Source organism: Impatiens glandulifera, chromosome 7 (genome assembly GCF_907164915.1).
Source record: "Impatiens glandulifera chromosome 7, dImpGla2.1, whole genome shotgun sequence".
In the NCBI taxonomy this organism is placed as follows: Eukaryota; Viridiplantae; Streptophyta; class Magnoliopsida; order Ericales; family Balsaminaceae; genus Impatiens; species Impatiens glandulifera.
In genome coordinates, this window is record NC_061868.1 from 6,141,092 (window position 1) to 6,213,180 (window position 72,089).

Sequence of the window (72,089 nt, forward strand, 5' to 3'; positions counted from 1 at the left end):
AAAAAAAAATGATTCCTAGTTCAATTCTAACTAGGAAATGCATTAAACGAAAATACATTATATTTTGATTTAATGTTTTAAAAATTATATAAATGCTCTTGATATTTATATGATGTCCTAATTTGTATTTTCACGTTTTTATTGTGATTTTTAATCTAACATGAAATAATTTTACTTTTAAAAGAAAAAAAAAAACATTTTTTTAAATAAAATCAATATTCTACACTTGAAATAGAGTTTGATAAAGAAAACTAAACGTATATAATAGAATGCAAAATAAATGTCATATTCATCTTGTACTAACTGATTTAATTCCCTAACAATAATAGGTAAGGTCGTTTGCAGCGCATCTGGTTGGAGAGCCAACGGCGAAGTTGACAGCTATTATAGCGACATTTCTAGTATCGGGATTGATGCACGAGTTATTGTTCTATTATGTCACGAAAGTAAGCCCTACTTGGGAGATGACTGGATTCTTTGTTCTTCATGGTGTTTGTGTGGTGGTTGAGTTTGGTTTAAAGAAGGTGTTCGCTGGAAGGCGGGAGCTGCCGGAGATGGTATTGGTGGTGTTGACGGTGGGGTTCGTGGTGGCAACAAGTTTCTGGCTGTTTTTTCCGCCGATTATAAATAGTGGAGCCGATACAAAGGTTTTAGATGAATTTTCTATGTTTGTAGGCTATGTTAAGAACATAGTGCCTTCCCAATTGAAGATATTTTGATTTGAGATTGTAATTATTTGAACAACTTTATTTTTCTAAAATATTGGGACTTTAATTAAAGAAAAAAAAAGCACCTACTTTTTAAAGTCAATTATGTTGACAGGTATACACTTAAAATAAAAATATTTCATTTAATATATGGGACCAATAAAAGTAACTAATAACACACAGGGGAAATTTGACGTAATAATCCTAAAAAGTGTTAAATGCGTTAGTGACCAGTGTATAAATTAAATTGCGTTGGTGACCTCTTGAATTTTTTTTGAAGAAAATACATCTTTCGCGTAACGCGAATGGGAGAATCGTCACGTGAAAGGAAGGCATGCAAAAAATCTAGAATAATCGTGTCTTTCGCATGACGATCATTCACTTCGCGTGAGACGAGTGTAATTTCGTCAGAATATTTTGAAGGTATCATTTGCGCCGGTACATTTAATTTCAAAATTGTGTTATATGACACTGACAAATTAAGTTTTCTCACCATCGTCATTCTTTTTCAGTCTTTCAAGGCAACTGGAGAATTTTTATAAAAACAAATACAAAATCTATCTTTTCCAAATTTTCCTACAAAAGTCTCGAAAAAATACTTAATTTAAAAATAAAATGTGTAAAACGTTTATAGTTTATATATAGGAAAAAAGCTCACTTAGACGTATGTACTTGTACAAGTAGCTCACTTAAACGTATGTACTAATAAAAGATCATTTAAATATATGTATTATCAAAAATTGGCTCATTTAGCCTCTTTTAATAACCATGGTTAACTTTTATTTTTAAATTTATATATTTATTAATTAAATATTAATATATTTTCTCTCTCATTCCTTTTCATTTATTACTAATAAATGAACTCTCTATTTTTTTTTTTATCTTTTTTATTATTTCTATATGAGCATTTATTATTGATTATTTTAATTTTATTTTATATATGAGTATTCATCATTAATTATTTTAACTTTATATTTTTTCTTCTTTTTTATATTTTTTTCTTATATTCACATAGATTATTAATTATTTTAAAATTGTTTGGTCCCAATAATTGAATATAATAATGAAAATCATTTCAACAATGAAAATTTTTTCAACAATAAAAATTCTTCAACACAAAAATAAATTAATTAAGAACTAAAAATTAAATAAACCCAAAAAAGTAATAATTAATATAACAATGCACCTACTACTATAAGTCGTGAATAAAAATTAAATAAAAAATTATTAATTTCATTTTTGTTTATATTAAATTAAATAAGAAAAAATTATTCAAAAAAATATTCCAGTAAAACATAAAATTTATAAATAAATTGTTAAATATTTTTCAAAAATGAGAATTTAAGTAATATGAGAAATAAAAACTAATAAAAAAAAAAAGATAACATATAAAAGAGAAATTAATATTAAAATAATAAAATAAATTAAGAATAAAATAAATTATCTGGTTTAATTAATGAAAAAGAATGAGAGAGAAAATATATTAATATTTAATTAATAAATATATAAATTTAAAAATAAAAGTTAACCATGGTTACTAAAAGAGGCTAAATGAGCCAATTTTTGATAGTACATAGGTTTAAATGATCTTTTATTAGTACATACGTTTAAGTGAGCTACTTGTACAAGTACATACGTCTAAGTGAGCTTTTTTCCTTATATATATCATTTTCATTTACAAAAATACGTATGAAAATAAACGTTTTATCCATTTAAAAATTTCCAAATAACTAAAATGGTAATAATTCAAGTATCATGTGACATTTTGAACCTTCAAACAACACAAATTGAAATCTCAAATAGCTGAAACTTTCATGTTTAGGAATATACATATACTAAATTTGAAAACATTTAAAATTTCATAATATAGATAACATAGATCCAGTTAATGTAAACTGGACTATAAATGCTAGGCCAAGAATCATTATACAAATAATAATAAGTTGGGACATTATAATAAACATCTCGAGAATTGTCACACACAAGCAAAGCATGAAACAATGAAAGGGTAAACAAGACTTTCCGATTAGAACACCATTTTTGGCCTATAAATATTTAACTAGCAACCATATGACAACGGCCAGAACAACTATGCCAACGACAGACAGAAGCAAAGAGAGACATGAACAACCACCTTTTGTCTTTCTGTTGAGAATTGCCAAGCTCCTTTGCACTCTCTGTATGTCAACAAAATCAATAAGTTTGGTATTTCAGATACTTTTTGTTAATCCACGTTTACACGCGAAAGTTATATATCTGTTGTGAAAACAACACAAACAAAAACATTGCATAACAAGTATTGACAAAGGTTGTGTAATTAGTTCAAACAAGAAAAAAGTCTCACTAAAGTTTATTTACCCAACAAAAAACTCTACGAATTAAACTGGGTCATGGTAACCACCTTGAGAATAAACTCGAATCAAAAAAAAAAAGTTTGGACAACAGTTGTTGTAATGAGTTAAAAACAAGTTAATACTCAGTCAAATGAAAAACATCACAAAGAAAAGACCGACCGACCATCTAACACTCAAAGCTCTAATTGGACTAAAGTTCATTTTGCTTTTTGAACTTGCACAAAAAGGCTTGTTTTGCTTCCTCTACTTTTAAAAATGACTCAAATTATTTATCGCGCTTAAATAATTTAAGCCACACTTATTGCATCTCCTTAACCTCAATCGTTGACTATTTTTTTCCATTATGTCAAGACATTAACCGAGTTAACCAAATAAAAATAGACTACAGAAAGTAATTCGAACAATTTCTGAAAGTTCATGAAGCAAACGAGCTTTTGATACAAGTTCAGGAAGCAAGGAAGAAAAATGAGTTTCTTTCTTAAAAATAAAGACATTATCTAGACATAAGTTAATCTTTTCAAAAATCTTGAGTGAGTCACATAAGGTTCAGATTGTTCTTCATTTGTGTGTTATGTACATGGAAATCAATCAGAACAATAACATTCATAAGAATATGACATTGTCAAATATTCAATCGGAAACTTGGAACTTTTATCATTGCTTTTGACTATCGTCAACTATCTACCAGTGAATTAATGCAGGTAAAACAACAATTCAACTTGGATGAGCATGAATATTACCTGCATCCTTGAGTTTGTCACTTCCACATGTTCATCGAGGTCATCCTACATTAACTCAATATCAATTACTGCTGTTTAAAAATTTCAAAACAACTAAACCAGATAAAAGATACATACAATAAGCCTAGTATGCAGGGTAAGCTCCTCATTAACAGCCAAAGCAATATGTTTAGTACTTATCACCGTCTCTTCCAATTTCTCAAGGCCTTCGTCTTGTTCTGTTTTTTTTTTATCAATAACACGCTCAAAAAGAAATCAAACAAAACAAAAATCATAAAAAAAAGTTGAATAGAACTAGTCCAAGAACTTGCCTCTCATTATTTGCCTTTGAAGGCCAACAACCCCATGGTTATCCAAACCTTCTATTCTTTTCATAGCATCAGCAGGTTTAATTTCTGGACCTAGCAAACTATCCCTGTTGGAAAAATTTGACATATTCAATGTTGAAGCCATCTGATTCGCTTTCGATCTCAAGTTTGCGACAGCATCCTTGCGACGATTCATCTCTTTCTCTGTTCTGAAAATGTGAACAATTTTGAACTCAGGCTAACAGAAACAGAACTCAGTTGCATGCAATTGAAAGGATTGATTACAACATACAAGGACTGTTTGGAAGGAAGCCTTGAAGATTGCAAGCTATCAAGTTTAGTTCCCAAAATCGTAATCTTTCTCCTCATATTTGAAGCATGACGCTGTGTTTCAGGTCCAGATGCAGGCAAAGATAACCTATCGGACAACATCCCATTGATATCCTCAGCAAGCTTTGCTGCTTCATTATACTCCCTTACCCATGGGTCTTGTGAAGAAGCCATCGATCTGATTAATACAATCAAAGATCGTTTCTTTTCTTAACAATCACAACGTATATGAAACCAAACAGTAAAATTCAACAATGAAATAACTAGGGCACGGAAGCGATGGCAAAAAAAGGGGAATTATGAAATCAGATTGACTTAAAGATGAAAACGATTGCAATTAGAATGAACTGAAGATGATCAAAGATTAACCCATTACCTTTTTTATTCGTGTGAAGCGATCTAGATGGATGGAAAGGGGGAAAAGATGAATTGACGAGCTGGGGATGATCTGAATTGAATTGAATAAAAGAATCAATTTTTCTCCTTTCCTCTCTCCTGGATTTGGGATTTGGGATGTGAGAGAAAATAAAGAGAAGAAACGGCGTAAATACAAATCGGCAGCCTGTAATAGCCCGTCGTCGTTTACATCCAAAGGAATCCACTAGACGATAAGGAACTTGGGTCTTCAACTGAAAGAACATGTAAAACGACGACGTTTTAATCCTGTCTAGCCAACTAACTTTTTAGTTTAGCAATTTTTTTATTTATATTTTAAATTAAAGGCATTTATTTTATATGAACTTATCTTGATGTTACGTCCCATATCAATTATTTAATAATAAAAATATTTTTCAATCATTGATCAAATTGTTTTTTTTTAAATAGTTATAATTTTTTTTTATCCATAACTAGTATAACTTTTTTTAATATCTAATTTGAATCATATTTGAACAAATTTGTCGGACACCTAACTCACTTTCAAAATTTAAAAAAATAAAAAATACTGAACAGAATTTAAACTTTAGATTTAAAATTATTTAATAAATCAATTTATCAACTACATTATACTATTTTTATATTTTTAATTTTTAACATTATAATATTATATGTTTACTTTTTTTCTTAAATAAAAATAAATCATTTAGGGTACCCAATTATGGGATAGATACTACTCTCATAGATACTAAACCTAACAATAAATCATAATAGTAAATAAAAATTTATAAAAATGTTTTTTAAGTTGAAATAAGGTGGTCGGAGTCGGGTTGTTAGAAATTAAAGTAATAATAATAATAATTAAGGAGTCTTTGGTTGTTAAAGAGTCTCTTGGATTGTCCAAGACTCTTGATCTTATTCTATCAATTTCAATAGACAGATTTTCATTCAAGGTTATTTTCATTCTCTAAATTTTCTATTCACTTTCTAATATAATTCTTCACGGTTCGATCATCGAAGTCCTGATTGTGACTTCGTTACATGGTATCAGAGCTTTGGTAATATTGTTGAAGAAGATATCGTTGTTAATCGATATGGAAAGTGGTGGTCGTGTAGCTGGACTCGGTTTGGAGTTGTTAAACCAGTCAAACTACCGGATATGGAAAACTTGTATGCAATCGTACATGGTTGGGGAAGATTTGTGGGACATCGTCGTAGATGATGATGATGTAGCTCCTAAGGATGTTGTTGAAAATGCGGAAGCATCGAAGAAGCGGAAGAGACTCAACGCAAAGGCAGAATTTGTGTTGAAGAGGTCAATCTTCCACAATCTGTTCGAACACATCATCAGTTGTGGATCTGCTCGTGAGATCTGGGAAACGCTTGATCGTCTTTTCAATAAGAAGAACGAGACTCGTCTCTAGATGCTTGAAAACGAGTTGGCAGCTGCAAAGCAAATCAGATATGTCTCGGAGTTCTTTTTTAAGGTAAAGAACATATGCTCAGAAATTTCTTTATTGAACCCAGATGAGAAAATCTTAGAGGCTCGAACAAAGAGACATATTGTTCGAGGACTTCGACCTGAATATACACCATTCATCACCTCGATTCAAGGTTGGGCTCAACAACCTTCACTCGAGGAGTTTGAAAATCTTTTATCATCTCAAGAGTCGTTGGCCGCACAAATGGCTGGAACAAGTATAAAGGAGGAGTCGAACAGTGCGTTGTTCGTGAAGAAATCGAGCTGGAAAAAGGGAAAGTTAAAGAAGGAAGAAACATGTCAAGATTCTTCAAATATTCCTAAGAAGTCCCTTAAGTGTTTCAGGTGCGGCAAGACTGGACACTTCAAGAGAGATTGTCGAGTAAATTTGAATGGAAATTTTGTTAGTTCAAATCTCGGAGAAAAGTCTAACCAGCGTGTTGAGGAGCACTGGGACAAGGCTTTTCATGTCGATGTGACGACTTCGAAGGAAAAGCAAACAGAGGCTTCTCATGGTAAACAAGAGATCGATCAAAGGTGGATCGTTGATTCAGGGTGCGGACATCACGTTACTGGAGATGATTCGGTGTTCTCATCGAGTCGAGTTCATAATGGGGGCAGTGGCATTGTCACGGCAGATAACTCGGTTCACGAAGTTAAAAAGGAATGATTGGTTGTCATTGAAAGTGACAAATGAGAATCTATTACTCTAAAGAATGTCTACCATGTCCCAAGAATTTAGAAGAATCTCTTCTCGATTGCAAATGCTGTAGACGCTGGAAATCTGGTGTTGTTCGGTCCACATGATGTGAAGTTCTTAAGGAACGTGAAAGAAATAAAGGCGGATGTGGTTCATACTGGAACTCGGGTAAATGATCTCTTTGTCCTTTCAGCTTCAAATTCATACATAGAAAAGGTGAACGATAAAAGCACCTCTTTTCTATGGCATGCAAGACTTGGGCATGTCAATATGACTAAGCTCAGTGTTATGTCTCGAAAGAAACTTGTCGAAGGTCTACCTGAAGATCTGAGAATTGAGAAGGGCAGTGTGTGTGAAGGATGTCAATATGGGAAGGCTCATCAACTTCCTTTCGACAACTCTGTATCGAAAAGTAAGGGTCCTTTGGATCGAATTCATAGTGACTTGATGGGACCAACTCGAACTGCCTCATACTCAGGAAGTAAATATATGTTGTTGTTTGTGGATGATTTCTCCAGATTCATTTGGGTGTACTTCGTGAAAGAGAAGTCTGAAGTGTTCTCTAAATTTCTCGAGTTCAAGGAGACGGTAGAAGGAGAACAGGAAAGGAAAATTCGAGTATTGTGGACAGACAATGGTGGGGAATTTTGCTCAAAAAAGTTTGAATTGTTTTGTAGGCAAAATGACATAAAAAGAGAACTCTCCTGCCCTGAGACCCCGCAACAGAATGGGATAACCGCAAGGAAGATTCGACACCTTATAGAGACTTGTAAGTCTTGGTTGTATATGAAGAATATACCAAGGCAGTTATGGGCAGAAGGCATGAGTTGTGCTGCTCATGTCATCAATCGAGTTCCGCTTAGCCCAAATGAGTTCAAATCTCCATTCGAGATGCTTTTTGGTTTTAAGCCAAATGTTAAACATTTTCGAGTTTTTGGATCTACTTGTTATATTCATATTCCAGACTCGAGAAGGAGCAAATTGGATGCGAAGGCAGTCAAATGCGTGTGTGTCGGCTATGACCAGAGAAGGAAAGGGTGGCGGTGTATGGATCCATCAACCCACAAATGCACTATGTCGAGAGATGTTGTTTTCGACGAAATTTCTTCGTACTACATGAAGGATGTTGAAGAAACTGTTCAGACTGATCTTCTCATTCTCACGTCCACGGGAAGCTCCTGTAGCAGTAATAATAGTGACAGGGGGAGCCCTGACTTAGCTCAAGATACTTTAGTCGATGAAGGAGCCAAAGGTGAAAGGTTACCAGGAAGTCCACATCAAGAAGAATCAAGTCAACAACAAAATGGGGAATCTCGACCAAAAAGGAACATTGTAAGGCCCCTTCGATTTAGGGATGATAATTTTATAACAACCTTCTCTTGTTTCTTGGCAAACGTAATAGACGACGATGAACTCACTTCTTATAATGAAGCAAAAAATGTCAAGGAATGGGTGGTAACAATGGAGGAGGAAATACATGCTCTCAAGAATAATGAGACATGGGACGTTGTTCCGAAGCCTCCTAATACTCAAGTAGTCACATGTAAGTGGGTGTATCGAATCAAGCGAAAGGCTGATGGAAGCATAGATTGATACAAAACTAGATTGGTCGCTCGAGGATTCTCATAGAAGTATGGAGAAGATTACGATGAGACATTCAGCCCAGTTGCGAAGATGACGTCAATTCGCATTGTGTTGGCTTTAGCAGCAAGTTCTCGATGGAAGTTGTGGCAATTGGATGTCAAGAATGCATTTATCTACGGAGAACTTGATCGTCTAATATATATGGAACAACCACCTGGATTCGAGTAGACTAGTGATCCCCATTTGGTCTGTAGACTTAAGAAGGCACTATATGGATTAAAGCAAGCCCCTCGTGCTTGGTATGGAAAGATTGCAGAATATCTTCAATTTTTTGGGTACAAGGCTTCAGAATCCGACTTAAGTCTATTTATAAAGAAGAATCATGGATAAATGGTGGTGGTGCTTCTTTATGTGGATGACATAATCTTGACGGACAGTAACTATGATGAGGTTGCTCGTCTACAAGAAGAGCTCTCGCTTCGTTTTGAGATGAAGAAGCTTGGTGAACTTGGAACTTTCCTTGGTCTACATATCGAAAATTTTGATAAAGGGTTGTTTGTATCGCAGATCAACTATGCAAAGAAGTTGGTAGAAAATTTGGTATGACTGATGGAAAAAAGAGCTATACTCCTCTCGACGTAAATCCTAGACTTAGTCGAGACGAAGGAACATGTCTACCAGATCCTCGTCTTTATCGTGCTCTTGTGGGAAGTTTGATTTATCTGACTATAACAAGGCATGATATTGCTTATGTAGTTGGAGTGGTGAGTCGATACATGCAGAAGCCAAGGAAACCACACCTCGAAGAAGCGAAGAAAATTCTGAAGTATATTAATACCTCACTAGATATTGGTCTACTTTACGAAAAAGATGCAAAATTCGTCTTGCAAGGATATGCAGATGCTGACTTTGCTGGAGATCGAGACGATCGAATGTCCACATCTGGGTTTTGTTTTTCTTTGTGGAAACACTAGCATATCTTGGAGTAGCAAAAAACAAGGATCAATATCCTTATCTACAACAGAAGTATAATACAAAGCATCAGCTCACGCAGCACAAGAGTGCATATGGCTTCGTAGACTCTAGGAGGATTTTCATGTCAAGTTTGATCAGCCGGTTCCTATCCATGGAGATAATTTGAGTGCTATTAAATTGACTTCAAATCCTGTGTTTTATGCGAAGACAAAACACATTGAGTTGGAGCATCACTTTATTCGTGAAAAAGTACTAGAGGGAATCATTGAGATGGTTGCAGTAAGGAGTGAAGACAATGTTGCTGATATCTTCACAAAAGCACTTCCTAAAGGTCCTTTCGAAAATCTACGATCTAAGTTGGGACTAGTTCATCGGGCATCACTTTAAGGGGGAGTGTTAGAAATTAAAGTAATAATAATAATAATAATTAAGGAGTCTTTGGTTGTTAAAAAGCCTCTTGAATTGTCCAAGACTCTTGATCTTATCTAGTAATGAGACTCTTCATGTCTTTAGTTTAATGTCTTAGTTATGCTTTACTTTATTTAAGGATTGTAATCGTGTTCTTATTTCTATCAATTTCAATAGACAGATTTTCATTCGAGATTATTTTCATTCTCTAAATTTTCTATTCACTTTCTAATATAATTCTTCATGGTTCGATCATCGAAGTCCTGATTGTGACTTCGTTACAGGGTTGACAAGTTCAGACTTCATGCTGCTAGATTGATAAGTTGAGCGATACTAACTTGAGATACCTTTCATAATTTCTGACTAAACCTATTTGTTGGAAAATTTCAAATTTTGAGACGTAGGGCCAACAGGCTGGGTTACCGTGGACTGTCGAAGAAGTGGCCTCAACGCGCTCACTACTTTGGCTCCTTTTATGCAATTAGAAACTCCACATACTCGAGACTTATTCTATAGGCTCCTCTTTGGGGTAATTTTATCGATCTCTTTATTATAGAATCAGCTCGGTCCTTTCTTCCGTTATGCCTTTCATAGCCATTCGATGATCCTGTAACTACCGCTGCATATGGGCTTTCACTACTATGCCAGCCAAGGAAAGATGAAAACCTGAACCAGCGGATTCCGCTTTTACCAGAAAAGGAATGACAGGCTAACGCAGCTAAGCTAAAAGTAGTGGGTAAGGAAGCGCTCTTCACCGCATGCCCTCCAAAAAAGCTACATGCCCCCCTCAATGACACGCTTGGAAAGCTCCCCTATACCACGCTAACGAAAGCAACCTGACCCGCGTGAGATTGAATTCCCTAAACCCTATGGTAAAGCTGTTGATGGTACCTCACAATGGGAATGTTGCCCAAGCTCCGCTAACTACATGTCCGACTATACTGCGTTAGACTGAACACCCGAAAAAGAAGTTATTTCTCCTAAAAAATAAAAATGGACGAAAAATGAGGAGGTATTCTTCAGCCATAAGAGCTTAACCAAAAAATAGCCTGAAGGTTTGTAAGGGCAACTGGTGAAGCTTATGAAAGAGCTTAGCCGTTAATTAATGCCTACTTAGTGAGGTGTCGGTATGGAGTTGCGTCAGCTGGATATAGACTAGGCTAAGGGGCAGACTTCATCTCTTCACTTACACCTTACACTTCCGCTGAGTCTAACGAGGTCCACGGGGCGGAGCCTGGAACTCTAGACTAAGACTACGCAAAGATAGAACGCCTGCCTTCGCTGATTTTCTCATCAACCTTGATTTGAGGGAAGATTGGAAAAAGAGAAAATAGTAAGTTGAAACATAGGAAAACATTTCAAATTTGTGAGTGAGAAAGAAATGACAAACATAAAATCCTAAAATAAAATTGTAAACTTGTTGACAGGACAATTTTAAATATTCTATATCGACCAAATTTTGACATGTTTATTACTTATGTTAATTTTTTTTGTAATAACTTTTTATATTTAAAAAATAAATTATAAATAAATTGAATCAAACAACTTTATCCATTTAAAGGAATAATAATAATTTTGTTTATTAATCAATATGATCAAATAATAACAATTAACAATGTATTCAAAACTAAATTTTAAGTACTTGTTTGATTCCACGTATATAATTTGTTACATAATTATAGAAAATAAGTTAAAATTAAACAAATTTAAATGAATTTCTTTTATATATTACATCCAAAATTATAAAAGGTATCAAATTTGGATATATCATAGATGCTTGACCACCAAATCCCACACCCACCCTAAGTCGTGCATTTAATCGCGCCACTAAGAATTTCAAATAATTTAGTATTTCAAAACACCAAATATAATTTAAATTCATTTTATTTTTAAAAACCAAACCTGTTAAATTACAAATATTACTAATTCAAATATTTTATTAAATTCAAATTAAAATAAATAAATTAAAAAGTCTTAATTTCCATTATATATCTATTAAAAATGTGTTTGTTATTAAATTTTGAGAATAATAAAAACTAAGCTTAAAGATCAAATAAGGATTTTATTTACTTTTATTATAAATATATATATGTATATATAATTTTGAATATAAGAAATTAGGATGATCCCATCCCATTCCCATATCATTTAAGATTTTTATTATATTCTGGTTAATTAATATTTAAAAATATTAAAATATTTTGTAAATATTTTTTTTCACAATTACAAAGTTTATTTGTGTTTTTTTTAATTAAATAACAGTTTGACAAGATTAAATAAAATTAATTTAGCTCTAAAGTTGATATCTTGGACTGGTAAATTTGGGTTACGTCTGTTTCTGATCTTCTTCTACCATGAATCATCATTATCATTATCATCTTCTTCTCTATCTGGGAATCAAGTGGAGTGAGTAATGAACAACCTTCCAAACATCAGGCAAAACAGTAATGTCAAAAACTCCAAATTCCTCCATCCATCGCCGTATTTACAGCCCTAGAATTACTATTACAGACAGTCGAAGATAAGTAATCACCCACCTTCCCCATGCGCTTTCATCCAGATTCGTTCATTCTTTCGTTCTTAATTCAATCATCAACCTTCCCTACTCCTCCTTCCACACCCTGTTCGTTTTCTTCTTTTCTTTTCACGTTGACTCGATGACACCCACTGTTTTCTTTCTGGGTTTTCTATTTTTATCAAATTTTCATCTTACCCATGTTCAATCAGACGAACAAGGGTTCATTTCCATTGATTTATTTCAAAAGGGTATCGATTTTGGTAAGGATTTAATCATAAAAAAAGGAGTTTCAAGCTTAACACCATTGGAACTTCCCCAAATTGAAAAGGCTGTGAAAATCAAGCTTATTGGTACTGTTCACTTAACTCTATCTGATATCAATCTATATAAGGTTGATGTGTCTTCTTCAACTGTTCAACCTGGTGAAAATGGATTGGTTTTGATTGTTTCTGGTGCAAAAGCGTCTCTTAGTATGAACTGGGGATATAAGTATGGTACTCTTATAGTTATTTCAGATAAAGGAACAGCTTCTGTACAGGTAAAACCAAAAACAATGATTTCCCACCATTTTTTTTTTCATATGAAGCTTCTTCAAGGTTGTTTTTATTAATGTTGGACTTTTCCTGTATTCAAACATGTGTATATCTTGTTGGGTAATGCTAACTTAGATTTTTGTAATCAAGTCTTCTGTTTGTATCTTGTTGGTTAGCTCTCTTTATGGCTTTTACTGAATTCAATGAGTAATTTTGAAGCAAAACTATAAAATTTTCAAATATGACTATTAGTTTAGAAAAGAGTTTCGAGTATTTGTTCTTAACTCGAGTGGGAAGATGAAATTGCTTATTGATTTCAATACCAAACAACGAGAAAAAGTAAAAGAAATAGGTGGGAAAGCGAGATTATTGCTAAATCCACTCCACTCCAAAACAACACAACATCATTCTCAATCTGAAAAAACAAATTGGACAAAATTTGTTGAATCTGAATCAACTCGATTAGTCGCTAAGCCTATTATTTCTTCCCTTACCCGATTTAGGCTATCATATCACATTGAAGTCTATGTCGTTCACTTTCAAGCTTTGGTTTTTTCTTTTCATTTTTGTACATGTTATCTCAATGGTTTTTGTCCAATTTTTACAGGACATGTTTTCTTATACCTATTGTAAGTACACTATTGGTCATTGATTTTATGTCATAACCAATTTTTTTGAAAAATGTGAGATTTTTTTTTTTCATTGGTAAATGCGGAATTGGCATCTATCGTGGGAATACCAGACCATTACAAAACTTTGATTACTACGACAGGCGAAGAGCCATGAGAGTTGAGCTTCAAGTTGACCTGAACTCTTGTGTTGTGTTGCTTTAGAGCATCGATGAGTCTTTTATTAGTGACTTTCCCTTTTTTTGATGTTTCAGAAAAATGTTCTCTAATGTAAAGGATGTTTGTTCTTAATGTCACACTAGTGACATGTTTCTTTTTTTTATAAGGTTGAAAGTATGGACATTAGCCTTACACTAAATGGGAAGAACCAAGAAGGAAACCTTAATCTATCTCTCACAGATTGTGGATGTAAAGTAAATAACATCTCTATAAAGTTGGATGGGGGAGCATCTTGGCTCTACCAAATGTATGTTATGGAATTTACTATATTCTCAAAAAAGAATGCAAAAAGTTTTCTATTAAGAGTATTTGACACAAACTTCTCATTATATTGTTCAATCTTTGTTTTTGAAGATTTGTGGAAGCTTTTGAAAAGAAAATACGTTCAGCAATTGAAGTTGCGATCACGAAACAGATTCAAAACATAATTACGGATCTCAACCCTTTATTGCAAACCATTCCTAAAGAAATTCGAGTGGATAAGATTTCTTCCATCAATGTTACTTTTGTCAATGACCCTGTTTTAGACGGTTCTTCAATAGGTGTTGCTATTAATGGTTTGCTGTCAGCAATAAACAGAACAACAGGTTTCGACCATCGTATACAAAATATTCAATCTTTGTCTTCTTGTGGTCGTCGTCCAGCCAAGATGGGTGGGATATCTATACATCAAAACGTTCTCAACTCAGCATCGGCGGTTTACTTCAATGTAAGTTATTGGCTTTGTTTCGAAACACCTACCTGGAGCTAAGTTTGGACGAAATTTTTTTGATAAATTTATTTGGACGTTGATTTAAACGAGATAATGTCCTGAAACATAATTTAAGTATACATATATTCTAAAATTTGTTAACATTTTCTCGCCCAAACTTAGCTACATGTGTTTCACAGAGAATATGAAGTTGGATTAATGGACTATATATAACCGAGTTTTCTCCATAAAAACAGGCAGGTGTTATGCATTTGGTTCTGGATAAATTACCCGAACAATACTTGTTAAATACAGCTGAATGGAAATACATTATTCCTCAGCTATATAAAAAATACCCGAATGCCGATATGATTCTGAATATTTCCATATCTTCACCGCCAATTCTAAGTGTTTCACACCAGAGTATTGATGCTACCATTTATGCTGACATAACGGTTGGAATCTTGGATGCTGGTGAAAGGGTACCTGTTGCATGCATTTCATCGGTAATTTTTAAATTTTTAAATATTATTATTATAACCACAAGTGTGACCTGTCGTAGAAAAAGAAGAAAGTTTAGCAGCGTTTAAGGTTAGACCGATTATTCAATATTCAGGAAGGGGCCACATTGTTATATTCTTCCTATAGTTCTTAACAAGACAAGTCTTAATATTTTAGTGTCAAATTCACAGTAACCAAACTTGATTGTGACGCTTTTGAAAAGTCTTCCATTTTGTGCTAGCGACGTTTCTTCTTTGGGCCTTGTTTGATCTTAGATTATTTAAATACCCAGAGGATTATTTGAAAATAACCTTGTTTGATGTGCATGCCATCAAATAACGGGTTATTTGATTTGAGGTTCTATTACAAAGTTGCCCTTACTTTTTGTAATAGTTAATAAATAAATAGAGAGTATTTGATATTTTGATTAATAATTTGAATAATGTGATTAATAAGTGGATCCATTGATGAGATATTGGGTTATTTTGGGATACATCAAACAAGGCATTGATGTTCTACCCTTTTAAGGAATCTTGGTCTTTTTGCTGCAGCTATCTACTATTTCGTGTTATCCAGACATTTCAAGGGATAACATAACTGGAAGCATCAAATTGAATGATTTCAACATGTTCTTGAATTGGAGCAACATTGGCGTTTTACATATGGATCTTCTCCAGGTATGCCCGGGTCAAAACTTTGATAGACAAATGATTTATTATTAATAATAACAAATGTGTATTTCATGAAATGATCACAGCCATTTACAGAAACTCTTCTTAGAACAGTGGCAGTTCCATATTTGAACTTAATATTCTACTGGGGATTGCCTTTACCAACCTTCAAGGGGTATACGCTTAGCAATGCTAAATTCAGTTATGTTGGCTCTTCGGTTCTTATTTGTACAAACGTACATCAAGTGAAGAAACGGAAATACTATCCTGTTGCCGATCAATAGAAGTAGTGTATGATGAATTATCTTCTCTTTTTTTTTTATTCATTTGTGATGTGAGACCTTTTTGTTTGTTTGTTTTAGTCAATTGTATTATTTGATTTACATTGTTGGGTTGGGGGAATTCTGGCCAGAAATCTGGACTTGTATATTATTGTGTATCATGATGCTTGTATACAAAGTTGAGGGAATAACTCATTGAAATTGAAGAAAATAAATTTACTTTGGAATTATAACATAAATATTATTACATTTTTTTGTTATATTGGCACATGTTTATAGCATTGGTTTGTCTGACTCTTCATTCAATCATCTCTTCAATTGGGAAAAAGTGAAACAGTTCAAAGATTAGGGGTCTAGGTATTAGGGATTTGGTAACAAAGTCCTTCAATTGAAATGGTGCATGAGAAAGTGTCTGCCCTTACATTTGGGCTGCAATAGACCTACTTTTTTTCTTCTTCTTCAGGACAGAGCAACAAATCAGTTATTTAACTGCACTATTTATTTTCTGCCAAAGAAAATAGAGATAAAAGTCAAAGGCGACTTCGAAAGAATGACGAACCTATAAACTACCCTATAGTTTATGGGGGCGTTTATGACCCAATAATATGTCTAAGATTTGTCGGAATCAATACTATTATAATCGAGAGTTTATGTAAAATCGTTGGTCAATTGTAAACTCGTAAAATCTATAATTTAGTTGAAATCATAAGAGTTAAATTTGAAAAAAAAAAAATTAGTTATATATATAATTAAGTATTTGAATATAATCAATTTTAAAAAAATTATTTATTTAAATATAAATTAATTAAAAAATAATAATAGATAAATAACACTAAAATAATTATATTTATAAAATTAATTATATTAATATTTATAAATTTACTTTTTTATTATAAAATTTTATAAAATTATAAAATCGAAATTATTTATAAATTCGTAAAATCGTGTTATCGTAAATTTAAAATGGTAAGAATTTATCTATTTACAAATTTACGGACTTCTTAACTTTAACATTATTTGAATCATAAATTTTAAAAATTAATTCGAGATTTTAACTAGATTTTTAATAATTGAAAAGTGCTTATCATTGATATAAAATTGTCTATATAGTGAAAATCTATATAATATAAAAATTAACTTAATCCAATTATTTTGAGATAACAATCAGAAAAATATGTTTTCAGAATTATAAGACCATGTTCTTTAATATAAAATTAAGACACAAATAAAGACACTATAAGTCTTATTTTCTACAAAGAAAATTATCAACAAATTTATTAATATATATTTAATTAAATAGTATTTTAAAATATTACCTCATTTAAATTTTAAAATGTTTTTACAAAATTATCATATTTATTTAATCCAAATTCACAATAATTTAATGGCTGTAAATAAACAATATTATCTTTATATTAATTATTTGTTGTTTACTTCAAACTTGATGTAGCTTAAATAATAAAGCTGTAGCATCAATGTGATTGTTCAAGCTTATAATAGAATAATTAGATTATGACTTTAGCCAATAAAAAAGAATTTTTTACTTATTAATATTCTCAATCTTTAATTTCAATTTATTTACTATTTGTCTGAATCTTAAAAGTTAATTTTCCAACACTTGAGAAGTTACATCAAATAATAGTAATTAATTCCATTTCTTTAAAACTTGTTTCATATTCTTTTAAAATAAAATAAAAACTTTAATATCGGGTCTATACAAAAAAAATACTAGTGTTCACTTTGTCACAAAATTCACTCGAAATCCAACGAGATTAATCCTTTTGAGAGTAACAATAAAACATAAACAAAAATTCTCATCAATGAACCAACGTAATATAAAATTAACGAGCTCGAAAATTCTCGAGAAGATTAATGAGTTCATCAATTGCCGTTTTTGAGAAGAAATAATCAAACAAGCTCTAACAGGAGCTTCTTCTTCTTCCTTAAACTCATTGTTAACAGTTCCCGCGTGAAACATGTCCATGCTTCAGATTCAAAGTTTCTTCATCCTTCAGATTCAAACAAGTTCATCATCTCCATTTCGAAATTCAACTTCACGCCAAATGTTCATCTTAATCCCCTACCTTTCCACAGTCCAATTCATCGCTGACTTCTCTCATTTTCCCTGGTTTTATCGATGGCGACCACTTTCTTCTTTCCCGTCCTCATCCTCCTATCCGTTTTCCATTCAATACACGCTCAATCAGTCGAAGAAAGCTTCATTTCCGTCGATTTGTTCAAGAAAGGAATTGATTTCGGGAAAGATTTAGCCGTTAAAAAGGGGATCTCCGCTTTGATTCCGTTTCAGCTACCGCAGATCGAAGCTGCTGTTAAGATACCTCTTATCGGTACAGTTTACTTAACACTTTCGAATATCTCTCTCAATGAGGTTAATGTATCTTCTTCAAGTGTTCAACCTGGAGATACTGGTTTGATTCTTATTGTTTCTGGTGCAAGTGCATCTTTGACTATGAATTGGGGTTACAGATATGTTTCTGTTCTAGTTATCTCTGATAATGGTACAGCATCTGTCCAGGTGGGTTCCTTTCCCTTAAATTGATAGTTTAGAATTTCAAAAGATAACCTAGAAATCATTCAAATGTTTATGATTGTTGTTTATGTGAAGGTTGAAAATATGGAAGTAGGCTTGGCTGTGAGTTTGAATAATGAAGAAGGAAATCTTAAGCTTACTCTCCTTGATTGTGGATGTATTGTTAATGATCTTTTCATAAAGATGGATGGTGGAGCATCTTGGCTTTACCAAGGGTATATGAATCTGAAATCTGAAATCTGAAATCTGAAACTTAAATTGTTGTTAATTTTCGATAAACTATCTGATAATAACAACATCATTTGATTTGTATTCAGTATAGTGACTGCTTTCGAAAGTAAAATAAGATCAGCCATAGAAGTTTCAATTGTTGAGCAAATTGGAGATGTAATTACAGAGCTGGATTCATTACTGCAAACAATTCCAAGAGCAGTTGAGATAGACAATGTTGCGGGTATTAACATTACAACTGTGAATGAGCCGGTTTTAGATGGTTATTCGTTAGGCGTGGAGATTAATGGTTTGTTCATGGCAATGGGTGAAAGTCATGTAAATAAGTCTGTTGTTACTAACAGTACTAAAACAATTCAATCATTAGTTTCATGTGGAGTTCCAGCCAAGATGGCTGGGATATCGATACACGAAAGAGTTCTTAACTCGGCTTCCTCTGTTTACTTCAATGTAAGTTTTCTAGATTTTTATTGCTATAGATTATGTTATTGAAAGTTAATTGTTCTTGTGAGTTGTGAGCAGGCGGGTGTTATGAATTTCATTGTGCGAAACCAAACCTTCTTAAACACCGTTCATTGGAAACATATTGTTCCTCGGTTGTACAAGAAATACCCGAAAGCTGACATGATTCTCAACATTTCTGCTTCTTCACCGCCTGTCATAACAGTTACAAGCGAGAGCATTGATGCTGCGATTAATGTAGAAATGACCGTTGAAGTATTGGATGAGGGTGAACCAGTGCCAGTCGCATGCATTCTCTCGGTAAGGCTCCTAAACCGAGTTCTTTGTGTTTGTTCTTAGTGGGAATTTAACCAATGGTGATGGGTACTGTTCTTGAGTTATTTGAATAACCAACATGTTATTTCAAAATAACCTTCTTTTGTGTGATCATCATAAATTGAATTATTTGGGTAAAAAGACACATGATGTTGTTTGTGTTATAACCCAAATGGTTAAATTTATGTTTGATTGATTTTGCTTTAGATGTTTACTATTTCGGGTTATTTGTATAAAAAAGTCATTAGGGTATAAACCAGATTGAACGACGCCCAATACTCTTTACCATTTGAGTTATCTTGAGTGTTTATGTTTAATTCGAATCGTTAAATTTACATTTGATTGCTTTTGATTTAGATGTTTACAATATCGGGTAACCCATCAATCTCAAGGGATGCTATAAAGGGAAGTATCATATTAAACGATTTCACCATGCACTTGAAATCGAGTAGTATTGGCAGGTTGCATATTGGCATGGTTAAGGTATGAGCAATAACATTATGTTTAATCATTTGTTTTTTAAAGGTTAATCTTTTTTTTTTGATTCCATCCCAATTACTTGCAGCCATTTATAGAAATTATTCTGAGAACAGTTGGCATTCCTTATGTGAACTTGATGTTGTCTTGGGGTTCGTCTCTACCTGGTTTCATGGGTTACACCATTCATAATGCTCGGTTTGATTATGTCGATTCGAGGATCATCATGTGCACAGATTTTCATCATGTCAAGAAAGTGTGATTAACCATATTAGTACAAATGATTGAGATGGATTAGTTCATGTTGTTGATCAAAGAAATCCATTGTGAATAATTGATGAAACCATGTTTATTCTTTTGTTTATTGAGTTTAATGAAAATTAAGTGATTTACTTTTGCCTATTGTTCTTTTTTCTTGCTTGATTTGATTATGGACATTCAAGATTTATAGAATGTAGTCTCATTTTGGTGTAATGTCAAAAATGGTTTAATTAAGTGTGGATTTCAATTTGTTTAGATTCTAATTATTTTATTAAAGCAATTAAAATTACTTACATTTTAACCAATAATATATATTTTTTATTTTTTGAAACAAAATTAAAAAATAAATAAATTAAGATCAAAATAGTTCTAAATGACAAAAAGTCACATCACTATGAGAAAATAAAACATAATAAAATTACATGAAAACTTAAAAATAAGAACCATAAAAAAACCTAAATATTCTAGCTATTTTCTTAGAAATATAAATGATTACAGATTTGATATGAAATAATTTGTTGATATGTTAAACTAATAATAAATAAAATGTTTAAAAAATAAATAATTAAAACAGAATAAAAAATTACCATAAAATTACAGTCAACCAGAAACTGTAAGCTAATCAAAGTACACAAATCATCAAAGAATTAGAATCCATATACAAACATGAAAAAAAAATCATTTATTGGTTGATTAAATCCATATATATCAAATTAACATATTTTATTTAAACTAACATAATTTATTATTTAAATTCATATACTTTTTTTTTCTTTTCTTTTTTATATTTATAGTTATTAGTAATATAACTTATTTTTAAGTACACTTAAATTTAATTATTAATATTTTTATATGTATATTTATAAAATTATTTTCCCATTTTTTATATAATTAAATTCTTAATTTTATATAATATGATATATTATACAATATAATTATTTCTCACATTTTATATTTTAATATTTATTAAATTTTAAATATAAAATTGAATCTTATATTAAATTATATTCAGATTATAAATTAATAATTTTTTTATAATTATCAAATTATAATTTATGAAAGGTGTATAAGGTCATAAAAGTGTATCAAGATCACTAATCATTTTAAAATAAAATTATTTAATATATATATATATATATATATATTTATATTTAATGTAAGATGCATTAAATATACTCCACCATAATGATTAGGGAGGTAAGCGATTTGATTCGGTCGGTTTTTTCACCGAAAAATTCATCCCAACAGTTGGGGTCGATTTTTAAAAATCTTCATCCGTCGGTTGGCGGTTAAATATCGATTCGGTTTGGTCGGTTATAAAATTGGTTCGGTCGGTTTACCAGTTTAATCATTAAAAATTAATAAATATAAAATATATTAAAATAAAAAATAAAAAGAATAATACATCTATAATATAATAAACTAAAAAAATGAAAGACTAATTAAAAAGTTCATACGAATAAATATTTAATAAATTAGATAACAAATTAATTATGTAAGTTAAAAGGAAATATATTAAAATATTCATTAAATCAAAATTAGTTTTTAAAAAAAATCAAATATATAAAATAATAAAGATGAGTCCACCTAGATTAAAATCCTTAACAAAAAATAAGTTATATTTTATCTTTTTCACTTGAATAGAAAGTCATATACTTAAAAGAAAAAAAAGCTTACTTAGACGTATGCACTTATACAACTAGCTCACTTAAACGTATGTACTAATAAATGATCATTTAAACATACGTAATATTAAAAATTGACTCATTTAGTCTCTTTTAGTAACTATAGTTAATTTTATTTTAAATTTATATATTTATTAAATATTAATATATTTTTCCCTCATTTTTTTCCCTCATTTTTTTCCATTAATTAAATCAGATAATTTATTTTCTTTTTAAATTTTTTATTATTTTTATATTAGTTTATCTTTTTTATTTCATTTTTTTCATCAGTTTTATTTTTCATAATTTTAAATTCTCATTTTAAAAAAAAACTTAATAACTTATTGATGAATTTTATGTTTTACTCTAATATTTTTTGAAGAATTTATTTCTTATTATTTTAATATGAACAAAAATGAAATTAATAATTTTTTATTTAATTTTTATTCGTAAGAACATTATTTTGTCTAATATTTGATTATTACTTGAATGACTTGTTATTATTATCCAATTCTTGATTATTAATTTATTTATTTTTGTGTTGTATTGAAGAATTTTTTATTGTTAAAATAATAAATCAGTGTTATATTCCTTCATTGAGACCAAATAATTTTTAAATAATTAATAATCAATATTAATATAAAAAATAAATATAAAATTAAAATAATTAATGATTAATACTCATATATATCTATATATATATATAAAATAAAATTAAAATAATCAATAATAAATACTCATATAAAAATCATAATAAATTTATGAAAAAAATAAAAATAAAGGTTCATTTATTAATAAATGAAAAAAAAGAAGAGAAAAAATATATTAATATTTAATTAATAAATATATAAATAAATAAATAAAAGTTAACTATGGTTTACTAAAATAGGCTAAATAAACTAATTTTTGATAGTACATATGTTTAAATGACATTTTATTAGTACATACGTCTAAGTGAGCTAGTTGTACAATTACATATGTTTAAGTGAGTTTTTTTCCTACTTAAAAATATATAAACTCTTATATATACGGTCGGTCGGTTTATCCGTCGATTTTTTATTATCTAAATCGTTATCCGAACCAGTTATGGACGGTACAAGAAATTATAAACCGATCAAAACTCGGCTTGGTCGGTTTATAATTATTTCGGTCGTTTTTTTACGGTTTGGTTCGGTTTTTTGTTTTGTGTGTGAGTGTCATACTAATATCTTATATTAAAATCTATTATAATCATTTATAATCATTATTAAGTTATTTTATTATAATTATTAAAATATTTTAAATTAATTAAGTATTTATAAAAATATTAAGCTATGATAACCTTTATTATATTATATTATATAAAAACAATAATTTAAATATATAAATAATTAAATTTAAAAAGTATTTAATAATAAAATATAATATTAATATAAATATAAAAAGGAATTATAAGAGAGAATTTGGGAAAAGGAATAAGAGATGGAATAATGTGTAGTCATCTTGTAAAAATAAATGTGTGAGTAGAGAAAGAAGATAAATAAATTTTATTAAGCTGTAGTTCATTTCCTCTTACATTTTCTCTTCAAAATTATCTACCCTATCATTTATAAAATATAAAAATTAAAGCAATTGAATATTTTTATCGTTTCTCATTATTTGACAAAAAAATAAAACTCTATTTCTAGATGTGATATGTCTCATTTGTAAAACTTTAGGGACTATTGACGTGAAAATCTTTAATCTTATCAGTTTTGTTTCATCTTTTTATAAGATTGTCTAAAAATATTTGATAAACATGTTACATTATAGACAATCATATTTAGTAATCAGATGTCGTTCATCAAATGTCGTCAAACTTATGATGCAGTATTAATAGTCAACGAGTGCATTGACTCAACTAATTCAGGAAACGACAAATATATTTTTGTCAAACTAGACATTGAAAAAACTTATTATCATGTCAATTGTGAGTTTTTATTTGATGTCATGGACATAATGAGAATGAGTTTGAAATGAATTGACTGTATTAGATTTTGTCTCTCGACGGTTAAGTTTTTTGTCATTGTAAATGAGAATTCTTAGAGATTTTTCGAGAGCTCTTGAGAGATCATACATGGTGATCCACTCTCTCATTTCTTGTTCATCATTGTTATGGAAGTCATCTAAAAAATGACGGTCTTTGTAAAAAAACTCGGGACTCATTCATGGAGTGAGTTGTGGAACAAGAATGTATCATTTTGTCATATCACAATTGTTTTTCGTTGATGACACGCTCTACTTTGTTTAAACCACCTATAAAAAATTTAAGCATTTTTGAAATATTTTATGGTTATTCGGTGCATATTCTAGTCTTTGAATTAATCTTACTAAATCATACATATTTTTTCTCATATTCTGTTTCGAATAGGAGAATGATAAAGTAGAAAAATGTTTTGGGTTCAAAATTTATGCTCTTTCGTCAATCGATCTTGGTATGCCATTGAGTGCTAAATTACGATTCAAGGTATTTTGGGACCAAATTATCACTAAAATAGAATGTAAGTTATCTAGATGAAAAACAAAACAATTTCGAAGGGAGACTAACTAATCCTTATTAAGAGTATGTTGTCATTTATGCCCACATATATGATGTATTTATTCATTATCCCTAGGAGTGTAGCAATGAAAATAGAGGGAATAATGTGTAAATTTCTATAAGGATCTTTTAATTCATTGTTTTGTCATATAGTTAATTGGGATAAGGTTAAATGTTTTAAAGATCAAGGAGACTTGCATATTCGAGAGTTTTTTTTTTAATAAAAATGTTCTATCGAAATGGTGTAGTAGATATACAACGAAGCTAAATAATCTTTGTGCATCGATGATCAGATTTAAGTATGGTCAAGATTGGTCTAATTAGTTCACCAAAATATCTGATTATCCAGCAGAGTATAACATTTGAAGGAGAATTTATTCTATGTGGAAAAATTTCGTGACAAGTCTAGATTCATTGTGGTAAATAAATTTTTGATTAGTTTTTGGAACGACATTTAGTGTAGTGTTAAAAGTCTAACTGCAACGTATCATGAGCTTGTTTTCATTACTATATATAGAAATATCACAATTAAAGACATGTTTGATTCTCAGTTAGTAGTTTCGCTAGCCGAATTAGATATAGAAGAAGATTAAACATTAGAGAGAGTTATCCAATAATATAATTTTACTTTTAATAGAATACAAGCAAATAACTCCGTCTAAACAAAATATTATGCGTTGACAAAACATTGATAGTTTCAATGTGGGATATGACATATCTACTGTAAGAATGAAAATTTGACATACCCTAATTTATAATTTTTAAATAATATTTTGAATTTTTAAATTCAAAATAATCCAAAAGGAGAAGTTTAAAACTAAATTAGGGTTAATTATTGTGATAATTCAACCCTAATTAGAAATTTTAATTAAAAAATCAAAAAATAATTTGGGATTAAAATATTGTATTTATTTTATCCAAACTTAAAAATTGTTGAAATAATTTAATTATGATTTTAGACATAAGTTATGTGTAATTTATGACTTAAAATAATTAAATAAATACCCCAAAATACCCAAAAATAAAATAAATGAACATAATTTTTATTATGTTGTCAAAAATGTTTTTGTGTATTAATTTGGTAAAGAAAAAAAAATGAAAGAAAGGGTTAAAAACTTGATTTCAAATAACATTTTTTTTATTAAAAACATAAACTATGATCCTGTGTGACAAAGATTATGTTTAAACTTTGCAGCAGGATCCGTGGCCATCAGATGAGTGCCTAGGCTTCATCTAATGCCAAGAACACGCCGTGTAGCCGGTTGTAACCAAAGCAACGCGTGCCCGAGTCCACACCAAATCAGCTAACGGGACGCTAACCCGTTAGCCCAAACGCCCTAGTGACCAACGAAACGCCAACTAATCGCAATGGATCGTATATTTAAATAAAACGATGTCATGTTGTTCTCCTTCTCCGTTGAAAAATCAAAAATGCTGGAGGCTCGCTCTTGACGTCGGCGACCTTCCAGAAACTCTATCTTCGCTATCTTCCATCCTTATCCCTACAAACTTCACCAACGTGCACATCTCTCTCTTGCCATCATTACCCCTAAGGACTGTAATCAAAACCTACCATAGAACTAGGCTGACAATGACAAAACATAAACGAAGAAGAAGAGTTTCAGAAGCTAAATTCAACATGAATTCAACTTCGAAACCGACCTAGTTTGAGTATAAATACTCACTAGGTCCTTTTTTCCAATCCATCGATCAAAATCCAATAATTACAGCCTTATTGAAGAATTTTAAAGAAGCTCCGGTGACTGGTTTTTGAAGAAATCATTCCGACGTTCTAAGCTTCGATCTAGAGCTCTGGAAAGCTTCATAGAGATCATTGGAGTGTTCTCCAATCACTAGTAAGCTTCTAGACCTTCCGTAATTCAAGTCGTGATTCAAAATTTGAATTTTGCAAGTTTGATCCGATTGACCTTATTTATGGCTCAATTTCTTGCTTTCTATAGTTTAAATCAATCTCTAGAGGATGTCTAAGCTTTCTGTTGAAAGATATTTCATCAATTCAACCCCAATAAAAAAAACCTAAATTTGATTTGAAAATCTAGAAAATCTGGAAAAATTTTAAATTCGTGTTCTTGAGTTTTTAAGCTTGAATTTTGATTCAAATAGTTGACTAACATGTTTGCAAATATGTTAAGATGATTTTCAAATCATAAAACATGTATCACGGTCATGTTTGATCGAACTGAAATTTTTGAAATAAAAGTTTAAATTTTAGTTTTTAAATTTGTTAGAGAGCTCACTTGATGTTCTTGTTTTGGTCGTGTTCGATTGTAAACATCATTTCGAAGCTGTTGGAACAAGAATTAGGTCATGAGATGTCCTAATTTAAAAGATCCCAAATTTTGCCCTAAAAATCGTTTTGAAAAATCAATCTTCTTAGGGTTCGATTGATCGATTTTAGGATTATGAGTTAAGATACCTACATCAAATGGAGTTGATAACAACTTATATATCATATTTTTATGACCTGTATCAATAGATATAAACCTGCAATTTTCCTACAAAATAAAGAACATTCGGTATTCTTGGACCGAGTCTTGTAGGACCGAGGACCGAGAAGTATGACCAAGAATCCTCGTTCTTGACCGAAACCAAAGACCGAGAAAATTGATCTAGGACCAATACCAAGATTCACAAGACCCACGACCGAGACTCCCAGGACCCACGACCGAGAAATCTAATCTAGAACCGAGACTCCTAGACCTAGGACTGAAGATTCTGAGTTCAGGACCAAGCATCCCGAACCCTAGGACCGAACACTCCAGTCCTCTAATCGAGTATTCCGAGCCCCGATCTAGAGCACCCTTGGTCTAGACCGAGCCCATCTTGTCTCTAAACGGTTAAAAACGGACCCAAGCCCTATGACTCCGGTCCTAAGGCCTCTTTGGTTCCACTTTTCAAAATCTAAAATTATTTTTGTAATTTTGGAACCCCAATTCATTTCAAAAAATCCCGAGAGGTTAGAAAATGATTTCAAAATATTTTCGGGATATTTCCCAAACAAATATTTTGACTAAGGTCCCGTTTGAAATATATTTTTAAATTTTAATACTTTTCTGATATTTTTCAAATCTTGTACTTAATCTTAATAACCGCAATCGCAGGTACGAACTTCTAAATAATTTTGTGCAATTTTGACGATCTTTTGATGATCAAAACATGATATGCGTCGATGGTCCCAAAGCACAACGGGTCATAGAGAAAGTACATGTAGGAGTATGTGGTCCACATATGAATGACTAACTATTGCCAAGAAAATACTTCATCTCGTGTATTATTGGAAAAATATGGAACATTAATGTGTCAGCTATGTAAAAAGTTGTCACCAATATCAGATCTATGCTGACCTAAAACATACCCCGTCATCTTTTCTTTACAGTATGACATCACCATGACCCTTTTCTACATGGGGCATTGATATCATTAGGAAAATTTATCCATATGCGCCAAATGTACATGAGTTCATACTCGTAACTATCGATTATTTTTCTAAATGGGTTGAGACAACGTTTTACAAGATTATAAAATTTACTCAACTTGCAAAGTTCATTCGCATCAATATCATCGCTAGATACGAAGTACCTCATGTCATTATTTCAAATAACGGAAAATACTTTCAAGAAAATGTTTTATCCCTACTCAAAGAGTTCAAAATTGAACACCACAAATCATCGCCCTATCGACCCCAAACTAACGACGCGGTCGAAACAACTAAAAAAATGTGATTAGGATCATCAAGAAGATGACCAGCACATACAAGGATTGACATGAGAAGTTACCATTTGTCTTGTGGGGATATCGTATGACTGCTTGAACATCGACAAATAAAACTCCCTATTCTCTAGTATATGGTATGGATGTCGTACAACCTAGCGAGATTGAAATCCCTACATTGAGAGTCCTTTTGGAATCCCAAGTCATTAAAGATGATTGGGTAAAATCTTGATATGATCAGTTGACATTGATGGAAAACCATAGGTTAGATGCGTTATGTAAATATAAGTTTATCAAAAACGAATGGCCGATACATTTAATAGAATGTCAAGCCCAAGAACATAAAAGATGGTGACTTGGTGCTCAAACAAACCCGAGAACTGTTAGACCATAGGGGAAAGTTCCAACCACGATGGGAAGGACCCTTCCTAATTAAGAAAATCCTCTCTAGAGGTGCAGTTCGCCTATCTACAGTTGAATGCGACGAATTTATTGCTTCAAACAATCTAGACGCGCTGAAACTATATTACATGTAATATCAATACGTGCAAAGAATGACTCACAATTGAGCCTTACCATGATAATGATGTCTCTAATCCAGCCCTACAAGGATTAAAATGAATTTATTCCATAGTTTAGAATGGACTAATCGACCTCTAATTTGTATAACTATGTCATTATAAAGGAAGAACTACATGAGACCTAATTCTTCCAAAGAAATAAATAAAAAAATATATAAAGGACAAAAGGAAGATATGTAGGGAGCCTATATATAGGTCCGATGTCAATAAATAAATAAAAAATAAATAAAAGAAATGGACAATTCCTAGTTCTGTCTCACATAAAGTCTAAAGATAGTAGAAATCTTGGTTCTTTCCACTAATTGAAATAAGTAAGGACAAAAACCAAGAGCAGTATTGTTAACCAAACAATGATTAATCTCCCGAATATGACACCGAGTTTCCAAAAAACTCTAATTAATGGATATCCTTAATAAGCTTGTTTTCGTGTTACGCAATTATTTAGGAAATTAACCCTCTAAGGAAGACTTTTGAAAAAAGAACTTGAATAAACCCCAAAAGCCAAGCCAAAGCCGTAGTTTGAGAAAAAATGTTTCATTCTCCTTTGTACAAGAGAACAAAGAGAGCTAAACTCAAGGATTCAAAAAATAATAATACATAAACACTCCCGTATAGGTTGAGGTTAAATCATCGTTTATGCTCACTCCGGCGGCTATCCCGATGACTATCGTAAGGGCAAAACATATCGATTCCCCCATGTATACCCCGAGAACCAAAAAATATATTATATATGCTCCCGTGTAAGTTGAGGTATTGAAATCACCGTTTATGCTCACTCAAGCAGATGTTCTGATGACTATCATAAGAGTAAAACGTATCGATTCCCCCAGATATACCCCGATAACCAAAAATCTATATGTATAATAAACGCTCCCGTGTAGGTTGAGGTGAAATCATCGTTTATGATCACTCGGACGATTGTCCCAATGGCTATCGCAAGAGCAAAATGTATCGATTATACCAGATATACCCCGGAAGCCAAAAAAGAAAAAAAAGAAGAAAAAGAAAATTCCCAAAGCTAGAAAGTTGAAACTCTCTCTACAACTGTACCAAGAATAATTAAACTTTTAAAGGATTGTGAAACACGGCAAAAGCAACCAAAAATATAGCTAAACGAGACTTCACGTCTTAGTCACATTCCTTGCGAGTTAAGAGTTTGGATAATCGTCTACACGAAATTGAATTTATCATCTATATCTTAACATAAGGGGAAAATGAAATCGGGCTCTTTATGCGAGATAATCTCTACCCATTGCAGGAATGCTCGTAGCTTAGTCCCGAATATGTTTCGAATCCAAGTTTCCATGATTCGTGGATAGAATCAAGTTTCTTCTATTTTCAAGTATTATTTGAAACAGAATTGGGAATAGTCCATCCCCAAGTAGCTTTTATTAAAGCTTTCCACGCCTTTTCCCAAAAAAAGCTTCCCACGCCATAGACAAATAAGGCACCATAAAGCATGACAAAGTAACATACATCCCTTTCTTGTGACAAGATATGACCAAATGCCTGGTCAATTTTTCACTTAGTTGCAAAGGACATTTTGTCAAAACCAAAAGAGATAAGCTGAACAATCTCCAACTGAATTATAATTTTCCAGCCAACAATGAATGTCACTTTGTATAAAACCTCTCTAAAGCCTTATCTATCGATATGAACAATAGATCATTGTTATGATTCATAAAGCCCTATTTTAATAGGCATCAATAAAAGTCATTGTCATAACATATCCCCTTAGAGTGATTATTATCACCATCTTTAGAGTAAGCCCTATCTTATGATAGACATTCATAGAAGTCATTATTATGACTAACCTTCAGCGGTAAATTTAATCTCTCGATGGACATAGCATGATTATTATCAATATTCTCTAGAAGAATCCTATTTATTGATAGGTATCAAAAAGAAGTCTTACCTGTAGTTGATAAGACTACTCTCCAGTCAAGTCCTATATTTTGATAGACATTATCAATCATTGTTATGATATGATTATTATAGTAATTCATTCACAACCAAAGCCTAATTTGATATTATGATATGTTTTATTCAAACTCAGTTCGAGAGATGTATTCTGTAAGCATGCAAATTTGACATATCCTAATTTATAATTTTAAAATAATATTTTGAATTTTTGAATTCAAAATAATACAAAAGTAGAAGTTTAAAACTAAATTAGGGTTAATTATTGTGATAATTAAACCATAATTAAAAAAATTAATTAAAAAACCAAAAATAATTTGGGATTAAAATATTGTATTTATTTTACTCAAACCTAACAAGGGGTTGAAATAATTTAATTATGATTTTAGTCATAAGTTATATGTAATTTATGGCTTAAAATAATTAAGTAAATACCCAAAACACCTAATATACACCAAAAAAATAAAATAAATGAACATAATTTTATTATGTTGTCAAAAATATTTTTGTGTATTAATTTGGTAAAGAAAATGAAAGAAAGGGTTAAAAATTTAATTTCAAATAACTTTTTTATTAAAAATATAAATTGATGATCCTATGTGCCAGAAATTATGTTTAAACATTGCAGCATGATCCGTGTCCATCAGATGAGCGCCTAGGTTTTATCCAATGCCTAGGAATACGCCGCATAACCGGTTGTAACCAAAGCAACGCGCGCCCGGGTCCACATCAGATCAGCTAACGGGACATTAACCCCGTTAGCCCAAACGCCCCAACGACCGACGTAACGCCAACAAATCGCAATAGAGCGTCTATTTAAACAAAACGACGTCGATTTGTTCTCCTTCTCCGTTGAAAATTCGCGAACGCTAGTGGCTCACGCTAGACGCCGACGACTTTCTAGAAACTCTATCTTCGCCATCTTCCATCCTTATCCCTCCAAACTTCACCAAGGTGCACATCTCTCCCTCAACATCATTATCCTTAAGGATTGAAGTCAAAACCTACATTAAAATTAGGCTAGCGAGGACAAAACAGAAATGAAGAAGAAGAGTTTCAGAAGCTAAATTCAACATGAATTCGACTTCGAAACCGACCTATTTTGAGTATAAATACTCCCTAGTTCCTCTTCTTCCAATCCATCGATCAAAATCCAATAATTACAGTCTACTTGAAGAATTTTGAAGAAGCTATGGCAAATGGTTTTTGATGAAATCATTCCAGCGTTTCAAGCTTCGATCCAGAGATCTGGAAAGCTTTATAAAGATCATTAGAGTGTTTTCCAATCACTAGTAAGCTTCCAGACCTTCTGTAATTCAAGTTGTGATTCAAAATTGGAGTTTTGCAAGTTTGATCAGGTTGATCTTATTTAGAGCTCAATTTTGTGCTTTCTATAGTCGAAATAATTCTCTAGATGATGTCTAAACTTTCTGTTGAAAGAGATTTCGTCAATTTAACCCCAATCAAAAAGACCCAAATTTAATTTGAAAATCTGTAAAATTTGAAATTTAGTTCTTGAGCTTTAAAACTTAAATTTTGATTCAAATAGTTGCCTAACATGTTTATAAACATGTTAGGATGATTTTCAAATCACAAAACATGTATCCCGATCATGTTTGATCGAACTGAAATATTTGAAATAAAAAGTTTAAATTTCAATTTTAAAATTTGTCATAGAGCTCACTTGATGTTCTCGTTTTGATCGTGTTCGATTGTAATCATTTCGAAGTGAAACAAGAATTAGGCCATGAGATGACCTAATTCTAAAGATCCCAAATTTTGCCCTAGAAATTGTTTTGAAAAATCAATTGTCTTAGGGTTCGATTGATCGATTTTAGGATTAAGGTTATGATCCCTACATAAAATGGAGTTTATAGCAACTTATATATCATGTTTTCATGATCTATATCAAAAGATATAAACCTGCAATTTTCATACCAAATGAAGAACATTCAATATTCTTGGATCGAGTCTTGTAGGACCGAGGACCGATAAGTATTACCAAGAATCCTCGATCCTAACTGAAGCCAATGACCGAAAAAATTGACCTAGGACCGAGACTAAGGACCGATGTTCTTGAGATATAACCGAGCCCTAAGACTGATGTTCTTGAGCAAGGACCATGTAATCCGATCAAGGATTTTCACCTACAACCGAGAGGTCTAACATAGGACCGAGACTCCCATGACCCACGACCGAGAAATGTAGATCTGGGACCGAGACTCCCAGACCTAGGACTGAACAATCCGAGTTTAGGACCGAGCCTCTCGAACCCCAAGACCGAACACTCTCTCCTCTGACTAAGTATCTAGAGCCTCGATCTAGAGCACCCTCGGTCTAGATCGCGCCCATACGGTCTCCGACCGATAAAAAATGGACCAAGTCTTAGGACTCCGGTCCTAAGGCCTGTTTCGTTCCACATTTCAAAACCCAAAATTATTTTTATAATTTTGGAACCCCAATCCATTTTCAAGTAATCTCGAGAGGTCAGCAAATGATTTCAAAATATTTTTGGAATATTTCCCAAACAAATATTCTGACTAAGGCCCGTTTAGAATTTATTTTTAAATTTTAATACTTTTATGATATTTTTTAGGTCTTGTACTCAATCTTACATAACTTCAATCGTAGGTACACACTCCTAAATAATTTTGTGCAATTATTTACATAATTTAAACTTGTATTTGTTTAGGACCCCCAAACTACTAATTAAAAGAAATAAATGTTATAAATAAATCTTTTAATAGCCAAACTTTTAAAAAATAAAACTATTTTCAACGGGTGTAGAAGACATAGCGCGAAAACACTTTCCCAAGTGTAACCATATAATAAACCCCTTATGGAAACTCTGGTATACAGTACGTTAATATACGTACGTTTTATTAATTTTTCTAAAATTATTTGGCGACTCTATTTTCAAATAAATAATATTTTATTAAATTAATTATGTTTGATTAATTTAAACCTGATTTCAATCAAATTATCATTTTGATTACAACAAATCCATATATTATTAATATTTAAATAAAATTAATAATTTTTACATAGTTAATTTCAAAAGTAGCCAAAAATAATCTTTTATTTTAAAAAAATACCTGACACGCAAATCAAGGTTGAAACCATCAAACCTTGAGCCACCCCGAATCCCCCATATTACCACGTGTCATCCACACGTGCTAAGCTACGGACTAAGGAATTTTCCCGGGGATTACACCTACATATTTGAGCTATCATCCAATTATTTTTTGATGGATTATTAGTCGTTCTGTGTGTATCATTTATAATAATATTATTATAACGCTTTCTAAGATTTATTTCGAAAAATCGGTAAAATCAATCAGAGAGTTAATCATTTTTCTCAAGTATCTATGAACTCAATAATCTATTAGATAACGTGAATGTATTTTTTTTTATATAATTTTTTTTAAATAATTTAAAAAAATATTTTAATATTTAGTTGAAAATGAATTAGGTGAGAATGAAGTAGTGTGGCACGAAAAGAAGGGTGCAACCGCGGGTAGGATAACAGTAATAGAGATTAGTGGCTGGCTGTCCTCATTCTCTCTCTAGAAAGACTAGATCAGACCAAACCCTGCTAGTTATTTGCTTTCTCTCAATCTCTCTTTCTTTCTCTCTCTCTCCTCTATTTCTTTCTTTCTTTCTTACAAGTGAAGGACTCGCCATATTTATCCCACTCAATCAAAAACTCAATTTACAAGGACAAACCAAAGCTCTCTTTCTCTTCAATTACCCGCCAAAAGGTATCTAACGGATCATTATTTCTTTCTTTTTCAAATTTCCTTACCATCCCTCCTCTCCCTTCCCTTCTTTCATCACTCTCTTCCCATCTCTTCTCATCTCCTTCCTCCTTCCTACAGGATTCCCAAAACCCCATCTTTTTTATGGAGTTTGTTCGGTGACATATGGATACGGACAGGGAAACTAGATCTATTGATTCTCTCGAGGTTAGATCGGGGGAAAAACGATCTGGGGATGGGGAATTGGAATGTCCTTTGCCGAAGAAGGCTAGGAATGGACAAGTCTTGGTTGGGAGTGTGAATAAGGTGGCGGAGATGGCTTTGGTGTTGGCTGCTTTGGCGGAAATGAGAGCTGGGAGAAGTCCTACTGCGGTTGAGAGACGGATGATGATGGATGCTAGGGAGAGATTAGCTAGGGTTTGTGAATGTTTTGCTCCTAAGGATGTATTTCCTAGAGAGGCTTTTGGGTCTATTATTGATGATTTGGGACTTAATGAATTGAAGGAACAGAAATTAGGGTTTCGTCCTCCTAAGATGACCATTTCTGAGAAGTTGCTGTTCACGAAACAAAAGGTGATTTTTCATGTGAACATTGCCTGTTTTTGAAATTGAATAGGGTGTTTGTTAATCTGTCAAATTGGTATTTGTTGAAGAAAATTTTCTGATATTTGATGTAGCCTCTTCTGCCTTGTTCACACTAACGGATATAGTATACTTCTTTTCTCTGTTCAGATGGAAAAAACTGAAGAATTTTCTGTCCATTCAGCTGTTCCTTCATCTCAGCAGTCACATTTGGCTATGGCAACTGAAGGGCGCACCCCAATGAATATCACTAGAATTTCATCGTCTGACAAACCAGTTCATGCACAAGTTTCTTCAGGTGCAATCCAGCCTGCCAAGCCTGTAGCTTCTCCGTATCAGGTGTCAGCGAGTGAAGTTAGAGCTTCCGTGGTTTCTGGTGGATTACCTGCTAGTCTTGTAGGAAAGGATTCTCCAACATCTTTTCTGCCTAGGGCAGACAAGCCGCATCTCAGATCAGACACAAGATCAAATGGGCCATCTTATACATCACCGGTTCAGGGTAACCTTCTTACTTATGTACTTTGTACACAATGACTTGCAGAGATTAGACTTCATATGTTCAAGCAAAGTTAAGTATTTCAGATTCAGATATATATTACTATTCTCGAATAGAACTTCTCTCCTAAGGACCATATAATTAGCAAGTTCCACTTTCCCCTTATCTATTTATTGAGCATGTTTCCCATAGTATGTTGTATGTGTAATAATCTCATGAACACCTTGCAGCTTCTGTTCCTGGAGGCAAAATGATGGCAAAACCTCAAGACTGGTCTCGCCAAACTGGACCAGATAGCAGGTTGCTGCAGCAACCTTTTCCTAAGGCACATGGAAATATTAAACTGGAAGGAAATATTAGTTTTGATGGCTCAAGGATAACTTATCAATCTATGTCATCTAAACCAGTGAACACACAAGTGCCATCTTCTTCTCTTCCAGTAATGCGTCAAAGTGTGCAAATGGTTCAACCTCCATTGCTTAACAACAATCACATTGAGATTGGAAAACTTGTCCACAAGCTGCTACAACCAAAAACGGGGCACCCTGCATGGACTCCTCCATCAAGGGATTATATGAATAAGGCTATCACTTGCGATGTATGCAAGATTACCATTAATGATTTGGATAATGTCCTTGTTTGTGATTCCTGCGAGAAGGGATACCATCTAAAATGTCTTCAGTCTCACAACCAGAAGGTAATTCCAAGAGGAGAGTGGCATTGTTTTCAGTGTTTATCATTAAGCAATGGAAAACCCTTGCCCCCTAAATATGGTCGTGTGACAAGAAATATGAGCACACACAAAGCACCTTCAAACAGCACGGATAGTCATCCATCTGCTGAGAAGAAAGCAGAGATATTCGGGGTGCTTAAGCAGAAGAATGTAATAGCAAATGGCACTGCCGGTATACAAAGTTCATCTGCTGACAGCATAAATCAGGAAAATAATCAGCTTACTTCTACTGCAGAGATTCCAAATGTTGGAGAAATGCGAGCAGATGATACCGTTTCTAGCAAAGACGGTACATTTGACAAGTGTCGTATAGAAACATATTCTATTGTCACTATCAGGCAACCACAACTGAAACCTGATCTGGCTCCTGCTGCCACTAGCTTGTCCAATGAGAATTCAATCAAAAGGAAACAAATTACTGAATTGAATGGAAAGCCACAGGCAGAACCATCAGAAAAAATGGACAAGATGTCAAGTCAATCACAAACATCAAGTGATTCCAACAATATGGATAATAATCAGCTCTCTTCTTGTGATGGCATTCCACTAAATGAATCACATGACAACAATAGGGTCAGTGATTCTGGGAAATGTAACGGTGGCGGAACTTTTGGTAAAACATTGAACCATGCTATAAAGCTAAATCCAGATAGAGTTGCACAAGTTCCCAACACTGTTAATACAAATGCGCATACAGACCTGAGTGATAAGTCAAACTCAGATGGTTCTTTGGATATTACTTGGATAGGTAACATTCTCGAAGTTGTGGATGATCAGAATTACTATCAGTCATGTTGTATCAATGGGACTGTGTATAGATTACACCAATATGCTCTTTTTCCTTCTGCAAAAGGAAAATTGATGCCTTCTAAGATTCAGGTAAGCAAACAAGTGGTTGCATCTTCTATTTGTTCAATAGTAACCAAGGATACTGAAAGTGATTTTTTTTCCCATTTGGTATATATGATTTTTTCTCAATCATGATGAGGTCTTTTGCATCATGATCCTGATTATAGTGTGATTTGTGTTGTTTCATTTGGTATACAAATTATTTGCTAAATCATGATCCAAACTTCAATGTAATTTTTTGCTTCATTTGGTATAGATATTTTTTCTTGATGATTGTGTTTTGGATCATTATCATAATGTTTATTAGATCATATGATGATTTTGACAAACAGAACAAATATAGATTTTTTCATATCATGTTGAAAGGAAAATTTTGATACGAAAACAGCCCATTAGCTTTACTAGAACGGCAGTGGACAGTTAGTGGACCATGTTATGTCGTAAACCTGGTTTTCTATCTTGGCTGAGGCGACTTCATCATCCACAAGTTCACCAAGCTAGTCAATTTTGCTGTCTCATAGAACTGGAGAGTGAATTTATTTGTCAAGTAGGTCCTAGGAAAGTCTGATATTTTCTCTCCATCCAGAGAATTGGATATAATGCAATTGTAACATCTTAATGATTTTACAAGGAAAATTATTGTGTTACATTGCAGGCTATGTGGGAGGACATAAAAACTGGATTGAAGTGGGTTAATGTCAATCTATGTTATTTTCCTGATGAATTGCCCGAGACAATTGGTCGCCCATGCTCTCGCGAAAGTAATGAGGTAATTGCTTGTAATCGTTTCACCATTTTGCAGTATGGCTTCTTTCAGACACAACACACAATTGGTTAGGGCTTCCATTGGCCCATTACAATTAGATGTCTGTAATTTGCAATTAGAAAGTGAACAAATGAAGTTTGTGGAAAAAATATTTGTGATGTAAATTCAATCCATTTTGGACCCCATTTGGAGACAGTAGTTTGGAAACTAAACTTGGTCATTGAAAAATTAAAAAAGATATTACATTTTTGTATCGAGATCCAGATAAAAAAACAAAGTTCAAAAGTGTTTCCAAATGGGCTTGTCGCATGTTCAGTAACACCTATCAATACCCTTCAAACTCTCCTTTACATTTAACTAGGGTAGTCATTTTGGTATGATGAATTTTTCCACTTAAATCTCAGCACAAAACCCAAATGTGTTAAACAGAGTGGGGAAGAGAGAATGACATATATAGCATCACTAAGTCATAAGGTCGTGGGTTTCAGCCTTCGTGACCATTTTCAAAACAATAAAATAAAAATCATGTATTGCATATCCTGATGAAGGCTAGGTATATAAAATATTATTAAGAATATTTTTGGTCATTTTACCCAAATAACTCACTCCCCTTACACCGAACAAGGTTACTTGAAAATAACTAGTTACTTATTCAAATAAACCCATATCAAACAAGGCCAAGTGTTTGTGCTTTCTTTTTCCCTTTATTTAATTATTTGAACTGGATTCATAATCTGGGACCTATAGTGTACCTGTTTGGATGGTGAAAAACGGTTGTGATATATATTTGGAATTACATCCAGATCTGCAACCACCATTTGAAAACTGGTCATCCAAGTTAAAATTGTCCATATATGCATGGTCTTATATATGTGTCTCAAAATAGTTTCCAAATGGGGCTGAGTAGCTTTAAATGGTTTTATAGGTCTTTGAGTCCAATCATGGTCAGAATATAATGGCCAGTTTGCTTAGAGGCCCTTGTGAAGTTCTTCCTCCTGGAAGATTTAATGAAGAGAATGAAAGAAGATCTAGGTCAGGGACTGGTACAACTTATAGACTGCAGCCTATTTTTCTCTGCAAGTAAGTCTCAACATTCCCTAATCTATTCAGTTACTTCTTCTTTTTCAAATAGAAGTTCCTTTCATGTTAAAGGTAATGGTTGGTATCTGTTAACAGAGTCTTGTAGCTTTTTCCTTGACAAAAAAATGGTTCTCTTTTGCTCCCATAAATATGCACTTAGTGCAAATGACATTATTGAGGTGGACATGATCAAATATTCACCTTGCTTATGTTGCACTTTCCTATGATCAGTCATCATTTGCGAGAAAAGAAAAGAATACAAGAAGATATTTTGGTTCAAATTTTGCTCATATTGGAGCCTATTCAGAAACTGGTATTTTGTCACAATCACATTTAAAAATTGTCAAAGTTTTATATTTTCTAGATCATGATCTAGATTACATGTGGATTTTTCGGGTTATGACCCAAATCATAAAATGTGATAACAAATAGGACGGACTATTGATGGTTTAGCAGCTTTAGCTTGGTGAGGACCTGTTGCAGAGCCCCGAGTAAAAAAATAAATAAAAAACTTGTTATTTTTGCAGGTGGTTTTTCGATGAAAAGAAAGGTGTATTTAGAGATGTGTTGACATAGGTCCGAAAATATGTTAGTTTGTTTCAGGCTTCTTATTCAGTCTCTTCTTGAAGCAGGCCAGGCAAATCTAATTCCTTCAATGAGGTAGATTTTATATTATCTGATTTCTTCTTTCACTTATGACACATCTTAAGATCATTTGTATTATATGTTCAACAATCAGGCCTTTGGAAACACTTTTTGAATCTGAATTCAAGATGAGAAACCATGAATAAAATTTCTAAATATGTGATTATGAGATACCTAACAAAAAAATGTCAGTTTCTCATTTAAATTTGGATTCAGATCCAGAAAGTCTTTTGTTTGGAAACACCTACTTTCGGATCTAGATCTGGGTAGATTTGGGTTTGAACTAAAAAACATCTATAAATTTATATTTAATAACGTTTTTTCGTTCAATCGAATCCTTATAATACATTGATTTGCTGAAACACAGGTAGGTTATAAAGAATGATGTGATTTGATTTATGAAAACTGGCGGGGTAGTAGTTGCTGATGAACACTCCATTTGTACAATAATAATAATAATAATAGTATGTAGAATGAATTTAGCCTTAGTTTGTATGGATTTTCTATAGTTTTAGTGACATAAACTTTTTTTATTTATTTTTCCTTAAAATATTTGTATTAGATATTGGAAGTGTAAGGTTCAAGAAATATTGTTCTGACATACCAAGAATGTAATTTTTTTTTAGATTTTTATTCATACATGACTTGTAAACATAAAAAATATTTAAATATTGCTATTTTCTTTGTTTGTCACAATTGCATTTTTTTTTATGATGATTTCAAATTATAGTGTTATTTTTTTTGCTTTACTTAGTATAAATATCATTTTTTAGATTGATGTGATTTTTAGTAAAAAAAATGCATTACAAAATAATCTTTGTGCCTCAAATTTGAAGTTATTTGTTATCATGGATTTAGCCATTTGCACGGTGAACATAATTTGGGTTTACCCAAACCCAAAATATTAATTTGGGTTGGTTAATATGGGTTAGGTTGAGTATGGGTTGAATTTAATTTGGGTTGGGTTAGGGTTACCCAAATTACCCAAATTATATAAATTTAGTTTAATTCTCTATTACTAATTCAATATAAACTAATCATCTTCCAACTTTAAGTCGAATACGTTTTTGACATATTTAACACGTTTTTCATACATTTAACACGTTTTTTACACATTTAACACGTTTTCACACATTTAATACATTTTTTATATTTTTAACACATTTTCACATTTATAACACGTTTTTCACACGTTTAACACGTTTTCACGTTTTTGGCACGTTTAACACATTTTTTACATGTTTAACACATTTTCACATTAATAACATGTTTTTCACGTTTTTGTCACGTTTTAACACGTTTTTGACATGTTTAATACGTTTAACGCGTTTTTGACAAATGAAACTTGTTTTTTATGTTTTTGGCAGTTTAACACGTTTTTAACCTATCTAACACGTTAACACATTTTGATAAATTTAACATGATTTTCACGTTTTTGGCACGTTTAACACGTTTTTGACATTTTAACACGTTTTTGATATGTTTAACACGTTTTTCACATGCTTAACACATTTTTAATATTTTTAACACGTTTTCACACTTATAACTCATTTTTCAAACGTTTAACACGTTTTCACGTTTTTTGGCACGTTTTTGACATGTTTAACACGTTTTCACACTAATAACACGTTTTTCACGTTTAACACGTTTTTGACATGTTTAATACATTTAACGCGTTTTTGACAAGTTTAACACGTTTTTTTTATGTTTTTGGCACGTTTAACACGTTTTTAACATAACTAACATGTTAACACATTTTTAATAAGTTTTAACACGATTTTCACGTTTTTGGCATGTTTAACACGTTTTTGACATTTTAACACGTTTTTGATATGTTTAACACGTTTAACACGTTTTTTACACGTTTAACATGTTTTCACGTTTTTGGCATGTTTAATACGTTTTTGACATATTTGACACGTTTTTCACACGTTAACACGTTTTTCACACGTTAACACATTTTTTACATTTTTGGCACGTTTAATACGTTTTTGACATGTTTAACATGTTTTTGACTCATTTAACACGTTTTGGTACGTTTAACATATTTTTCACATTTTCAGCACGTTTTCACGTTTTTGGCACATTTAACATATTTTTGACATTTTAATACGTTTTTACACATTTAACATATTTTTGACATGTTACAAACGTGTTAAACATGTTAAGAATGTGAAAAACGTGAAAAATATGAAAAACATTTTAACATGTCAAAGCGTGTTAAACGTGCCAAAAACGTGAAAAATGTGTTAAATGTGTCATAATCGTGAAAAATGTGTCAAACGTGTCAAAAACGTATTAAACATGTCAAAACATGAAAATAGTGTTCATTGTGTCAAAATGTGTTAAACGTGTCAAAAACGTGTTAAACGTGTGAAAAACATATTAAACGTGTCGAAAACGTGAAAAACGTGTCAAAAACGTGTTAAATGTGTGAAAAATGTGGAAAACGTGTTAAACGTGTCAACGTGTTAAACGTGCCAAAAACGTGAAAAACGTGTGAAACGTGTCAAAAATGTGAAAAACATGTTAAACGTGTCAAAACGTATTAAACGTGCCAAAAATGTGTCATAATCGTGAAAAACGTGTTAAACGTGTTAAAAACATGTTAAACATGCCAAAAACATGAAAAACGTGTTTAACGTGTCAAAAATATGTTAAATATGGCAAAAACGTGTTAAACGTGTCAAAAACGTGTTAAACGTGTCAAAATGTGTTAAACGTGTGAAAAACGTATTAAACATGTCAAAAACGTATTAAACATTTCAAAACGTGTCAAAAACATGAAAATGTGGAAAACGTGTTAAATATGTCAAAAACATGTTAAATGAATAAAAATGTATTAAATGAGTCAAATTCATGTTAAATGAAAAAATAAAAATAAAATAATTTGGGTTACTCAACCCATACCCAACCCATATTAGTAAATAATATAGGTTGAATTATGGGTTAAATAATTTTAATTTGGGTTGAATATGGGTTGGTTAATACGGGTTGAATTTTCCCTTGTTCATCACCCCTAGCCATTTGGCAACATTTGAGTTTTGGATATATTCATTTCTTTAATGAAAAATTAACTTTGTTCAATACTTAAATTCTAACTATTTTTATTTTTTTATTTTTTTATTTTTTATTTTTTATTTTTTATTTTTTTTTTTTTTTAAGAAAATGATAGTTAATTTCTTACAAATGAAATGGACAATTAAAATAAATAAAAATCTAAATAAATAGTGGTGGTTTTAGTATGCATTTATTATTATTATTATGACTGAAAAAAAAATCATTATCTTTTATAAAAATTAGAATGATCTCAATAAATAATTTAGCATATGATTAGAAAATAATTTTATATTAAATAAGAAACATTTAAACTATATCTTGAATCATTTTATTTATTTTAATTTTGTTGTGTTATTAGTAACATTGACATAATATCTTTGAATTATTTTTGAATAATATATTATCGTATTACATATTTTTTTCAATAATTAAAATCACCTAATTAATTATTTTAAATATAAAAATATTTTACTTTATTTATATAAATTTTAAATACAAATATTATTTTAATAATTTAAATCAATTTTTTTTTTGAATTTATAATCTATTTTTCAAACAAATTCTAAGATGAATGTTTTATCCGCATATCAAGGGTGAGAAGGGCACGTGGAATAGTAAACCTAAAACATGAAATTTTGTAGCACTTAATAATATATAGTAGCTACAATCTAATCTAATCATAATATTAAAATAGATAAGGTTTATATTCTTATTATTAAACCTAGCTACCTATAACTTGTAAATTTTCAATTTTATCCTTTTCTTTTTAAAAAAAATATAAAAAATAAATAGTGTATTATATATATATAAAAAAGAGTTAGTACCACTTCACTTTTATGTTTATCATTTTAATTTAAAATACTTTAATATAAATTTAGTTGAGACTTTAATCTCTCAAACATTAATCATATATTCTAAAAAAAATTAAAAGGTGTGTGGAAATGTGAATTTTGTATACCCATGTGTTTAAATGGTTGTTTATTGTAATTTTATTTTAGCGTTTAGTATATATACAATTGATTACATACCTTTTAAGTTAATATATTTTAAAACATATAATTTATTATTATTATTGAAAATCATCTTATTTTAAATAATTAACTTATCATGAAATTATTGTATTTTGCGTTGTAAGTCATTTCAAGAAATTAAGAATATTTTAATATACATATATGAATTAATTGGTTACCCAAAAAGTCAAAGTTGAACCCAAAAAAAAAAAAAAAAACTAAATTTCATGCATTTTGCATTTTCCCAACACCATTTAAACGTGTAGACTTTAACCATGACATTTTCCTATGGGTTCGGTCAAGGGGTGATACAAGCTAAGCAACTAGGTTCCCCATCTATTCCGGTCCTTTGAAAAATAATTTAGAACTATCTTTTATAGGATTTAAACCAAATTTGATGAACGCGAGACGTTGTAATAATAATAATAATATATATATATAATGATGCTTAATTTTAAAAATGTCTAGATTGCCGTGTCAAGAGCTATAGCGCAACTTAACAAAAACAAGTATAATTCTTTAACCAATTAGACTAATAACACTTTATACTTTTAATTCAACACCAAATTTGATGAACGCGGGACGTTGCAACAATATATTCATTCTCTTTAATTTTTCAGGCATGCAAGTAAAACTATTTTTTTCCAATATATCTATTTAATTTTTGAGAAATGATAGAGGGAGCGACTCCTCACATGGCATGCCACGATGAAATTTTTTTTAAACAAAAAATAAATAAATTTAATTTAGCGTGCACACTTCTTCCCCTTCAAACCATAACATCCTCTCTCTCAAATCACACAAACTTCCTTTCCAGTGTCGCCTCTGTCACCGCCTCTACTTCCGACTCCTCCTCCTCTGTTTTGTATGACGATAAATGACGCCTTCATGTCACCGCCTCTACTTCAGACTCCTCCTCTGTTTTGTATGACGATAAATGACGTCTTCAACATCTCTGATGGCGACAAATCTGACAGTTATTTTGTAAATCGAAGGTCACTTTCTCTCTATCATGGAGGAATCCGTGCAGTTTGTTAGTAGGCCGTTTCTCCTTCTATTACGGTTCGTTTTCTATGGGAAAATAGACATACATGATCAATCCATACATTATATGTAACTTAATATATTATATCTTCTTCATCTTCTTTCTTCACATAGTGTTTCAGTTTCTTTTTGTTAATATTGCGATCCGATTTCGTGCCTTCATTACAGACAGTCAATAAAAATCTTGTTGTTCAAAAACATTTAAGAAACGTAGACATTTGATTTAAAAATTGACAATCTATGTGTTAGATATGTTAGATGCCTTTCTAGAAATATTTTGAAAGTGTTTATGTAAGTTGATAGGTTGTTTAAACTTGAAACGTGCATGTCATGATCTCAAAACATTGTTGTCATGTCTCAAAACATCGTTGCAATGTTTGTTTATACGTGTGACAAGTGGAATCAAATACTGTAATAGAATATGGCAATCATGACTCTTCAATCTAGCAATTTTCTTATCAATTACGTGTACACACCCTCCAATATTGGAGAAGAACCCTTCAGACATTTTTACATCCTTAAGAAACATACATAATCGTTTTCTTCTAATCCGAGGAAAGTGCATATGTGGCTACCGAACATTGAAGAACACCATTGACCTCAACGGGATGCAATGAATGTTTTATGTTCAATAATTCCAAATCTTTACAAGCTCTAAATTCATCCTTCGTTTTTTTCTTTAAAATCCATTATAGTGCCCAACATGCTATCATAAATATTTTTCTCAATATGCATCACATCCAAATTATGCCTCAATAATAGTGATTTCCAGTATGGTAGTTCGAAAAATATGCCCAATTTATTCCAATTATTACACCGAGATTGATGGGAGATTTTACTTTTTTTGGGATGGTATTTAGTCAAACAGATGCATTTCAAATCTCTTGCCTGCATTAATATTTCGATTATAGACAAAATATCAGGTGTCGGTCTTAACTCAATATTACCGTCAAAAGAATCTATTTCCCTATGCCAACGATGATTAGGTGGAAGAAACCATCGATGATTCATGTAACACTCTTTCTAATAGTGTACCAATCTTAGTGAAACTGTATTCTTATTACAACACAAAAATGCAAGTTTTCTCTTCGTATTTCATCTAGATAAATTTGAATATGCTGGAAAATCATTAATTGTTCCTAACATAATTGCCCGCATATTGAAGTATTCTGTAGGACTCGTGTCGTAAGTTATCACACCGGTATGCTACAACTCCTTTAACTCGTCAATCGAATCCCCGAGACATTTTGGCCTGAGGATTAATATGGAAAGAATGAAGTTACTTCTATACATACAAATTGTACGAGGGATGTTATAAGGGATAATAATTACAGGTCAAATGCTATAAGATGTATTTCCATTTACAAACATCCGCCCTGGAAAAACATTTTTTTTCGACTTTTAAGAAATAAATATAAAATATAAATAACTCTTTTAAAATTTTGAAATAAAATTAAATCATATCAGAAAATTGTTTAAAAACCAGTTTGTGACTAAAGAGTCGTCACTTAATTTTTTTTATAAAATTAGGGAAAATAAATTATTGGCATGTAAAACAATAACGCCTTTGAAAAGAGATTCTTTAAAGGTTTGGTGCTTGGTTACACGTAAAAAAGAGTTTTGGCGTTATCTCTCACATGCCTGTTAAAAGTCTCTACGTCTAATATTTTTTCCATTTCTAGAAAATATTTTACACTTATTTTATCAGTTTATTTATCAATTCCTATCCGATCAAAAATTTCAACTATAATGAAGAAAAAACTCAAATACAATATGAATTAATTATTAATTTGAGATTGATCACAAATCAATCCACAACTCATCCTTATTCTTTTGGGGCTTGCCATTCTTGAGCGGAGGCTCAAGAAGGCTCAACCGAGATCTGATTATACGAATAAGTGATTTTAATATTCTTAGCTCACAGATAAGCAAAATCAAACAATCTTAATAATAATAATAAAAAATCTTCAATGGTTATAACAAATCAGAATTTAGATAGAAAGTCTCAATAGAAACATAAAGCTTTAACCTTTAAAAACTATTTTAGTTGGATTATAGAAATTCCAGAAAGCTTCTTGAAATTTCTAGCTAACACTCAGACAAGGGTTATAGGAAACAAGAGTTTCTAACATACACTCACAATCGAACGAAAATGGAAAAGGAGTGCTCTAAACTCGCTTTTGATGATCTTTTCACTCTCTTTTTTTGTACATGTTCTAGAATTTGAAAGTTTGTTTTGAAAAACGGTTAATATCATTTCATTAAAAATTCCAAATGTGGGAGGATCAAGAATCAAAACTAGACAAATCCTAGTTATGATTAAAGGTTGACAATCAAAAGACCCTAAAAAAATTGATTAGTAGCTTTTGCAAAAACAAACAACAAAGATTACAAATGAAAATAATACAATAAAAATAGATTCTAACTACCCCAATCAGGGTGTTTATTTCCATATAAACATGTTGCTTCATAAGACTTTCTTCCCCTTCCCCTTCCCCTTCCTCTTGCGATGTAAGGAGGCTGAATTAAAGAAGATGATGATGCTTGCTTATTCCCATTGTGTAATATTTCTTTGTAAAAATCCGTGTTAATCTGATAGAAATAGATTTTTTTAGGACTTCAAGGTTCTTATCTTTGTAGTCATATACTTGAACAGGATTCTTCCATTTGTTTCCTTTAGCATCAACTTTGGTATCATATGCATCAGCCTTGGTATCATTTGCTTCAACTTGATTAGTCTGAGTATCTTCATCTACTACAACTTGACTTGTTTGAGAATCAACTTCTTCAACCTCTATTTCATAACAATATTTATCATCTTCTTAATAGAATTCCCCTTTACCCTCTTTTCTTCAATCACATTGCTTTCTTCCTTTTTAGAGTCCTCAATGGCTTCAACTTCCTACTCTTTCTCCATATTTTTCTCTTTATTGTTAGACTCCTCTGTTTTATTTTCCTGCATTTTTCTTCCTGGTCTTTCAGTATTCTATGATCTTCTTTCTTATCTTGAGAACATTTTGTACTTACATGTTGGAAAGTATTACAAAATGAAAACTTGTGTGGCCTCTACTCATAAGTGATTCCCATGAAAGTAGATTTTCCTTTCCTGCCAACCATTGTCATTTTATCTGGCAATGTGTTTTGAAGATGCACCTCAATACTAATTCTAGCAAAGGAAAAATGTTCTCCTCCTTTAGTAATTGGGTCCATATATAACGATTCACCCAATAAATCTGCAAAATGACTAAGAGCTTCTACATTATACATGTGTGTAGGGATATTCCAAAGTTTGAATTATATCTAAGTTGTTTCCTTAAGTTTTCTTAATAGGTTCAAATTTTCAGACCATCTTTCCAACTTCATACAGTTGGATCCAATATATCTATGCCAATCTTTAAGAATTTCATCCATATTTGATCCCTTCTTAAATTTCAGAAAGTAGAGATCATGTACATTTGCTTAAATTTTCTCTAGTTCATTTTCCTCCCATTGCTTCATAAGTGCCTATTTGGTGACTATGAATGAAACTCTATTCTTTCCTAGCGCCACTTCTTCAAGATACCGAGGGAACAATTGTAATATAGTGGGCTCTCCGAGTTGTAATGACATGATATTTGTTAAGTACATGTTTATAAAGGATGATAGATTTTTATTTATGGCATAGATGTTGACTAAAATTGGTGAGTGGATTGTTGAGGAATGAAATTTTATAAATAAATGAGGAGTGATAACATAAAAAATAAATTAATTATTAGAAAAAATAAGTGAAGAGAAAATAAAATAAAAATTAATTAGGAAGGAAAATTAATATATAAATGATAAGTGATAACATAAAAAATAAGTTGTAAGTGTTTGGTTTGACGTTGGATAAGAGGTCTATGATCAATTGGGATTGATTGTTGATTTGTTGAAGTGGGAGTAAAAGAGATGTTGACTAAGATTGTTGAGTGGATTGTCGAGGGATAGAGACATATGAAAAAGTATGAGTCACAAGATTAGGATCACTGGGTGGTTTGCCGAGGGGATAAAGAGTCATATGAAAAAGTGTGAATCACAAGATGATGGTCAATTGGAGGGTTAGTGGTTGAGTTCGAGGCGTGTCATCAATTAAGGTCGACTAAAATTGGTGGTGATTTGCTGAAATGATAAAAAATGAATATAAAAAAGTCTGAATCACAAGATAAGGGTCAATTGAGGGGTTAGATGGATGCCGAAGGAATAATATATATGTTAATATTAAGTTTAAGATTAAATTTAATTTTATCTAAAATATTTATAAATAAATAATATTATATATTCTTATACGTGCAAATGCACCAGGATGATGGATTTTTATTTCTAGCATACTTGGTCAGATGTGATAATTTCTGTTTGTGAGGGACCACGACCCTCTTAGCCGCCTCTAACCCAAATTTTCAACTCTCAACTCCGTATATTGACTTCCCTTTAGTTAGGGCATCTATATGTGCTTTAATTTCGATCTGGGAAGCTTTGAGTTGCGCTAGTTCATTGCTCTGACTAGCTGGTTGTACTAATGTTACTGGAATGGCTAGTGGCGATGTAGCTTGAGATCTATAAGGTGAAGAGGTTTCCGTCTTCAGAGCTTGTTTAGTTTTGGTATCCGTACTCCATCCTTGAGGCATGCCTAGTACTACAGACATTGTCTTTTTCGGTTCTTTAATCACAACTTTCTTCCCTTTTCGGATCCGTTGTAGCCTTAGTATCTCAAGAGCGGCTTCTCGAGCTTCCTCGGCATCTAAGGCGTACCATGATTCTACCAAAACATCATCTTTTGGGTCATGTGTCGTATGAGTGGCTGATACATTGGGCTCAAGTGGGTTAATGGGTCTTCTAGTAGCCCGAACAAAAGGTTTGTTTGGCTAGTGGGTGGATTAAGTAACTTTCTCATACAGTCCAGTAATAAAAACATCTTCTCATTGAGACTCTCTTCTTGGATCCGCGAGATAAGGCTAAAGGTAGTTTTCTCATCGACCCTTGGTCTAGGAGGAATAGTGGGCGATGCAAATTGCGATGTTGGTTCCGTATCAGACATTTTTCAGATGAAGCGTTAGATGGTGAGATCTTGTGTGCGACCCGTTGTGAAAATGTTAACTGTAATAGGTGTCCAATTTCCAATTCATTTTAAAACGTATTGTATTTCAATGTGAGATAAATATTAATAAATCAAAAGGGAAAATAACATAAGGAACGATTTAATTTAGGTCCTTCATTGTTCGTTTGCTCCTTCGTTTCTGGTTTAGGCCTGCTTTTGTGTTGTTTTCTTCATAAAATTCCCCAAATTGTTAGCCTTCTTGCTTACCTCGCATATAGCACTTGAATTTTCTAGTCTTCGCGGCTAACGATCTTATATTTGTGTAATAAAGACTCAAAAACAATAACTCGTTATTTTAGGCATTTTAATTTTCCATTTTATTTTCAAACGGAATTTAGAATGTACTTTTGGATGCCTATCTCATCTCTATGCATACATGTATTTATCATATATAGTTGTCACGTATTGTAAAAGACTTCGCGACGTGGCTTTGTTGCTCGACAAGATAAGAGGAGGCAACAACTTGATATAATTGGCTTTTTGGCTTGTTTTTTATCTAAAGTTGATGTGGCTTAAGATAAGAGTTTGTCCTCCAACAAGGAAAGTCCTTAGACCATCGATGCAAGTGGGGATCCTCAATTTAGACGTTTCCCATCGCCGCTATTTCAAAATCCCTCATTTTTAAGAGTAGGAGATATTTGAAAAGAAGAGAGAGTTAGTCCCGGGTTTTCCTAGGTTTTCCTCAACTCACAAATCACACAAAGCCTCAAAGGCGGGTTGAGATCGTCATTCCTCATTGACAATCCTATCACATAATCAATAGATGTATAGGCTTCGTCTAACGACGCATATCTTATATTATCTTCACATCGGACCCTTAGAGCTCATGCAAAGAAAACAAAAATATGAGTCTTTAATACCCGTGTAAACGTAAAATATATTTTTCTAAAAATGGATGGCCAAAATATTATTTTCAAGTTAAGAATCAAAAAAATCCCAGTAGAGTTGCTAGAAAACTGTACGCGTTTAAAAATGTTCGCCCCGAAAAAACGATTTTTCGACTTTTAAGAAATAAATATACTCTTTGAAAATTTTGAAATAAAATTAAATCAAATCAGGAAATTGTTTAAAAATCAGTTGGTGACTAAATAGTCGCCACCTAAATTTTCTTATAAAATTAGGGAAAATAAATTATTGACATGTAAAATAATAACTCGTTTAAAAATAGATTCTTTAAGGGTTTGGTGCTTGATTACACGTGAAAAGGGGTTTTGGCGCTATGTCTCACACGCCCGTTAAAAAAGACTGTCTCTATTTATAATATTTTGACAATTTTTAGAAAATATTTCCTCAACTCACAAATCACACAAAGCCTCAAAGGCGGGTTGAGATCGTCATTCCTCATTGACAATCCTATCACATAATCAATAAATGTATAGGCTTCGTCTAACGACGCATACCTTATATTATCTTCACATCGGACTCTCAGAGCTCATGCAAAAAAACAAAAATATGGGTCTTTAATACCCGTGTAAGCGTAAAATATATTTTTCTAAAAATGGATTGCCAAAATATTATTTTCAAGTTAAGCATAAAAAATTCCCAGCATAGTTTCTAGAAAACTGTACGCGTTTAAAAACGTTCGCCCCCCAAAAAATGATTTTTTCAACTTTTAAGAAATAAATATAATTTTTGAAAATTTTGAAATAAAATTAAATCAAATCAGGAAATTGTTTAAAAATCAGTTTGTGACTAAATAGTCGCTACCTAAATTTTCTTATAAAATTAGGGAAAATAAATTATTGGCATGTAAAATAATAACTCATTTGAAAATAGATTCTTTAAAGGTTTGGTGCTTGGTTACACGTAAAAAAAGGTTTTGACGCTATGTCTCACATGCCCGTTAAAAAAGACTATCTCTATTTATAATATTTTGATAATTTTTAGAAAATATTTTACACTTAGGGTTTGCCATTCTTGAGCGGAGGCTAACAATATTTGTATGAGAGATAAGCAATCTGTGACTTAGTTACTAAATCTACTACGAATTTAAGGAGGGTAGAAGAGCTCGAAAACAATTTCACAAAACATAACGTGAGAAAAAGATAAAATCAAGTTTTTTTCCTCCACAACATTAAGATTGTCTTCAGGGATCTACACACAAATGAGAACAGTAGATGCCATAATTTCAAGTTGAACGATTAAACTCTAAGAAAATTATGAAAAGATAAGTTCATAACTCGTGAATTCACATACTATATATCCCAAATTTCATGTCGATCTCCATGAAAGTGTAGACCATTGCACACTTGTCTTAGAGTTTTCCCCACAAGGGCCAAAGAACACGCAAAGTTCGCGGAATTCTTACCTTGTCTCAACAAGTCAACAGATTCAAATGAGAATGCCAGGAATATTTTCAATAAAAATTGTTTGACATTCCGATTTTCTTCTTCGCTGAAAACTTCAAAGCCCTAACTAAATCTTCCTTACTCGAATCGAGATTTTGAATCATAGATGCATGAACAGATTTTGGTTCTTACATTCACTGCCATTTATATCAAATTTAAAAAATAAATTTCTTATATTAAAATAACATATTTTTTTTATATATAATATATATATATATATATTATAATTTTATGGCTCACTCAATTTATACCATTTTTAAATAAACTCTCTCTTTAAATAATATTTTATTTAAAATGATTCCTCATAAAATAATTATTTTAGATAAATTTGATATTTATAAATTTAAAATAATTAAATAAATGTTATATTCAATCAAATATAAAATAATTAAGACAAATGTCAAAAAAAAAAAATTTAACCGCAAATACATAATAATTTTGAGAAATGATTATATTCTTAATCTCAAAATGATTAAAAATGGGTTCATAAATAAATTAAATAAATATTTGGAATAATATTATATCAATTAATCCCAAATTAATTAAATTTAGGGATAAATTAAATTAAATAATTACTTTGGACAAATTTTATAACCATTTAAATCTCAAAATAATTAAAAATAAAGCCATACAATACACAATATAATAAATATAATAAATAAAATAAACAAAAAAATAATTTTTTATGTCTATTAATTAATTGGGAAAAATGTCAATTTTACATACCAAGTTGTAGAAAAGTGTCAAATTTACTTATTAAGTATCAAAATTCTATTTATATGTATGAACTTGTAAAAAAATGTCAAATATGTTTAAAATAACAGAAATATTAAACGGCGTCAAAAATTTGGCCACATTTAATATCCACCTATTTTATTTTTTAAATTGACATTATTTTTCTATTCAAACAAAACTTATTTTTACTTTCTCTCTCATCCCTCCACAACTCTCCATTTTTTTTTCTAACTTTTCTCTTTTTGATTAACCCAAGTCTTTCGGATTTTTATCTTCTTCTAACCTCCAAGTGCTCCCTAACTGAACTTTAAACAGTCATCGTCGTTGATTGAAGTTTTTGTTGGCCGATTCCTAAATCATAGACGTTGTGCCAAAATCTTCATTAGTCGAACCCTAAATCATTATCGCCATTAGCGGACAATGCCGAATCAAGGTAAAATCTCCCTTAACCGACTTGTTTTAATTTTAGTTTTCATAATACTCACCCTGTTAAACTTTATCAGCTCTCAGACATAACCCCCAAATCCAAGTTTTTCTCAGTTAAACTTTACACTATCATCGTCGACATTGGTTGAAACATTCATTGATCGAATCCTAAATTGTCAATGTTGTGGTGAAGTCTTTGTTGGTCGAATCCTAAATTGTCAGCGCTGTGGCGAAGTCTTAATAACTCGTTACTTTTTAGAACAATTTTTATAATTAATCAATTAAATATTATTATTAATAATAAAATTACTCATAGATGGAGAAATGAAGAAAGAAATATTTAAAGAAAATGGTAAGTTTTGAGGGTAAAGAGAGAGAAAATAAATAAGAAAAGATTTTAATGTTTTGTATGAATAAAACATAATTAAAGTAATATCAATTTAAAAAAATAAAAAATATGTGGATATTACATGTGGCAACAATTTTAACTCCGTTTAACATTTCTGTTATTTTAAATATATTTGACACTTTTTGACAAGTTCATACATATAAATGAAATTTTGATACTTAATAAGTAAATTTGACACCTTCTTACAACTTAGTGTGTAAAATTGGCATTCTTCCCTTACTTAATTTGGTTTATTTTACTGTTTTATTAATAAAAAAACTAAATGGCTTTGACCTAAATCAAACTAGGTCAAGCACGCGGCCAGCAAAGCTAACACACATGTTGACGGAAGAGGCACGGATTGTCCAACACTAACAGAGCACCCAAAGAGTGCGCGTTCGCGATTGGAGGTCATCTTCATCCTCGCGAAAGTCGTATAAGAACAGCCGCAAACATCACGAATACTTGACCAAATGATGAATTTCAAAAAGCCAAATGACCACTCTAGCTTGGTGACATTTCACCTATGATCATAGGTCAAATTATGACTTAAATGAATAGAGTTCAATCCAATGAAGATATAAGCATTAAGTTGTTTTTGACAAAATTCTAATCATCTCCAAGGATTAACCAACTTAGGGGCTATAAATAAGATCTCCTTGCCAAGACGAAGGAGAAGGAGCAACCACAAGCCATCAATCAAGCTCCAAAGAAATTCAGCATTTAAAATTTTCTAAGTTTTTCTTAGAAACTTTATACATAATTTCAAAGCTCGATTCTGATCCATCCAAAAGTTTCAATAAGATTTTAAAAGTGTTTTTCAACTCATTATAAGAAATCATTCATTTTGTAATTTATATCATGAATAAAAAATAAAATTTACACATTTTAGTTCATGTGATCTAAAATATTGCATGATAACCTAATTTCTTGATTGGAATTTCATCCCAATGCGATCTATAAACTTTATATCGGATCTACTTAAATCAATTCATTCTAACTAAGAAAAATTCAAATTTAATTTTAAATTTTAAATTTTCTAAAAATTGGGTTTCTTTTTCTTGAGCTTTAGCTTATGAGGAACGTCAATCTCAAAAGCCTCTTAGTACTAGGAACAAATATGCAAATAATAACACAATCAAATGAGCTAAAGATCAATAACAAACTATTTTCCTAAGTTTAAAAAAAAAATCTATTGTCAAAGAGTTTGAATGAAAAAGAAAAAGTTAAAATTTATTGTATAAAAGTGGATGGTCATATGAAGAAGGTTTCATATAAAGTTGAAGAACTTATATATATAATATTGAAAGACATTCTTTAATAACATAATTACTAATTTTCACATGCAAATTTACATTTATTAATCACAACTCCAAATGAAAGAAGAAAACAAATAATTTGATTTAGGGCTCGATTCACACTCAAATCGTTCTGATTTAAAGGGATCCGCGCTAACCTATTCCGTAAAATAAAACCCCGATCACCCAAAAAAAAGTCAAGCAAAAACACAAATATAATTAATTTAGAATCCACCTCTTGATTTTATTAATGAATTTTTGTAGTATATATATATCGACAAGGATCATTTGAATAAATTCAAATTCAAACGTCTATAATAAAGAAAAGCATATCGCTTGCTTGAATTGTGCCTAAATCTTCAACTCTTATAATATATATAATTAGAGACAAAAGATGGTTGTCATGGGATGAAATTTAGATCGATCTAGGATAAATTAATAATAAAGAAGATAAATATATATATAAGTCGTGAGTATATAGTTACATAAGATTGGGGTCTTATGTCCCAAGATTGCCTGATAAATCCAAAACCAAACTATTAATGTCGTGAGAATGATAATAAGGAGACTTGTTCCTTGTTTGGGTTACATCAAATTTGAATGCCTTTACTTTTTATCCCAATTGTTTTCCTTTTTATTAACTTAACATTCAAGGAATCATTAACTACTTTTGCAACTATATAAACTATCCTCTCTTGTATTTTTCAAATTTTTAAATTTATTTTATTAATAAAGAAGATCGAAATCTCGGGAAAAAAAATTGGAAGGTAACATTCATTAATTTACATGAGATTAGTGATAAATGTTTAATGTTGATGTGATTGCGCCATTATAACTTAAACTTTATTTTCATATTGTTTTGTCACTAATTTGTTACTCACCTAACTCAATATGTACCTCAAGTTGTATGTCAAAAATATGATTCACATATATAAAAAGTGTTAAATTGAATTAGGGTTGTATTACATATTTATGTTAAATAGACTTAACTCTGCAGATGTGTAGCTATAGATTTGTTGACATGTCACCGTAACTAAAACATGGATCTCGGTTGATTTGGCCTTGTGGGGATTTTTGATTCGAGAGTATTTTTCTAATTACGTAGTTATCGAGTTTATTGTTTATTTTAGTTAAAATTTATAATAAACCATGTCATAACTTATATCAAGTTTTTCACCTTATTTTTTCACCTTTTTTAAAATTATATGAATAAATAAAATAATTTACTTTTTAAAATATAAATACAAAATTTTGCATTACAAAACTAGGAAAGAAACACAAAAGACCATGATGATAGAAGAGGAAATGGTAATAGAAAATGCAATCAGATCTACCACCCTTTCAATTCTATCTTGTTTCTCATACTCCCATAAACAAATAACTGTTAACCGAAAAAAAAAAAAACTTTTCCAGTGAATTAAAAACATGAAAAAATAATGTGTTGATAAATGTTGTTTACAAATTATAAACTAAATTTGAGTATAGATTTCACTACAAAATTGTCAACAAAAAGAAATATATTTAATTATTTATATTTCATAATATTATCTTATTTAAATTATAATTTTAATAAAAAAATATTTTGAAAGAAAAAATCTAACATATTCATCATGTGGCTCTAAGAACATGCATGCATGGAATGATGGAATCTATAAACCAGTCAACCAAAATCTTGGAAATCTAAACCCATTTCTAACTAACTTTTGGAACCCTATGCCATATAATATAACTTTTTTTCTTTTCAATAGTGAACTTCAAAATTTTAACTTTTCATATAATTATTTTAAAAAAAGAAGCAATTATATAAAATTAAGAGATAAGTGTAATTAATATTCATATCTCAATATGATATAAACAAACCCACCTATTATTTAAATTAGACCAACACTAATATAGTGTCTTCTTTCTTAAAATGAATAAGTTAGTTATACAAAATTACTAGAATCATTCGTCATATTAGTTATCATACTAAAAACACTTTAATTTAAATATGTGGTTACAAACTTAATGTATGTCGTCTCATCTCATAGAATAATATGATCATAAAAAATAATTTGATGACACCCATCATATTTATTAGCGTGGGTAGATTTGCATCTTCTATCGACATGAATTATTTTGAATATATATATAATTTTGTTCTAGACCTTTTCAAAGTCCTAAACTACAAAGTCTTTTTCGCGTGATATAAATGTCCAAGAAAAAGATATAAGGTAAAAATAAACAAATATTTAATATATTAATGAGATATTGCAAGTTTAAAATGCGTGGTCACGTATTCAACTTAATTTAATATATTTCAAATGTGTGAAAATGGTTAATTTCAATTTTTTAGGTTGTTTGGGTATGAACATGAGGCCAACAAACTCTATGAGTCTACTTAATTAGTAGTTTAAAGGGTTAATTAATCAACCTTAATTTCTGGGATGAAAATTTTGAGGCATATTTTATAATTAATCTATCATCAATTTGCTTTTAAATGATCCCCTAAATCCGCATATAATCTCATCAAAAGTTCCATGTCTTGCCTTCATGATTATGACCTACATAGTCCACCTATACATATAATATAATGCCTCTAAGATATGAATCAGATATCAATAGATATTTGTGCCTAATTAAATATAACTTAATTAGAAACCTCTATTAATCAAGTTGGAGTCTAAAACTGACCTATAATTAGCCTATAATTATGTTAATTGTATATGTACATGGCATTAGTAGCTAATTATGTACTTAGCTTTCTTAATACTCCCTCTAAGGCAACAAGATCCAACAAAAGGGTTTTCGAGACTAAGAAAATGTGTTGTTTAATATTTTTGTAAAATCGAGAAACTTTTTGGTCATGAATTAAGATCACTCTTTTTGTGAAGATTTATTTAAAGTTAACCGAATCTTTCTTAACTTAAACCAGAAATGTTGAAATTAACTTCTAAAAATGAAGAATGAAAATTTTACAAGAATAAAATAAAATCATAAAACATCAAAACCAACATCATTAAAACAAACAAAGTAAAGATTAATCATGAAGGTTCGATGTTATCAAATTAAGGAGTTAAGTTTAACGTGGATTGAGAGTTTCCCTCCCTTGTTCCAAAATGGCGGTGGATTGTCATCTCAATCATTCACATATTCAAGTTACGTCGCATAATGAGTGAGTATTTTCAATAAAAGTTTCATTTGATTGTAAGTTGGGTGTTATCTCTTAGGCTAGCTATGGGCTTTTGGTATTTTGTATTCCCTTGTTCACTTTGTTTGAATATTGTTTTGATATTATGTTTGTTACTTAATTAAGACTATTGAATTCTTAGGTTTGTATTGTATTTTGTATTTTATATGGATTTTTAGTGTTTTAAACTCTCTTTTTTAGGATTGTGTTTGTTTGAGTTATTTGTTACTTTAATTATTTTTGTCAATAAACTTAAACTATACTAATTAACATGTAAATGTCGGTATGTTATTTTTTATTTTAAAAATGAAAGATGGAGAAGTAATGATTAAGCCATACAACCACCAACTAATTGGAAAATTGATATGAACATTGCAAGATTAGGGTCTTAAATAGACAAATTTGGACCCCACAATCTAAGCCTATTTTGTACCATTTGTTTAGTAACTGTCAACTGCATATATTTTTTAATTTCAATACAATTACTTTTGTTTAATAAAGTTTTAAATAGTCCAAAAGTGTATTAGACATGCATTATTGTTAGTTAATAAAATAAAGCTCTAAATTTTCTTTTAGTCCTTTCGGATCGAAATTCAAGAACAATTATTAAGACATTAGAAAAGTTTGCATTGTCTACTATGAACAATATTTTGAAACATATATTATATAAAAATAGAATAATGACATTATAATTATTGAGTTACACTATATTGTGATTGAAAAAATCAAATATATTTTGTTAGGTCGAAGAAAATCAACATTGTTCGAGAATATTGGTGTAAGGTATTTGAATCATTGATACCTATTATCTTAACCCCCAACCCATCCCCGAACGACATTAAATTTATCGTCGTCACTCGTCGCTACACCTCTTGACACACCTTAATTGACAAAAACAAAATACGTCGCTATTAGCCTACAATATTGGTCTTAAAATTCTAACCAAGGGAATATCGTCGTTATTAATAAGATAGACACACGGTTTTTACTTTTAACGACAAAAAATTTACCATCATTTAAAAAATTTAACGAGAGAAAAGGTAGAAATTAGTTCAAGAATATGAAGTCTCGAAGTTGAAAATTAATCTTTCGAGAGAATTATTTCATATATGTGATATTAGACCGACGAGGTTTGTTTAATCTAAATCTTTGATTTTTATTTGCATTTATCTTAATATTTTATATAGGGCAAATTACCTAGGCGGCCCTCGAACTATCTTGATCGCTCACTTTTGGCCTTCAAATTAATTTTTGAAACAAATCGCCCCTTCAACTTTTATAAAGGTCACCAATGACCCTTCCGTCAACTTTTTAGTTAAACTTAACGGTTTAAGTTTAAAATATTATTTTTTTATATATTATCTTTAAACTTATATTTTATATTTATATATATAATTATTAAATCGCTTATATATAATATTATATATATATATTATTAAATTTTATATAATTATTAAATCTTTTATATAATAAATAAATAATATATATTATTTATTTTTATCTATATATATATATATAATTTATATATATTATCTTTAACTAATTTATATATAGTATTTATATAATATATATTTTAAAAAATAATTTAAATATAAAAATAATACTACTAAAATACTTTTAACTTTTAAATTATTTTAAAAAATATATATTATATAAATATTATATATAAATTAGTTAAAAATAATATATATATATAAATTATATATATATATATTGATAAAAATAAATAATATATATTATTTATTTATTATATAAAAGATTTAATAATTATAAAAAATTTAATAATAATATATATATATAATATTATATATAAGCGATTTAATAATTATATATATAAGGGCAAATTACCTAGGCGGCCCTCGAACTTTCTCGATCGCTCACTTTTGGCCCTCAAATTAATTTTTGAAACAAATCGCCCCTTCAACTTTTATAAAGGTCACCAGTGGCCCTTCCGTCAACTTTTTAGTTAAATTTAACGGTTTAAATTTAAAATATTACTTTTTTATATATTATCTTTAAACTTATATTTTATATTTATATATATAATTATTAAATTGCTTATATCTAATATTATATATATATTATTATTAAATTTTATATAATTATTAAATCTTTTATATAATAAATAAATAATATATATTATTTATTTTTATCAATATATATATATATATAATTTATATATATATTATTTTTAACTAATTTATATATAATATTTATATAATATATATTTTTTAAAATAATTTAAGAGTTAAAAGTATTTTAGTAGTATTATTTTTATATTTAAATTATTTTTTAAAATATATATTATATAAATACTATATATAAATTAGTTAACGATAATATATATAAATTATATATATATATATATATATAGATAAAAATAAATAATATATATTATTTATTTATTATATAAAAGATTTAATAATTATATAAAATTTAATAATATATATATATATAATATTATATATAAACGATTTAATAATTATATATATAAATATAAAATATAAGTTTAAAGATAATATATAAAAAAATAATATTTTAAACTTAAACAGTTAAGTTTAACTAAAAAGTTGACGGAAGGGCCATTGGTGACCTTTATAAAAGTTAAAGGGGCGATTTGTTTCAAAAATTAATTTGATAGCCAAAAGTGAGCGATCAAGATAGTTCGAGGGCCGCCCAGGTAATTTGCCCTATATATAAATATAAAATATAAGTTTAAAGATAATATATAAAAAAGTAATATTTTAAACTTAAACTGTTAAGTTTAACTAAAATGTTGACGGAAGGGCCATTGATGACCTTTATAAAAGTTGAAGGGGCGATTTGTTTCAAAAATTAATTTGAGGGCCAAAAGTGAGCGATCGAGAAAGTTCGAGGGCCGCCCAGGTAATTTTCCCTTTTATATATCAATAAATCAATATAAACAATATTAGAGAAAACCATACTTAATCTTTAACGAAGAATACTTAATAAATACATTGTTTGAATCTTTATTAGATCTTGGATCTCCTAATTCCCAGTCTATTGTTTTAGGTTAAAGATGTGAGACTTAGATCTTTCAATATTTATCAATAGTTCTTGAATGTTTTCTAGAATGAACAAACTTACAATTTAGTATAACAAATATAAGTAATTAGTAGACGACGTACTATATGATAAATGTACTACCCAAATCTTGGAAGGTTTCATAATTTGTTAAGGAAAATACGGTTTCACAATCAAATTAACCACTTAAAACATCTTCAAGTTCACATGATTTTCTAGTTGTACTATATTATATTATTATTATAGAAAAGCTTTAATTTAAAATTATATGATTGTAAAATATTATTTATAAATAATGAGGAGTCAAACATTGAAAAAGAAGTCTCGGCGTCAATCTTGGCCTCTTTTCTTCTTTACTTTGTTGCATGTGATGGCCATTGTCTCCATTTTAGAATGTACGTCTTCCTTTTGTTACCTTTCAACTATTTTTATTTATTTAATTAATTAACTAATAACCACTATTACGAAATTTAATATATAGTCCTAACCTAAGTGGCGAAACTTTAGATGAATTGAGAGATCGGTGTTATCATAAATGGGGAATTTCTAACACGAAAAAAAGTAACGGGCTTAAGATGGGTCTACAAAACAAAATTAAAATTAAAGGGTGTTGATCAATTAATAGATTAAAAGTAAGATTAATACAAAAAGCTATCACCAAAAGGATGAAAATGAATAGACTTCCACCACAACTTTTGTCCTATAACAAATATTGTCACACGGCACATACAATTTAATTGCATAAAAATATGGAATTTGCATCTAATTGTGAATAATACATTCATTTCACTAATATATGAGTGGTTAATTAAGGAATAAAACTAATGAATCATAATATTCATCCTTAAAAAAACAATCAGAGTGATCACAATTGAAAAAAAAAAACATAGATGTGTAGATTTGTTTATTTCAAATTCAAAATACTTGTGATATCAATTATATATATATTGCTCATATTTATTTTTCAATGTATATTCTTCATTCATACATAATTGGTTTGGTGTAGATACTTTTATAGTGTAATTATTTTTTATCATTTAGAGAAAGTTAGTATGATCTTACGGTTGTCATACCAAAATTTACAATTTTTTAGGATGTTAATCCTTTTATAGTGTAATGAGTTTGAGTCTTCGCACTTAGAACATTTAAAAAAAATACATTTGCAAAATTTGTAACAAATTAAAATTAATGCATAGTTAGTTGTAAAATTATTTGATTACAAAAACATATTAAAAATTAGTTTAAAAAATAAATAAATTATAGTTTGAGGACATGCCAAATTGTTGAAACAAAAGTGTGAGCATTTTTAATAAAATCATTTATATTTTTCTAAAAGTTTGTTTGATTTTGATTTTAAAATGAAGATGCTCTCATCTAAAAGTTTGTTTGATTTTGATTTTAAAATGAAGATGTTCTCGTCTAAAAGTTTGTTTGATTTTGATTTTAAAATGAAGATATTCTTATCTACAAATTTGTTCGATTTTGATTTTCTTGAGATTTTTTTTGGACTTTATTTATTAAAAAAAAGTAGTTTATTTGAATTTTTGAATTGGTTTAATTATTAAAATATTTTTATATATTTAAAAGATAAATTTAATAAAAAAAAATATATATTTTAATTAATTTAATAAATAATTTAATAGTTAGAATTGAATGGCAAATTATGTGAGATAAATTTGAAAAAATGATAAAATCCAAAAAAATAAAAACTCAAATAAGCTCATATATGAGACCAAATATCTTTCTAAAATATTTCTTTTTCAAAATTATAGTTAAATATTTTTTAAATAAATTAGCACAATTCTTTACCTCAAAAAAAAATTTAATATTAATATTCCAACATAAAATTTTGATATCTTAAACAAAATTAATTCCAGTACTTTATATACCCAATAGATTTGCACCGACATATTTTTATGTAGTAATTTACAGTAATAAGTATTGAACCACAATAAAAATTGAAAAGTTAAAAAAATATATAAAAAAGGACAATAATCTTCTATAAAGTAAACAAATACACCATTTTCTTATAAAAAAAATACTCATTAATATTAGCTTTTAGAACCATTCAACCGTCCTCTCACATAGACCTATTAATTTGTAAATATTTTATTAGAATATAATTTTATTTTATTTTTTTTTGTATGCCGAAGACTAAGATTAATTAAATGTTGTCCGAGTTCATGAATTTTGTTGACGAGAAGTTTGAAATAAGTCGTTCGCCCGCGATTGATATTTCATCTCTACATATTTGAGATATCATCCCAATTATTTTCTGATGTATTCTTTAATTCAACGTCGAAACCTTAAATGATCGTAGTAATCCGATGCATATTATTAATAATGTTATTATTATTCTTATAATTTGTTCCGAAAATGCAGTGGAGACAGACGGAGAGTTAATCATTTTTTCTCGAGAATTTACAAGATTGATAAACTATTTGAATAACGCTTCTTTTTTTTTTTTCCATGTTTCTCATATTATGTTTTATCATTGTGTAAACTATTGAATAAGGCTTTTTATTATTTCTCATATTATGTTTTATCACTGTGTAAACAATTTTTATCATTGATAATTTTTTTAAAACCTAACTTAATTATAGATATATTTTCTTGTCCAAACTTAGATCTTACAATCAAATGGGCCCTATTCATTAGTCTATATAAACCAACCTAAGCATTCTTCTATATCTCATCACTCTTATTTCCTCAACTTCATAATCTCCATCTTTTATTTCAAAGTGTGAAATTACCAATGGCTCCCTCTGTCGACAACAATAATATTGTTGTTTCAAGCTTGAAACTTGAAAGAACCCTAAGCATGAAAGGTGGTAATGGTGAATCAAGTTATGCCAACAACTCTCAAGCCCAGGTAATAACACAAAACCTTAATAATCAAGAAACAATTTTTTTTTGTTTTTTTATAAATGATCCCTAAAACCCATTTCCTCAAATTTACTATACAGGCAATCCATGCAAGATCCATGCTACATCTTCTTGAAGAAACCCTAGACCGGATCAAACTCCGGTCACCGGAATCTCCATTCGTCGTGGCTGATTTGGGTTGTTCATCAGGAAGCAATACGATCTACATTATCGATGTGATAGTTAAACATATGGTTAAAAGATATGAGATTTTTGGTGGTTATAATCAACTGCCGGAATTCTCTGCTTTTTTCTCAGATCTTCCATCAAATGATTTCAATACTCTGTTTCAACTTCTGCCGCCGTTGATAAATTACGGCGGAAGTATGGAGGAATGCTTGGTAGCAACCAGTCACCGGCCATATTTTGCTGCCGGAGTTCCTGGATCCTTTTACCGGAGACTTTTTCCGGCGAGATCAGTTGACGTTTTCTACTCCGCTTTTTCCTTGCATTGGCTATCTCAGGTTAGTAATTGTTTTTAATTCATTACTTTTTTTTTCTATCTGCGGTTAAAAGTTTTTTTTAATTAAAATAACCAATTATACAATAGAAAGTGATTAATTAATTAATTAATATCAAGGTGTTGTAAATATAAGAAGATTGTACTCAAAAATAATAATTAATTTTTTATACAATGGAGAAAATTTTATATTATAATATGAATTAATCATTTTAGTGATTCATAGAATAATCTTATATGAAACATAAATTATTTTTAATTTTGACTTAAAATTTTTAAATTTCATAACTATGTAAAAATTAGGGATGACAACCTTTATGGATGTGATGGAATGAGATTAGTATTGGTAAACACTAAAATTATAATTTTAATTAATATATTATTATTTTTACTATTTTATCTATTAAAATAAAGATATTAAGAATAAAAATAATATTTAATTTATTAAATTATTTATTATCATAATTAATTTAATTAAAAAATATTTTAAGATTTTTATATGGATAAAAATATTGTTTTTATAATCTATAGAAGAATATATTTTTTCGCGGAATTCAAATCTATCTAAATTATATCGGACGAAAATGATAAGTTAAATATGTGCCCGTTAGGGTGATTCATGTATATATAATTTTCGATAATCTAGTTAACCTTTTTATGACTATGATGACTTAATTTGTTTAAAGAGAGGTTATTGAGTCATCAATTAGTGTTGTATATTAGACTATTAGTAGATAATCATAATATAACAAATGAGGAAAATATATAAAGAAAATATTTATTTATTCTATATTCTTTCTTAATAATATTGAACTAATGATTAAATTGATTTATTATTAAAAGATACCTTAAAAGAGTTTATACTTGGACTAATTAATGAATATTATAATAATGAATATTATAATAATGAATCTATACTTTGTCCATATTTATTATTTATTTTTTTAAATAATGGAACTACTTGTATTAATAATAATTATTATTATTATATGCATGACCTCAAACTAATTGTAGTGCATGTTTATTTTATCTTAATTTAGAAGTGACGATTTCACGAGATATTGTTTAATTGAATTTATTATTTCTTTTTAGATCAACTCATTAGGTAAAGAGCAAGTATCCTTTTGTTCATTTTTCTTTTCTTAGTTTTTATTTTGTTTTATACATTTATAAACAAACTATATGAAATTTATAAAAAAAAAATGAAAATAATTAATATTAATTAAAGAATACCAAATGTTGTGTTATTTGTAAAGTATAAAGAAGTCATACAACCTAATTAAAATAGTCCTTAAATTGTTCTACTAATTAAGAAAAATTGGCAATAAGTTAAATATGTTTTTAACTAAAATAATATTTTATTTAAAAACGCTTGTAATTATTATATTAAACAAGTCACAAAGGAGTATTATTTTTAAAAAATAAAAATAAAATGTATTACTTATCTACACATATCTAAATCTTGTAAAACATATAATATACTAATAATCTAATATTTTTGAAATAAATAGTGTATATTTTGTAATTGGTTCAATTTTTTAATGATTTTCTTATATTAAATTATAATCCCGTAAATATTTTCATTTTACTATGTTCAACATTTCCTAATTTAAAATTTTAACTTCGATACTCGTGAATCTTATAGGTGTAACCCTATTTATGTCACAATTTTATAATAGATAAGATGATTAAAATAACTTTTATTTCAACTTAAAACGTTTTAAGTGAGAATTAAACCCATAACATTTAATTATTTAGGAACCATAATTGACACTTAAACTGCTTTAGTATATAGTCTCGAGTCTTACTATTGGTTTTAGGGTTTAAAGTAAATTTGGATAATTAGCTCAATAAATTGACACCATAGATGGTCTAAGATTCCCATTTGAGACAGCTAATTGAGAACTGTTCCATCATATGCTAGGTCACATAAGCCGACATTCCCGTTTTCTTGTTGTCACAAATCTAAAACCATAATAAAAAGAAAGAAACAAAAAAGTTGAATTGATCATAGCTTTTCACTTATTATACAACCCAAAAAGCCAACATTATCATACTAGATTTCTCACTAGTTTTCACTTCAACCCTACCCTTTTTCTCATGTTTATCCACATAAAAAAAAAAAAGTAAAAATCCGACATGTGCCGTATATTGAGTTGATCATGATTTCATTGTCCCATGAATCTATCATGTATTCGATAAGAGGATAGAATATCGTACTACTACCACCCATGCTTAGTTCATAAGATTGTCATTATTGAGTTTAATTTAGTGGGATTCGAGTTTCCACTTTCCAAATTGTAAATCAAATGGATGTTTGATGTGGTGTGGTGTGGGGTTATTTGAAAAGAAAATGTTATTAAATTTCAGGTGCCAGAGAGTGTGAGTGAGAAGAGATCAATGGCTTACAATAAAGGTAAGGTTTTCATCCACGGTGCAGAAGAGATGACAACAAAAGCTTATAAGAAGCAGTTTCAAAGTGACCTAGCATCATTTTTAAGGGCAAGATCAGATGAGATGAAAAAAGGTGGGACCATGTTCTTGGTTTGTCTTGGTAGGACTTCTGTCGACCCCACTGACCAAGGTGGGGCAGGTTTACTTTTTGGAACCCATTTTCAAGATGCATGGGATGATCTTGTCCAAGAGGTACTTACCCTAAAAACTAAGTCTTGTGTTGGATTTTTTAAATAATTTATTCATTATTAAAAAAATTAATGGGTGATAATTTTGATAAGACCTTATAGGTATTTATAAAAAAATATATTAATGAATTAAGTAATTTAATCGATGAAAAAGTAATAAAATAATGTTAGACTAGACTAAGATTATTTAAAAAATTCGAAAACATGAAACTTTGGTGTTTAAGTTGGTATTTTAATATTTTAGATAATTTAGTTTTAATATACATAACTTTATTTTGGATAATATGAATGGTCATGATTGAATCTTTAGCCATTTCTAACTACTGGTCCGACCTTCAATTTGTCTAATGTTTTGTCGGCAGAATCATTGTTATAAGATGGTGGGTGTGGGCTCAGTTTATATACATTGGTCTTTTTATTTTTAATATATTTTTCTTAAAAATAATACTTGTTTTTGTATTTAATTTGTTTACAAATACTCTAATAACAAATAGTTAATCAATGTATGTTTTTAAAATTTAGAAAAAAAAATGTATAGAAATGTCCAAGCAAACAAACCCTTTGATTACCTAGAAGTGCTATTTTAGATTAGGACTTAATATATTAAAATATTATTAAAAAATATTAACATATTTTAATATTTTAGTTAAGGGACTAAACCAAACAAGCCTATGACAAACGGCTTCTTTTTTTTCTCAAGAAATAACATTTGTCATAAGTGATGATTTTTGTATCAAGTGGATTAAGGGCTTGTTGATTAGCCAAATAAGGACTTGTTTGATATAGGATTAAATTAATTATCTGTATTTACAATTGTTCTTTCTTGTAGTAGCTTCAATATTTGAAAAGTGAAGCATATTTTGAAAACATGCTTAGTTAATGAATAGTTTGGTATTTGTCCATTTTGTGTTGATGGGACGTGCTACAACTCCACAATGAGAAGTTGGGCCTTTATGGACCCCAATTTCATGATTCTTCCCTAATATTGGCTCATCAAACCCTAACCCTAGATGTCCCCAATTTATTGGGTTTGGTGATTCAAATCATAGTGTTCATTTTTTGTTTTTATGATCTAGATCTCAATTTAGTTTCATATCCAAAAATGTGTTTTTTATGTTAGTAATTTATTTTTTAGGGACTAATAAGCAGTGAAAAACGAGATGACTTCAACATTCCGATATATGCACCAAGTCTACAAGACTTTAAGGAGGTTGTGGAGGAAGATGGTTCATTCACAATTGACAATCTTCAAGTTTTCAAAGGAGGTAGCCCGTTAGTTGTTAATTGCCCCGATGATCCAATTGAAGTGGGACGGGCCTTAGCCAATAGTTGTAGGGCGGTTAGTGGGGTACTAGTTGATGCCCATATAGGGGATCAAAGGAGCGAGGATTTATTCAAGCGGGTTGAACGTCGAGCCACTAACCATGCAAAAGAACTTTTGGAGCAACTACAATTCTTTCACATAGTTGCATCTCTATCATTTCCATAGTAATAATAAATCAAGATGGTAATCTACTAGTACCAACAAACAACCACTACCTTATCATATGTAAACTTTATGATGATGGGCCTTGTGTTTATTATTGACTTGGTCTTTTTAGTTTCTATTATTACAATTGTTCTTTCTTGTAGTAGCTTTTTTATGGCGAAGACATTATTATTATGTTTAAACCCAATAGCATGGTTCTTATGTTATAATGATTATTTTTGAACTCTTTAACCCTTTGTATGTTATGAAATTAAATCATTGTGTTAACATATCTAAATTAAAATAACTCATTATATACCTTTAATAATTACTTAAATCAAATAATTAGGTATAGCTCGTCCACCCAGTCGGGTCTAGAGTGAATCGTGTTAACTTCCTAAAATACAATTAAAATTAACAAAATTGTATAATAATATTGGGATAGTAAAAAATCATAACAAAGAGAGAAATCATTTTATAAAAATCCAAACCGCAAAGTTCCAAATACGATTAAACACACTAATGGGTGCCGAGCCTTTTTAAGATGATCAACAGCCACAAAGACATCATCAAACCTCAGTGCCCCATAAACCCGTGCTAGCTTCCTAAGATAAATAAAAATAAAAACTAACAAAATAGTATGATAATATTATGATAGTGTAAAAAATCATAACAAGGAGAAAAAATGATTTTTTTACAATATACAAATCCAAACAGCAAGCTCTGAATAGGCGTAAACACACCAGAACACACTAATGGGTAGCTGATGGGTTTGTCAGAAGCTCTAGAGCTTTTTTAAGATGATCAACCGCCACAAAGACATCATCAAAAGCCAATGCTCCAACTGCAAACCTAGCCGCCTTATGAGCCTCTGCAATTTTATCGGGTGGTGGTTGGTAATTGCTGTCGTACTCGTATGTTTGAGCAATAGTCGGTTTAGCGATAGAAGCTGGACCACTTCCATTGTTGCTTGAACTGTACTGAGGATTCACTTGGTAATTTGTGACGGTTGGAGCTGTTGGAGGAGAAGTGTAGGATGGTTCCGAACCTTGGTAATAGGAGGCGTAGTGAGTCGAGGCTGGTGGGAGGGTAGGTTCGTTAAAACTAGGGTAGGATTGAAAATTAGGGTAATTAGGTGGTGGAGGAGCTTCTTGAGAAGGGTAATTTTGAGGGTGTTGCTGGTGGTGGTAGGGATGGGGGGAATAAGATGAATTATTATCGTGTAGGTTTGATGGAGGTAGGTTTGATGGAGGTGAATGATGGTAATCTTGGGAATGATAAGGAGAATGGGGAGATAAGTCATTTGTAAATGGCGATTGGTGATTCTCGGAAGAAGATGGTTTCGATGGAACATTGGCATTGCTAAATGGATTCTCACCATCGTAAACATCGGGCGATTGTGGCCTGATATCTGAATCCTTTCTGCCTGGTTGGCGGTCCTGTAACTATCCAATGAAACATGTATTAAAACACATATAGTTATGTTTTTAGGTTCAGAATATTACATTTTCTGTTTTCAAACGCGATCTTCTCTGGATCCACATTGAGAAATGAGATATATGACACAGATTCAGTTCGGGGCATGATCCAACAATCATGATCTCCACTTCAACTTAAGGCGTTTTTTTTAGAATCAAACCCGAGACTTTTGGTCCCTTAGACAAAACTCTTGTCACTTGAGCTACCTAATAGGTTGGATCCAGAATTATGTAGAATTCAGAATCTTACATGTTCTGTAGGCGGTGGAATCGAAGGTAATGATAAATTGCCCTCATCATCATCATCACCATCACCCGGGGCACCTGGTACAGGCTTCCTTCCTTCTTTCAGAGCCTTCCTTATATCTGCAGCCTTCCATGTTGCATATTTCTGTTTCTGCTCAATCTGTTAAACAAATGTGTTCAAAGGGTCCATATAGTTAGGATAAGTAGATAGGGCACAAAATAGTAAAGAGGCACTTCAAGTTTATTGTCTTCTAATTTACGCTCACAGATCTATCACTAGAGATGATTATCTATGAAATTAATGAAAAACTCAGTCTTAATATAACTGAATCAAATTATCATTCAGTTATTTCTAGAATTTAAATTAAGTTCATCGAAAACTTACATCAGGCTGAAGTTCACCAAACTGAGTAAGGACTTCAAAGAAAATGCTAGCTGCATAAAATGTTTTTGCAGTATTTCTGCACCATAAAAAACATTGCAACGTGTTAGCAACTAATAAAATCCCCACGAAGCTTGAAGGCATGACATTCGACAGAAGACAATGCATCAACCATGTAAACAGTTAAGAAAGAGCGGCTCAATCTAAAGCTACATATTTGGAGAGACATGAATTATAGGTGCAAAAGGAAAATTTAATGGTTAAGAGAAATTATCATACAAATCTGAACGGCCAGCCCTATCTTGCTTGTCTGCCTTGGAAAACACACCCAAGGCGAATCCTTCCAAGTGCAACTGATCATCAGGGTTCAAAGTCAATGATTTCTTGTCCTGCAGGAAATTTCATTTATGGAAGAAGATAATCATATATAGCTAGAAGATAGCTACAAATACATTAAATGTTACAATATTATCACTAATGAAAATGAAGGAATTTTGCAGCTGACAACAAAATGTAAATTCTTCCATGAAATGCAGAACCCGGGTTTGCAGAAAGAGTTCTACATATGAAGATGCAAAAGTGAATAATACCAGAAATATGTGCAAACAACAGCATGAAAAGAAATGGTCATAGGGTACTAAGAATTTTGAGGTACAACTCACGCAGTCATGCGGTTTGATAACAAAACTTTTATCAAACTTATACTTAATCTGAATGATTAAGTGTTTATTTGGAACAAGTACATTTAATAATTGCTATTTAAAACCATTTAATTACTTAAATTCAGCTCAAACTAAGCTACAACATCTAGTTTAATTGTGAGCTATGAATCACTTAATTCAGTTATCTAATATCATGATAAAATAGTTTTTTAAGTACTTTCCCAATATTAGGTCCACTTCTCGTATTTTTATTTTACTTGGTTTATTCAACATTTACTCTTTAGACACTTAACTTTCAATTTTTATCAAATGCACCTTTAGTCTGATACTCTGCCAAGACATGGTAACACAATTTACATAAGTCAGTATTATTACATAACCTAATATTGCTGAAACATAAACAGAAATTTCGCAGTATATGGTCATTCAGAAGCATGAAATCTGTCGCTCCTCCTTATATGTTCTTAACACGAGTAAACCATAGTTAATAGTTGGTCCTAACTTACATTAAGTGAAACCATGATTT

The 72,089-nt window shown here is 30.5% G+C and overlaps 8 protein-coding genes across 9 annotated transcripts in view; 6 read left to right on the top strand and 2 right to left on the bottom strand.

Moving 5' to 3' along the window:
- LOC124945664 (long-chain-alcohol O-fatty-acyltransferase-like) overlaps positions 1-744 on the top strand; it is a 1,866-nt gene extending 1,122 nt beyond the window's left edge. Inside the window, exon 2 of the mRNA XM_047486134.1 lies at positions 330-744. Coding sequence (XP_047342090.1) covers positions 330-719 — 390 coding nt within the window. The 3' untranslated portion in view covers positions 720-744. The remainder of the gene's footprint in view (positions 1-329) is intronic.
- Positions 745-2,614: 1,870 nt separating this feature from the next.
- LOC124945665 (syntaxin-52-like) lies at positions 2,615-5,021 on the bottom strand. Its single transcript, XM_047486135.1, has 6 exons — positions 4,816-5,021; positions 4,402-4,617; positions 4,113-4,318; positions 3,919-4,019; positions 3,802-3,846; positions 2,615-2,884 (listed from the first exon to the last, which is right to left on the bottom strand). The coding sequence occupies exons 2-6, from the start codon at positions 4,611-4,613 to the stop codon at positions 2,753-2,755; spliced, it is 696 nt and encodes a 231-aa protein (XP_047342091.1). The 5' UTR covers positions 4,614-4,617; positions 4,816-5,021; the 3' UTR covers positions 2,615-2,752.
- A 3,947-nt stretch (positions 5,022-8,968) lies between these two features.
- LOC124946239 (uncharacterized mitochondrial protein AtMg00810-like) lies at positions 8,969-9,552 on the top strand. Its single transcript, XM_047486806.1, has 2 exons — positions 8,969-9,101; positions 9,146-9,552. Exons 1-2 carry the CDS (start codon positions 8,969-8,971, stop codon positions 9,550-9,552), a joined length of 540 nt encoding a protein of 179 aa, XP_047342762.1.
- Positions 9,553-12,346: 2,794 nt separating this feature from the next.
- LOC124945872 (putative BPI/LBP family protein At1g04970) lies at positions 12,347-16,223 on the top strand. Its single transcript, XM_047486388.1, has 6 exons — positions 12,347-13,017; positions 13,968-14,107; positions 14,215-14,569; positions 14,809-15,057; positions 15,604-15,729; positions 15,810-16,223. The coding sequence occupies exons 1-6, from the start codon at positions 12,619-12,621 to the stop codon at positions 16,005-16,007; spliced, it is 1,467 nt and encodes a 488-aa protein (XP_047342344.1). The 5' UTR covers positions 12,347-12,618; the 3' UTR covers positions 16,008-16,223.
- Positions 16,224-18,042: 1,819 nt separating this feature from the next.
- LOC124945553 (putative BPI/LBP family protein At1g04970) lies at positions 18,043-20,436 on the top strand. Its single transcript, XM_047486006.1, has 6 exons — positions 18,043-18,540; positions 18,631-18,770; positions 18,873-19,236; positions 19,309-19,548; positions 19,921-20,046; positions 20,129-20,436. Exons 1-6 carry the CDS (start codon positions 18,142-18,144, stop codon positions 20,300-20,302), a joined length of 1,443 nt encoding a protein of 480 aa, XP_047341962.1. The 5' UTR covers positions 18,043-18,141; the 3' UTR covers positions 20,303-20,436.
- A 13,924-nt stretch (positions 20,437-34,360) lies between these two features.
- Positions 34,361-40,287, top strand: LOC124945041. Its single transcript, XM_047485407.1, has 8 exons — positions 34,361-34,516; positions 34,634-35,086; positions 35,246-35,594; positions 35,822-37,203; positions 37,829-37,942; positions 38,865-39,019; positions 39,547-39,679; positions 40,032-40,287. Exons 2-7 carry the CDS (start codon positions 34,679-34,681, stop codon positions 39,593-39,595), a joined length of 2,457 nt encoding a protein of 818 aa, XP_047341363.1. The 5' UTR covers positions 34,361-34,516; positions 34,634-34,678; the 3' UTR covers positions 39,596-39,679; positions 40,032-40,287.
- Positions 40,288-64,029: 23,742 nt separating this feature from the next.
- LOC124910209 (indole-3-acetate O-methyltransferase 1-like) lies at positions 64,030-68,927 on the top strand. Its single transcript, XM_047450822.1, has 4 exons — positions 64,030-64,172; positions 64,267-64,689; positions 67,056-67,331; positions 68,463-68,927. The coding sequence occupies exons 1-4, from the start codon at positions 64,056-64,058 to the stop codon at positions 68,814-68,816; spliced, it is 1,170 nt and encodes a 389-aa protein (XP_047306778.1). The 5' UTR covers positions 64,030-64,055; the 3' UTR covers positions 68,817-68,927.
- A 320-nt stretch (positions 68,928-69,247) lies between these two features.
- LOC124946052 (protein HOMOLOG OF MAMMALIAN LYST-INTERACTING PROTEIN 5) overlaps positions 69,248-72,089 on the bottom strand; it is a 4,176-nt gene continuing 1,334 nt past the window's right edge. Inside the window, exons 3-6 of one of the 2 annotated variants that reach the window (XM_047486610.1) lie at positions 71,181-71,290; positions 70,905-70,980; positions 70,524-70,679; positions 69,248-70,234 (exon numbers count right to left, since the gene is read on the bottom strand). In XM_047486610.1, the coding sequence (XP_047342566.1) occupies positions 69,548-70,234; positions 70,524-70,679; positions 70,905-70,980; positions 71,181-71,290 (1,029 nt within the window). In that variant the 3' untranslated portion in view covers positions 69,248-69,547. Of the gene's footprint in view, positions 70,241-70,523; positions 70,680-70,904; positions 70,981-71,180; positions 71,291-72,089 lie in introns of both variants that reach the window. The other variant, XM_047486609.1, reaches the window with a different exon arrangement.

Coding starts and splice junctions, on each gene's coding strand:
- LOC124945041 (XM_047485407.1), top strand. CDS start 34,679: ATGGATACGGACAGGGAAACTAGATCTATTGATTCTCTCGAGGTTAGA. Junction 37,943..38,864: donor GCTCTCGCGAAAGTAATGAG/GTAATTGCTTGT, acceptor ATGGTTTTATAG/GTCTTTGAGTCCAATCATGG. Junction 39,020..39,546: donor CAGCCTATTTTTCTCTGCAA/GTAAGTCTCAAC, acceptor TTATTTTTGCAG/GTGGTTTTTCGATGAAAAGA.
- LOC124946239 (XM_047486806.1), top strand. CDS start 8,969: ATGGTGGTGGTGCTTCTTTATGTGGATGACATAATCTTGACGGACAGT. Junction 9,102..9,145: donor TGAACTTGGAACTTTCCTTG/GTCTACATATCG, acceptor TTTGTATCGCAG/ATCAACTATGCAAAGAAGTT.
- LOC124945553 (XM_047486006.1), top strand. CDS start 18,142: ATGGCGACCACTTTCTTCTTTCCCGTCCTCATCCTCCTATCCGTTTTC. Junction 18,771..18,872: donor GCATCTTGGCTTTACCAAGG/GTATATGAATCT, acceptor ATTTGTATTCAG/TATAGTGACTGCTTTCGAAA. Junction 20,047..20,128: donor TGCATATTGGCATGGTTAAG/GTATGAGCAATA, acceptor AATTACTTGCAG/CCATTTATAGAAATTATTCT.
- LOC124910209 (XM_047450822.1), top strand. CDS start 64,056: ATGGCTCCCTCTGTCGACAACAATAATATTGTTGTTTCAAGCTTGAAA. Junction 64,173..64,266: donor CCAACAACTCTCAAGCCCAG/GTAATAACACAA, acceptor TTTACTATACAG/GCAATCCATGCAAGATCCAT. Junction 67,332..68,462: donor GGGATGATCTTGTCCAAGAG/GTACTTACCCTA, acceptor TTTATTTTTTAG/GGACTAATAAGCAGTGAAAA.
- LOC124945665 (XM_047486135.1), bottom strand. CDS start 4,613: ATGGCTTCTTCACAAGACCCATGGGTAAGGGAGTATAATGAAGCAGCA. Junction 3,847..3,918: donor CCCTGCATACTAGGCTTATT/GTATGTATCTTT, acceptor GAGTTAATGTAG/GATGACCTCGATGAACATGT. Junction 2,885..3,801: donor TGACAAACTCAAGGATGCAG/GTAATATTCATG, acceptor GTTGACATACAG/AGAGTGCAAAGGAGCTTGGC.
- LOC124945872 (XM_047486388.1), top strand. CDS start 12,619: ATGACACCCACTGTTTTCTTTCTGGGTTTTCTATTTTTATCAAATTTT. Junction 13,018..13,967: donor AAGGAACAGCTTCTGTACAG/GTAAAACCAAAA, acceptor TTTTTTTATAAG/GTTGAAAGTATGGACATTAG. Junction 15,058..15,603: donor CTGTTGCATGCATTTCATCG/GTAATTTTTAAA, acceptor TTTTTGCTGCAG/CTATCTACTATTTCGTGTTA.